The 53375-nt window shown below is 52.5% G+C and overlaps 1 protein-coding gene across 1 annotated transcript; it reads left to right on the top strand.

Moving 5' to 3' along the window:
* The first annotated feature begins 7398 nt into the window (after positions 1–7398).
* On the top strand, positions 7399–45097 carry Cmklr1 (chemerin chemokine-like receptor 1). Its single transcript, XM_055605688.1, has 3 exons — positions 7399–7593; positions 41194–41266; positions 42562–45097. Exons 2-3 carry the CDS (start codon positions 41257–41259, stop codon positions 43650–43652), a joined length of 1101 nt encoding a protein of 366 aa, XP_055461663.1. The 5' UTR covers positions 7399–7593; positions 41194–41256; the 3' UTR covers positions 43653–45097.
* The last annotated feature ends 8278 nt before the right edge of the window (positions 45098–53375 follow it).

Genomic DNA, 53375 nt, shown 5'->3' with positions numbered 1-53375 from the left:
TTCTTCTTCTTCTTCTTCTTCTTCTTCTTCTTCTTCTTCTTCTTCTTCTTCTTCTTTTTCTTTCTTTCCTTCCTTCCTTCCTTCCTTCCTTCCTTCCTTCCTTCCTTCCTTCCTTCCTTCCTTCCTTCTTTCTTTCTTTCTTTCTTTCTTTCTTTCTTTCTTTTCTTTTCGTAGGGTCACGGTGTTCCCCTCTGTGGTTTGGCCAGGTGCTGTTAACCAACTAGCTCAAAGTGCATTTCATTCCTTTACCTTTTGTCCAACAGTGTACTGCTAAGGTTTAGAAGCCCCTGATTGCAGTTCTACCCTTTAAAAATCCTGTTCCCTTGGAGCTGGCTGTCGCTCTCCCAACCTGCTGTGTCAGAAAGGATTGTGACCCAAGCTCCAGCTTGAATAAAGACCTTTGTGTGTTTTGTATCGGACTCGTGTTCCTGGGGGTCTCTTGGGGGTCTGGTGATCTAGGCATACCAATGTGTCAGTTTGGTGGGCTCCTCTGGAATAAAGTTCTGCTGCTGGAAGGAGGACTCATGGCCTCGAGCCTCCTCTGCGAACCCACCTCGGCTGTGGGTTCCCTTCGATGCTACTGTTTACAAAGGAAACAGCTTAATGATTCTTCCTTCAGAGCTTGGGTTTTCTGCTTTCTGGCTGGGCTAGGCTCAGCTATGCCTCTGTATGGTACAGAGGGGACAAAGCAGGCTAATCAGAGGCCCCTCTAGGCAGAGGAACCAGCCACGTTAGATCCCAGAATTCCTTTTGAGAGATACAGTTGTATTTCTCTTCTGTTCGGCTAACACTCCTCCTGGGAAAGAGAAAGCCCCAGCAGTCACCTTCTGCTTACCCCAAAGGTCATGGGTGCTGATGCTGCATGCTCTCTGATGCTGATGGTGGACACCTTCAGCTTCAGGCATCATCCTTATTCGCAATAGTTATTTCTTTCTTCTGTCCCAGCGGCAAGAAGTGTTTTGACAAAAGTTTACTCCTAAATGCTAGAATAGTGAGGGCTGACCATACAGGAAATGTCCCAGTCACCACACAGACTGATGTCTCATGCTGTCATTGATGCATCTACTTACTGATTTACTCATTTGTCTACCAGATAACAGAACAATTACCTATTGTTCATTCACTCCATCCACCCACCTATCTATCACCCTTCTACCCATCTACCCATCTGCCCACACATCATCCATCCAGTCATCCACCATGTACCCATTCATCCACCCATCCATTCGCCCACTCAGCTATCCATGTACATTCACTGTCTTAGTTAGGGTTTCTATTCCTGCAGTAAAGACCATGGCTAATATCAACTTAGGGAGGAAATGTATCATAGCTCATCAAAGGCAGGCCAGAAACTCATGCAGGGCAGGAACCTGGAGACAGGAGCTGAAGCAGAGGCCATGGAGGGTGCTGCTTACTGGCTTGCTCCTTATGGTGTGCTCAACGTGCTTTCTTATAGAACACGGGATCACCAGCCCAGGGATGGCCCCAGCCACAATGGCCTTGGCACTCCCACATTAATAGTTAATTAAGAAAACTCTCTGCAGGCCTACCTACAGCCCAATCTTAGGGAGGCATTTTCTCAATTGAGGTGCCCTCCCCTCAGATGACTCTAGCTTGTGTCAAGCTCACATACAACTAGGCAGCACATCTACTACCCGTCCATCTAACCATTCATCCGCCTATGCACCCAACCATCCATCCGCTCATTTTACCCACCCACCCATGAAGCCATTTATCCACTCATCCATCCACTCATCCTTCCATTCACCCATCCACCCAAACATCCAACCATCAAACCAGTCAACCAAAAAAAAAAAAAAACCAAAAAAAAAAAAAAAAAAAGAAAACAAAACAAAAACAAAACAGCCAATCAACCAACTGTGCCTATCTACAGCAAACATCCCACAGGCACATATCATGTGCCAGCTATACTACTAGTAGTTAGGTGCTCAGATATGAATCAGACTCACACTGTCATACTTAGAGCCATTTGGAGTCCTTAAGAAAATCTGCTGAAGCTCTTGGATCCTCTTACCAGAAAGCCTTGTGCACCCCCCCCCCTTTTATGTGTTTATTACTTCCCTTAAGACCAGCAATAGCCAGCCAGGTCCTTGAGGACCTGAGTTCAAATCCCACAGCTATGGCAGCAGACACATAATACCCCAGTGTTAAGAGGCAAAGACAGGGGCAGGGCAGTCTTAATTAGGAAACTGGATTCTTTCAGTGGGTCGGTTTGGAAACAAGTATGCCCGGGAAAACCGAGTGTAGGGTTGATTGTGTCAAGGCAGAGCCTCAGAGCTTCACTGGGCGGCCCAGGCTAACGGGTGGACTCCTGATCCTCCTGGATCAGCCTACACAGTGCTGGAGTTACAGGCATGTGCCACTATTTCCCACTGGGTGTGTTGATTTTGACAGGGGCTGGCTCCTCACCTATCCAAATTCTGGGGGTTCTGACTCTCTCAAGTTCTAAGGAAGCCAAAAAAGCTGCCTATGCCTTTCTGCAAGCAATTTGGGGAAGGCTAGACAGGCCAGTCATGGAGGTTCTTATGAGGCAGGTCTACATTTGTGTTGCTTACAAAAAGGATTTTTTGGGGGTGACAAAGTCAAAAGTCTGGAGTCCTGAAAACCAGAATTAATGCGGCTGTAAAGGAGGGCCCAGAGAGTTCCTTTAACACCATGTCCCATAAGCTAGGCCTCTTTGGGAAGATGACCTTAGAGGACACAGTGTCTGCCAGCGCTTGACCTGGGGCCTCTCAGTCTCCAGGGCTGTGGTAGGAAATGTGTGCGGTGTATCAGCGCCTCTGCTCATCATAGCAGTTAATACATCCCATAGCTTGCTTGCTCCTATTATCATCTCCATGAAGGAACTCAGGCCCAGAGAGGTGAGGTCATCAGTCACACAGCTAACACAGTGGTGGGGCAGGATTTGAACCCGTGCTGTATCAAGTACCTCCCCCAGCTACTGTCTTGAGGCTGTAGTAATGCTCCTGGGCCTTGACGGATTAGAATACAGCTTGGGGTTGGGGTTCTGGGCTTCCTGCTGCTGCCAGCTTTGCCCCTTCGGCTCCTAGGTTTCTACCAAAGGAAAGGTGTTGTGGAGAGCAGTCTTTCTCAATGGCTAGAGCATCTTTCAGTCAGTTTTCCCAGCAGCCCACAGGCATGGCTTTATGCAGAGGCCACCTGGGTAGGGTATGTGGGGATCAGCATGGGAGGTTTAGGGGTTACCAGCAATGCTAGGGGCTCTGGTTTGTGGAAGTGATGCTTCTTGGGGCATGCTCTCCTGGGCTGGGCTGGCATCCTGAAAGCAATCCCCAGCTCTGCGTTTGCCCGAGGCAAGAAAATTAACCTTACCGAGGGAAGAAATGAGCTTAGATGCTTAGAAAACATGAAGTATCCTCATAGCAACAAGCTGCCTTTTCCTATTTTTGAAAAATTTTTTAATAAACCACATAAAAGGTACACACAGACTCCTTGAAAAATACATGGAAAAACCTCCGTCTTATGCCCATTTTGAGTGGGGACCAAGGGCCATGGGCCAGGGCAGCTCATCTGTAGCCTTTAAAAGGCTCTGGACTGGCTGGCATTCGGGAACCACACTGCACGTCACAGGCGAACTTCCAAATGTCCCTTACGTCAGCAGCAAAGGTGTGTTCTTACACACGGGTGGGAAAGGGCTTAAAAACGTAGGCCGCCCTGAGTTCTAATGAATGCTAAATTATTCACTCTGTCCCTGAGATTTTGGATCATTCTGTTTCTGAAGACACGAGTCTCTGTTGACTCAACTAGCAGACACTGAATCAGAGACATCCATTAACTTGAAACTTGATTTTACCATTTCCTCTTGTGTTCTGGCCTCAGTAGTTTTAAAGTAGCTTTTAGGGTCTGGGTCCAGCCTGTGGACTCTGTTCTGGGCTCCTGGGGTCAGGGCTTGGGACAGCCTGGGCATCTGCAGGATTGTTCACATGGGGAAAATAGAGGCAGCTTTGCCACACTGAGGCTGTGCCATCGGGGAACTGACTTCACTGTGCTTTTTCTAATGCAGGGATAGAACTGGTTTCTGTGCCTGTATTAGAGAGAAGAATGGAGGGAGGGGCAAGGAGGGGCGATGAATGGAGTCTGATTCCAAAGGGCAACGCCGGGACCCCAGTCTCAGCTGCTGCAGCTCCTCTCCGCTTCCACCAGCGACAGCTGAGTGGGCCTCCTCTTCCTCAAGGAAGGCCTTGCCCTCCCTGGAACCGTGAGCCCCAAGTGAAATGCTTTCTTTTAGAACAGTTCCTGAGACAGGGGGTGATGGTAGGGAGTGAGGCTGCTGGGCTGGGCCTGACCTTGTGGGATTATGGAGGAATGTGGAAAAACTTGGGACTTTGGACTAAAAGGTGGTTGAAATCTGTTAGCGGAACTTACTGGGCCAGCCTTTTGGGACCGGGGAAGATAATAGTGCAAAGTGGAGGCCCAGTTCAAGATGCTTCAGAGGGGAAGAAATATTAGCAACCAGGTTAGAGGTCATTCTTGTGATAATTTTGGCAAAGAATATGTGGCTGTTTCTTGTTTGTTTGTTGTTTGTTTTTTTGTTTTGTTTTTCTTTCTTTCTCTTATCTTAAGAATCTGCCTGAGGCTAAATTGAAGAGTTTTGAAGTAATTTTATTGGCAGAAATTTCAAGACAGCCTAGTATTGACTGTTTCCTGCGGTTATTACTGATCACTCTATGCAGAGATACAATGAAAAAGAGCAAGCAGGGCAAAAAGAAATACTGCGTGCACAGTTTGATGAGAAGAAGGGCAGACAGCGTAATTTTGGAGCCACGTCCTGTGCACAGGAGTTAAGAAGTTTCAAGATAGGTAGGATGCTAAAGGGAGTGGTGCCCCAGGGCAAGACCCCAGGCAACTAAGCTTCCAACGTGTAAACTGGCAACTCCTGAGGAATCTTAGGCTCCTTAAGGAGGAGGGAATCTTATTCAACAAAGGAAAGCATCAACAAATCAAAGCATACAAAACGTAGTTCAAGGAGGGGCCCAGGCTCCACCTAAACGCGGCAGGGCCTGGCAGCTTTGTGCCTGTGGTTCTGACTTCAGAGTCATGAAGGGACAAGAATAAAGGCGTTGTGTAAAGGCCAGGTGTTGGGGTGTCCTTCACGGAGCCCAGACAGACCATTGCATGAAGGTGAAGGTGAATCCTGGATTATGAACCCCCAAGATGTTGGAGATGCCAGAGCTGTGGGGTACCTGTGTGGAACAGCCCGAGAGGGAGGAGTGCTGCAGTCGGCCAGGCTGGACGAGAGGAGCCATCTGAACTCTCTGACAGTGGAGGGGAATCTACAGGATTTGGAGTTTGGGTTTTGGTTTTGCTTTGGTTTAGTAGTTCCTCACTATGCTCCCTTTCTTTCCTTTTAGAATGGTAATTTTTATTTTGTGTCATTGTATGTGACCTGCGTTTTTGAATTTATAAGGGGCTATAGTTAAGAACCTGCCTTGGAACCTATAAAGGTGTTGAGCCTGGTTGACTACAGACACTTGTGAAGGCATACTGAATGCGTTTTGCATACTGATAGGGATACAAGCCTGTGGGACCAGGGTTGTGGAATGCGGTGTTTGGATGAGAATGGCCAGTCCCTTGCCTTCTCTGGGTGCAGTTGCTATCTGTAAAGGAGAACTCTGAACCAGAGGTCTAGCGGAGGGGAGGAGAGAGAGAAGGTAACCCACAGGAAATGACTTAACCACTCTGGTTCAAGCAGTTACCTGTGAGGTGGAGAGGTTAGAGCAGCCGCCTTCTGTGTGCTGCTGTCACTGGCTTGCCCACTGGGTCAGGCGGTGCTATAGTTTGTCCCCTTTGGGCAGGCACTGTGAGCTTCATCCCAGTGAGGAGGGGTAGGGCCTCTAAGGGATGATTCTGTCTTAAGTGTTCAGTGTTCCTGCAGACTAACGCTATTGCTGCTGAGAGGCTGAGCTCAGCCCCCTCCTCTCTGCTCCTATGTGGCCTCCTGTTTCCCACCATGGACAGCAGGAAGTCCACCAGACACCAGCTTCCGGGCCTCTTCCCACCTCCAGAACCCAGAGCCACATAACCTCCTCTTGCTTACGAACCACCTGGCCCTGGATGTCTAGCTATCGCTGCAAAGACAAAGACAGGCGGTGAGAGATACCGTCCAACTGCTCAAGACATTGAGGCTAGGCTGAGGTGGTACCGCCTCCTGTCTCTGCCTCTGTCCTCACCCCGCTCTCCTCCTCCTCCTGCCTCCGTTCTTCTCTCCTCTTTCCCACATTCCTTCCTCTCCTCTCTCCTCCCCTTCCTCTTTTTTCTCCCTCCATTACCTCACCCCTGTTTCTTTCCCTTCTTTCTCTCCTCATCTGTAAGTGGTTTCAGGCAGCATGACTTCGCAGCCTGACAGACTTCAGCTCCGTCTCAGCTGCCTGCGAACAACTTCCTGTCTATGTCGTCAGCGACCTGGAGCCATTCTTCTAGCCATGCTGCAGCCGTCATGACGATGCATGACGGTTGATGACATTCTCAACGGAAACACTTAAAGTGGGCCGCACACACCACCAAGGACTGCTCTGTCTTTCATCTGGAAGTCAAGCACTGGGATCCAGTGTGGCGGGGCTCTCTCTGCCATCTACTAGCTGGGTGACGTCGGGCAAGAGACGCAACCGTTCTGTGCCCCAATGTCCTTACCAATAAACAAGGGTAATAAAAATACCTGTCCACCATCACCGCTGTGGGGAGGAACAAGCGCCAAGTACCCAGTACCCTGCCTGATTCCTGGCTACTTCAGTAATTCTGTTGCTGTTGGTGATGACGTAGCTGATTGCCTAGGTACTATATTAGGCGCTGGGAACAGACTAGGGAAGAAAGCTGCCCAGGGAGTTTCTAGTCCAAACAAGAGATACCCAGCAGGCAGGCCAGCATGGTACCTGTCAGTCAGTGCCTGCTGTGTCAGAGACCAGAGCAGTCTGTTCCTGACCTGGGAGGCTCCCTTGAGTGAGGAATCAGCCACGAAGAAGGAGCTGGAAACCACCTGGCCACAATAGGGGAGGCACGGGGAGTGGGGGTGGGGGTGGGGATGGGGGGTGGGCTGAGGTTTGCAGCAGTCTGTAGAGGGGGCAGAGATAACCGGCCACGTGCGCAGGTCTTCAGGTTGGTCAGGACTCACTTCTGCAGCAGACAGTCTCAAGGCTCCAGCTGCGGATCCAGCTGCGCTCCCAGCCAAGGGGCGGGTCATCCGTAGTGGGCCGCTACCACCCAGGAGCCAAGCCCGGCTGGCAGGCACAGCCTCCTCTAGCGGCCCCACTCCGCACAGCTGGCGCCCCCGCCCTCCCCAGGCTGCTTCCTGCTCCTCCCTCCTCTCCCCGCTCCAGCTGTTTCTCTGGCTGAGTTCTGTCCCTGTCCCACACAGAACTCTGGACGGAGGGAGGCTCTTAGGAAGCTCTTGCTGGGGGCCGTGCTCCTCGGCGCTCAGCGGAAATCTTACGTGAATGGAAGAAATGCTTCCAAGAAAACAGCCACTATCAGAACAGCTGTGTGACCAGGAGGAAGAGGCCAGGGTTCGGGTCCCCAGACCCTGAAGCAGAGGGAGCCCAAGGGGAGACTGGAGACAAGGTACTGCGCTTGGTTCTGAGACCTGCAGAGGGCGGGAAGGGGCGCGCTGGCAGGGACCGGAGCACCTCTCCGGTGTGTGTCAAAGGAAAAGTTCCTAGCATTCAATCAGACCTGAAGAGCCAATAGACGCTGGTGGCTGTGAAAACCAGCGTGGCCACGGCAGGTCCATCTGTGAGGGCAGATCCTTCCCCGAATCCAGCTTGAAGCCGACTCGTGCCTCCCCACAGACCAGCTCCTTCAGGCTGTCTGTGTTCTCCAGTGGACAGTTCCGTGGCTGCCGGCAAAGGTTGTCTCCGGATGGATGTAACTGCAGCTGGGTCCACTTCTCTTTTTGCTTTTATCATTAGGAACGAGCAGCGCTGCAACGAACACTTTATGGAATAGTTGTGCTTTGTGTATCGGTCCTGTAGACATATTTCCATAGGTGCCTGTGTGTGTCTGTGTGTCTATGTCTGTGTGACGTCCAGATGTGCACGCAGAGGGAGAACGTGGGGTGCCTTCCTCTCTGGTTATCCATAAGCCTCAGGGCAATGTCTCTCATAGACCCAGAAGCTGGCCACCTCGGAGCTCCAGGCATTTGCCTGTCTCTGTCCCCCACCATTCCCAGCTTTTTACACAGGTGATGGGGATTCGAACTCAAGCTTGCACAGTGTTCACTCTTACCCAAGAGCCATCTCCCCACGCCTTTACTATCTACTTAAACAAAAAAAAAAAAAAAAAAAAAAAAAAAAAGAATGATAGGTTTACTCTGGGTGGTGGTGTCACACGCCTTTGCGGGAGGATCCCTGTGAGTTCGAGGCCAGCGTGGTTTACAGAGTGGGTTCCAGGAACAGCCAGGGCTACGCAGAGAAACCCTGTCTTGAAAACATTATTTTATCTTTAATTGCATATACGTGTGTCAGTCTCTATGTGGGTTTGTATGTGTGACTGCAGGTGCCTGAGACAAGGACTGTCTACTTCCCCTGGGGCTGGAATTACAGATGGCTGTGAACCATCGTGTCAATGCCGGTTTCGAACCTGGGTCTTCTGAAAAATCAGCTGATACTCTTAACCACCGGGCCATCCTCCAGCCCCTCACTACCCCTTTTTTTTAAAAAGACATGTGAACTGTCTGGCAGTTTCCGCCTGCTGACACTCCTCATGGCACACTACAGGGGGGCGGTAGATAGCCTCGAAGCTTCCCCCACGCCACAGCTGCCTGCGTCCTACCGGAGAGGCCTCCACTCGAGTCTCTTGGTTTGTTTTTGAGGCAAGTTCTCCCACTGGTCAGCCTAAGCCGTCTGGCCAGGGAACCCCGTAGATCTTCCTGCCTTTACCTCCCCAGGCTATCATGCTGGGATTGCAGTCTGTGCTACTACGCCGGCTTTTTTGTGGCTCCTGGGTATCTGAGCTCAAGTTCTCACACTGGCAGAGCAAGACGCCTCTTACCCACTGAGTCATCTCCCTGGCCCCTTTGTGGCATTATTGATGCTGGTTTTTCATGTGGCTCACTTGCTATCTCTGACTCTTTTGTGTAAATTTGTCCCCCCACCCTTGTTCATGCTTTCTTATTGATATCTAAAAGTTCTTTGTACATGGAAGACAGGAGCTTGTTGGCCGGAGCTCTCTGTTAAAGCATCACGGCCTCTCTGCTTCCACCCTAAGGCATTTAAGACTAGGGAGCCTGGTACAGATAATCCCCCGGGAGCGGCTACTTGAGAGTTTGATGGTCCTGTGTATGTGGTTCAGAGAGGGCAGGTCACAGATCTGAGGTCACACAGTGAGGAAGTGGTGGAGGAGGTCTTGTGTTTGCTCTGCAGCTTAAGAAAGCCTCAATTTCTCTGTCTTTCCCTCCTTCCCCTTTTAAAGCGGATCTGTGGTTTTGCAGCTCGATGCCTGGTTCACAGGCTGCGGTAGAGGCTGGCTCAACATTCTCTTCTGAAAGGCTTTGCTTGAGCCTGTGAGGTGTCGGGCACATGGGAGGTGGGGTGTTATCTCCGAGAGCCAGGGGCGGTGGCTCGGGACTCCCCCAGCTTCTGAGGAGTAGATGAACCCCACACAGGCTCCACCTAGTGGAGAAGTCTCTGCACCCCCACCACAACTGCTCCCCCGCTGTTTTGTAACTGTCAACCATCATATCTGTCTCCTGGTAACCTGGGGCTCTCTGAGGCTACAGCCCATTGTTCTGTCCTGGGTCTCCATCCCCTGCCTAAGAGCTTATGTGCAGGACAGTGTCCATTGGGCCCATGGAGAAGCTGGGCCCCAGTTTTACCATCTGCAGAATGGGCTGGGAGAGTGGAGACTGTAGTCCTGCTTCTTAGATTATGAACAATAGTTTGAGGTGGCTTTTTAAGACTCTTTATCGTACCAACATGATGAGGGTTCTAGAAACGACTCCAGCTTGCAGTTTAGAAATCTGAGGCCTTGGAAGGGTTCCAAGGATAGACCTCCATAGACTCCATAGGGCTCCGAAGCTCCAGAGCTGGGTTTGTGCCTCAGTCTCCACATCTGTAAGGTAGGGCTACCCCGGAGGATTTTCACAAAGGTGAAATGAGATAGAGCCTGGCAATGCTTAGCAGACGGTGATCTGCTAGGCTCTGAATGTTACTTCTTATGTCCATGGCGCTCAGCTCCTGCCTGTGTCCTCCGTCTGAACCACATAGAAGCCAATATGGCATGTGTATGTATGAGTGTGTGAGACGGGGGAGAGGGGTGGCCAGAGTGTGACACCAGCTGTCTTCCTCTGTTGCTGGCCACCTTACTGCTGTGGGGCAGGGTCTCTAGCTGAACTGCCAGCTCACTGTTTCTGCTACAGGTTGGCCACCAGGCTCCCATAATGTATGTGTCTTCACCCCCAAATGCTGGGGTTACAGGCACGCACGCTCATGCCCAGCTTTTAACATAGGAATTTGAACTCAGGTCCTCATGCTTGCCCAGCAAGCTCTCATGCCCAAGCCATGTCCCCAGCCCTCATGGGCGTTTCTTAGAACTTCGGTGCTTGTGAACCAGGCTCTTTGAGGGTGAGCCTAGGGCGTCTATGTGCTAGATGGGCTCTTCAGGGCCTTTCACACTTGAGAAAGGCTGACTGGAACACTCGAGTGTTTTTCTGTTTTGCCCTCTGTCCAGGTTCCAGGCTCTGCTGTGCACTTGAGTTTCTTTTTCCTTCCTAAGCAAATATCCAACCTCTGTGGAGCCGCATATTCTGTGTCAGCAGCTGAGGCTAGGAGCTGCGTGGAGAAGTGAAACTCTGTCTCATGGGACACAGCATGTCCCATCGCACTGGTTACTCCTGGATAGGGGCTTTGCCGTCACTTTAGGCTACGGAGTCCGTTTATCAAAATAAAACAGACAGAAAGATGGGACCTGAAAACCAGTGCAAACACAGCAGTTCCTCCCGGAAACAAGGGCAGCCCACCAGACTCCCTCCGAGAGGCTCTGCAGAGTGGGCTGCCAACTGCGGACCTACTCCAAAGTCTCGAGAGATGAATGTTCTAGATGTTTGCTGGACTTTTGCAATCGCAGGAGAGGCCTTCCTATTCTCCTTCTATCATTGTGTTCCCTCAGTAGGCACGTGCTGCTTGCGTGAGCACACTTACTGTCACAAACATGAAAAAGGCGAACAGTTCTTTTTATCTCTCTCTTCACTTATTTATTTTAATTTTTTTTCCTCACAAGTCTTTTATCATGTCTCTCAGGCTGTCTCTAAATTCCCAGGTTCAAGCAGTCCTCCTGCCTCAGCCCTGGTGATTCAGTGACCCAGCTTGGAGTCCCATTCTCCCTCTGGTGACATCTCTGTGGGCCCAGTGGTAGTTGGGAAAGTGTGAAGGTGAACACTGGGCCTTGGCTGGGAAGCACTGTGCATTTCTTTTGGCATATGAAAGCAAGCCCAGTGTGTTGCAAAGAATGCTGGGATTTGTAGTCTGGTATGTTGCAAAGGTTGCTGGGATTCAGCATTTTGGTGTGGGCAGCTCTTGCCCAGCCATAGCTGTGTCTGGGTCAGAAGATGAGACCTTCACAGACAGCTAACTGTCCTTGCCACAAATGTGGTGGCTCCCTCTGCTCTCTTCCCATCTTTATTTGTTCTCACAGTGATGTCCAACCACAGTGCTCACAGCAACTCCCGGTTCTGGACTTCTAAAAGGCAGATCCTTCCAGAATGTAGGCAATGGCCGTTCTTGTTCCCTTCTAGAAAAAAGAAACAGGGTAATCATGTGACTCTTCACTGTGTTTAAGAGTGGGACATTTTCACATCCACACTCTCGTCACCTCTTCCCATACCCCGTGTCCAAAGGCCCCAGCTTAGGACAACCACTTGCAGGTAAGGAAGAGTTAAGAGAGGGAAAGTGACTCGCTCACACAGCTCCCAAGAACTGCGATCTGAACTCAGGAAGCCTCACTGTATCCAATGGTCCCACTGCACATCGGGTCACTCAAGAATGTGTGTGCATATGTGCCTGTGTGTGCCTGTGTGTGTGCGAGTGTGGCTAGGGTGGGAATGTCTTTGGCTGAACTTCCTCAGGGCTCAGCTCAGGACCGTTGTCTGACTGCCCAGTACGACTGTCCCAGACACTGGTCACGCAGAGATGGGACAGTGCAGGGAGGCGTCGTGGCTGGGCTGGGCTCATGGTGGTGCTGGGGGTGAAGTGAGGAAGCCCTGGAAGGCTGAGAAGCCAGAGTGAGTCAGGCCCAGTTCCTGTCCTTCAGCCCCTCCGGGATGGGGAACAGACTTTTGTTCATTCACTCAACAAGCTTTTATCAGTACGCACTCTGTGACAGATGGAGCAAAGCAAGATTCTCCCCCCTAGGAGCCTCCAGGAGGCAGTTACACCATGCCCAGTGAGGTTCTCAGGGCTGAGTGACATTCCAGGGACTCTTGATGGGGTGTTTCCCACAGGCTGGATCTTTCTGTGCTATCTCTAAGGGGGAGCCCTAAGCCAGCCCAGGGATGCAGAGAAAGGGCTTTGTGCTGCTTCTGGACTCGGGGACCTTGTGCTGTTTCTGGTTTTAGGCAACAGTGGGAAACCAGACAATTTATTTCTCATGGAATTCCGGCATTTTTGCAGCAAGAGTCGCAGGTGAGATTTGAAGAGTGGAAATTTGGGTGCTGTTGAAAGGAGCCCAGAGGTGGTGGGTAAAGAAAGAAATGCTCCGGACGGAAGTCAGCAGTCGGCAGCGGCCATAGGCCCCAGAGCCAGCCATCCCAGGAGTCAGCTCCCAAGCCTTGCCCCGTGGCCTCCTCATCCCGGCGGCCTCCTAATCTGTACAGAGGGCAGAGCACAGCCATGTGCCTCTATGAGGAAGCATGGGCTTTGAAATGTGCTTGGGCAGAGCTGAGCAGCCTTGGGCTCCAGGCTTCGTCCTGCGCCTGGGCTCTGGTGGGGTGCCTGGGCGTCCTCCGTACATGTGCTGTGCAAATGCTGGAAGTACCCGTAGCTGAGTCAGCAGGGCTAAGAACCACTTCTGCTTTTGGGGGGGTTACAGGTCCTGAGATCTCAGCCCAGGCTGGTGATGAGGTGATTCTTGTGCAAGAAGGTGGGTAATCAGGGGGACTGATTCAGAGAACTGCAGGCACACTCAGTGTTTCCCCTGGAAATCAAGGGTGACAGGGCAGCGAGCATGCGGGGGTGGGGGAGCTGCTGAGCAATGGTGGGAGTGGACCCTGCAGCTTTGGGCCTGTGTTCGGGCTTGGCTTCCTGGCCTCTGTTTCTTCCTTTCTCAGAGTTGCGTAGGTGGCTGTGCTCTTTGGCCTTTGGCCCGTAGTCCGTGCTCAGTGAGTGCCAGGGTTGTGGTTAAGGACAGATGTTCAAAGCTCGTCCCTGTTTGAATGGTCTAGAGTCTCCGAGTCTCTTAGCCTGAGAGGGATGAGTTCAGGTGCTTTGCTAGTATTATTGCTGTTTCTGTGACAGACAACCCGACCACAAGCTATCGAGCAGAGAACAGGGTTTATTTCGCTCACGGTTTCAGTCACGGCCCACCACTGAGGGGAAGTCAAGGCAGAAATTTAAGCAGCCTGCCAAAGAGAGTAAAGTTGTCTTCTTGCTGCATATGGGTTCCCACAGGGGGCTGGGTCTTCCTGCATCGATTAGCAATCAGGACAATGGCCTGCAGACAGGCTCACAGGCCAGCCTGGTCAAGACGATCCCTCATGAAGATTTTCTTCTTGGGGCTACAGAGATGGCTCAGCACTTAAGAGTGCATCCCGCTGTCTGGCAGAGGACCTCAGTGTGATTCCCAGCACTCACACTGGCTCAGAGCCACTGATAACTGCAGCTCCTGGGCATCCAACACGCCTGTCCCCAGGAGGCACTGTACTCACGAGTGCGCGCACACACGCTACACATAATTAAAACAAATGAAAGCCCAAATCTATCTTTCTTCCCAGGAGCTTCTGGGTTAGCAGTTAACTAGTAACTGTAGTTGACTGCTTCTCTAGCCAGCTGGTAGCAAGCAGATCAGCTCCCCTGCCCCACCCCACCCATGCCCACAATTCCTGAGCTTTTCCAATTAATCACAAATGTCGAGTGACTCTTTGCTGTCCACGGACAGCTGTGTCAATTCTGGGGCCCAGGATTCGGGTATCTTTGAGTGACCATCTATCTTTGCTGGCCACAGTGAGGGCAAAGGCAAGGTTTTTTTTGGGAGGGGGGGGTCTGGGCCATTTCTCTGCCTCGTGATTGGCTCTGAGGAGCCCAGCATGAACCAATGAGCACGGATGCGGGTTTGGCCCACCAGCGGGGCTGTGCCAGGCATAAGGAAAAGGCAGCAGGTCTGGTGTTGGCCCTGGACATTGGCACCGCAGAGGCGGGCTCAGGTCCCTGCCTTAGCATGTAGGAACTACTGACAGGAAGTGACCATCCCCGTGGAAGGGGATGGCTGTTGTGAGGACCCCAGGAGGTAGCCTGTGTGTAATGGGGCCTGGGCCCCTGAAGAGGCTCAGCACGATCACACGAGGTCCCAGAGAGCCTCATTCTCTGGATCTCTTTGTGCCAGGCACAGTTAATTTTCACGCATGAGACGCCCCTGTTTCAGCTCCATGCCGGCAGCCAGATTTGCTGTTACGTTTGTCAATGAGGTCACATGTGCCAACTGGGACAGGAACCAATTGACTTGTTCTCAGCCAGTATGGCCGTCTCCTGGTTCCTGCTGCCCCACTTAGGAATGAACACCAGTGGACCTTGCGTGTGAGGCAGTCACTCTAACTCTGAGCCACACCTCAGCCTCAGCCCTTGTCTTTCTTTTTCCTTTCCTTCTATTTCAGGGAGGGGGGGCGGTTGGTCTATTAAATTGCACAGGCTGAACCTTGAACTCACTCTCTAGTCCAGGCAGGCCTTCAACTTGAGACCCCCTGGCTTAGCCTCTGGAGCAACAGGAATTATAGGCCACCAATGCCACAAGGCCCAGTCTGCTGGGACTCTTGACACTAGCATCGTATATACCCTGCTATACTCTGATGGCTAATGCCGGCGTCAAGCCAGCCGGAATTCAGAAGGAGGGGAAATAGGGTTGGCCTCTTGATGAGAGGGATGGCTTGTGCATGCTGTCAGGGGCTATTAGAGTGACTTTGAGACATTTAGCCAACAGACTTAGTCTTAAACCCATGGCGATGATGCCACCTGCGATGACGGCTCTATCACCTGAGTGCGCCCACATTCCCATTCCTCAGATGGGAGGCTGTGGGTGAGCTGAGAGACAGCCTCCATTCTTGGGCATCTATTGAGCACCTGCATTGCTATAGGCTCATGGCAGGGGATTCTGGAAGAGCCAGCCCTGTCTGAAGAGGACTTCGTTGGCAGGAAGACATCTGAGGAGGCAGATGTGGCGGCAGAGAGGGTCTCGAGTGGGCAGAAGGCAGGCTTTCCCCCTGGGAAGCTTGGCATACACCCCTCCTGGGCGTGGAAGCACCAACCACCCATTTGGCAAGGCAAGTGTGTGCTTCTTTGACCAAGAACAAACTGTTATCTGCATTCACATTGATGTCTGCCAGGGGCACTTGGTAGCCAAGGGCTGTAGGGGCGAAGAGGAGATGGCTTTCATGGGAATGACGGGAAATAAGTCCTCAGACTGGCGACTTGCCTTTGAGCTGGGTTCAAAGCATGAGCTGGCCTTGTGCTGCCCAAAGGAAAGTTGGCAGGGAGAGGGGACTTGAAGGCGAGAGGGGAGCACGGATGAGGAGTTGGAGGCAGATGACTCTGGGGTGTGTGATAGGGTGGGCCGGGAGAGTCTGCAGGCCTCTTCCAGGCCTTGAAGGTCCCACCCAGTTTCCTGGGTGGCCTGACTTTCTCCATTTTACCAACATGAACCGCCCTCTTCAAACTCAGCTAGCGCTGAAACTTGAAGTTGCGAAAATGGAAGATTCCAGACAACCACAACTAACTACATTTGAAGTCTGGAGTTTTGTGTCCTGGGTTGTTTGGCTATAAGCCCCGGTTGCCGGAAGGTGCTGGAAGTGCCTTATGGGCACTTAGAGAGGGGCTTCAGGATCTGAGCCCTGATCTGCTTCTCATGTTTGGTGATTCTGTCCTGGCAGAGGCAGGCTCTGCCACACATGCTGTGGCCACACAGGCCCGGCTGCCATCACAGAGTCCTCTCAAAGGGAAGAAGAGCAAACCACAAGAAAAGCTGCTCCTGAGGGAATGCGGGCACTTTCAGTCTCTCTCACGACAGGCCTGGACTCCCGGGATCTGGGTCATGGAGAAAAAGGAGTCTTTCCAGTATTGTCTGAAGTGACAGCTGCTGGATCCTGCCCAATCCACTTCCTTCCCCCAAGGAAGGACTGGCCACCTCAGACTTTTCTGACAGTCTTAACAACACACGAGTGGGAAGCATGGGAGGGAAACAGGGGCCCATATAGGGTGTGTGCTTTTTCCTCCCTCCGTCCTGTATCTCACGACATCTGATTAGCCAAGCTGCAAAGGGCATGCTTGTGTCTGCACGGGCAGCCATGGCTGGCCTCTCAGACAGAGCCTTTAGCAGTGTCCTGCCTTCCTCAGCAGGCATGACAGTGGGCGTAGGTGTCCCTGGGCTGGCATGGGAAGAAGTGAGCGTCACACCATCCTGAAGTCACACAAGATGGATGAGAGGGTTAGCATTCATTGGGGGAGTCTAGTGGGGTAACCTCCTAGTGAGACAGCCTCACTTTCCCCATCTGAGAAATGAGTGGCAACAATGATTTGGGAGGATTTTGAGGGGAGGTGGAAATTAGGGGTGCGGGCTGCTGCTCCTGAGTGCATAGTTTTGGCTGCTTTGTTGGTAGCCTACTTCAGAAATGGTTAGTCTCAGTGTTGGCTTAGCTTTGCTGTTTGTATCTTTGTTACGGGCTGTTCCTTAGCCACAGGCATGGGTTTGGTTAGACAGGAAGTGGTCAGAAAACTGAACTACCTTTCAAAGGAGACAGTTTCAGAGGCCGGGGCAGTGGCTCTGTGCTCTTAGATGATCGGAAGGGGCTGATAAGGCAGAAGTCCTCTAGATGCTCTGGAGCCGCCAGTATGGCCATCTGACCCACCCTGGGTAGCAGGCTGTTTTTCTCCCTGGGATGCTGTGTGAAAACACTGGACCCCTGAGGATCTTGGGCTCTTAGGGCTAGGGTTCTGGGTTGCTTCCCCAGAGAAGGGCACAGAAGTATAGAATGCTTGCATCCGCCTTGGTGAACCCCCTTCCCCATGACCACCTATCCTCTCTGGCTCTTGCTCGGCCTCCTTTCCTGCCCTTTCTCCTCCTTTCCTTCACGAGCTGGACAACTCAGGCACATGTCTGTTCTCAGAGGAAGGGGTTTGGGTAGTTCTTCCCCTCTGGAGATGGCTGTGGTGAGACCCTGCTACCAGGTTGTGCGAGGGGAGTGTCTCTGCTGCCTAGCGACAAGCCCAGCAGCCCCACCTTGCACCCACCACATCCTGGTGCTCAGCAGACACTGAGGGGCTCCCCAAGCAAGGGAGCAAGCTTAATCCTGGGGGACACTCAGAGAACAGGCTCTGGGGAGTCACTGAAGCCCCCCTCCCTCCCTCAGGGAAGAACAAACCTTAACCATAATTATTGTGAGGGCACATGGTGTTTGATTTTGAGGGCATATGTGCAGGCACTCATTGAAGGGCTTGAGAATTCTGCATTCTTCATCACGAGTCCGAGTGCTTTAAACATAAATGTGGCTCTTCAGTTGGGCATGGTGGTACACTCATGTCATCCCAGCACTCAGGACGCTGAGGCAGGAGGATGGGGAGTTAGTGCATTTGAGGTCACCTAAGCTTCATGGTGAGACTCTACCTCCAAAAACCAACAAAAAAGAATGGAAAATAACCAGAGGCTTCTATAAGCCTCTAGGATAGCTAGCTCTAGGGCAAGGTGAAGGTCGCCGGTGATCTCCTGTCATGTGGCTGATGAGAAACTCGAAGGAGAGTTGCCCTGTGGTCTGAGGGAGTCCCCAGCAGGTGACAGGTCTTCCTCTTGCCATTTCTTTCCCTGAGGAATTAGGGGCAGAGGGGTTAAGTGACTTGCCCAAAACACACAGTGATTGGCCCGAGTCAGAATTTGAAGCCACTCTGCAGCCTTAACCACAAAGGTGTCACTTTGGCATGTTCCATTTCATCTGTCACCTTACATATGTGACAGGGCAGCTGAGATCAGTTTCTCAGACAGTGACAAATCCTTCCTTTCGGAGCCCAGGGAACTCGGTAGGGGACAGAAATCTGTAGAAGAATATTCTTAGAAGTTCTACAGAGGACTGTGGCTTGGATACCTCAGAGGTAAAGACTGGGTTGGGGGCTCGGGTGGTCATGATGGACTGATGCGTCTCAGTCAGGGTCCTGGTCAGGATGCACTCATTTTTATTTAATAGTGGATACTTTTTCCATTGTGAATTTTTTTCTTTAACATTTAAAGCTGTCTGGGAAATCATTGTTTGGTTAGAGAGTTTTGGGGTCCCTTTCTCCCCTAAACTTGTATTCCAGGCCAGCATCTCACTCTCCAAGTTCTGTATGTGAGGGAGGAGAGTGTCTAGGGTATTTTCTGTTGCTGGTAATTCCATGCTGAGGTCTGGTGAATGACAGGAGAGGAGGCTTCTGGGACTCCCTGTCAGCCCAGGCATAGGACAGTGCGATTAATAACCCTGATCAACCATAAGGAAGATGGGCCTGGAAGATGGTTCAGTGGGTACAGATGCTTCCTCTGCAAACACGAGGATCTGAGTTCAAGTACCCAACACCCACGTAGGAAGCTGGCCATGGCTGCATGTGCCTGTAACTCCAGCACTGGGGACGAGGGATAGGTGGGTCCTGAGAGTGCACTGGCTGGGCAGCCTGCCCACACCAGAGCCTCTATTGAGTGTGGGAACCTGAAAGTGAAAGGTGGTAGAAGGAGGAACTTGGTGTCCTGCTCTGGCCTGCTCATGTCATGCTCACAGGCAGGTGCGCATACCACAGAGTGCAGCGGGATTTGTCTTCCTCCACTCACATCCTGATGCACACCCTGTGAAGTTTGTGCTGACTGTCGCTACTTCACTTGGGGACACTGGCACAGATTCCAAGCATCACGTTCTCCTGGGGCTATGAGGTAGAACGGGGCCTTTAGCCTGGAGGCCGGCTCTGTGACCATCTGTGACCTCCACGCTGTGAACTCTGCTTTGGGGCTCTACTCCTGGCTTCTCCATCTCCTCTCTGCGTGTGGTTGGACCCTCCTGAGCTTCAGTTTTTCTCTCCTGAGGGGACCATCAGGGCTGTTGGGAAGCTGAGGACAGGTGAGATGTGGAGAGGAGCCTGAGGAAAAGTAAGGGGTGGGGAAGAGCCTCTGGATCAGGTAGTGAGGGTCCAGGGTTTCAAGGGTTTTCATTCCTGGCTGTAGGACCAAGAGGCCTTGGAAACCTGAACCAGAAGAGAAGTCACAGCCAGGACTCTTGGCAGGAGGGCAAGGAAGCAGAGAGAGAGGGGGACAAAGGTTCCTCTGTCCACTCCAGGCCTGAAGGGAGGCCGTGATGGAGAACCATGAGTGTTCCAAAGAACAGGCCTCCTGCCCAGGGGCATGCTGGCTCTGTGCCCTGCCAGGGACTGCCTGGGCCAGGCTGGAAGATTCCTCTGGACTCTTCTTGGAGGGCTTGGGAGGTGGCTTCTTCCTTCCCCAACCCCACACCCAGGGTATCACTATTTTATTTTGGAGCCAAATAAAAATGGAATGCAACTTCAAGTTGGCGGCTGCCAAGAGCCCTCAGTACACCGGGTCAGCTCCTGATCACATTCTTTCTTGTGCACTCAGGCTCAGGGTTGACACTGGTGGCACAGCTCTTTGCAGAAGCTGCCTCTCTATGCCCCGGGCTACTCTCTGAATCCCCACAGTCCAGCTATACCCAAAAGGTTCCCTCGAGCCCTGGGATCCATCCGACCAGGGCACTGCAGCCCTCCTGTTTCCTGCTCCTGCCTGAGATGCAGGCTGAGGGCTAGAAGTGAGACTAGCTCTCACAACCAGAGGGAGAGCGGGTATTTCTGCGGCTGGTCCTGCAGGTATGGCCAGGCTGTGTGAGGACCACTTGGCCCTGGAGGATGCTCTTCACGGGTTAAAGCAGCATGGCTCTGTGAAAAAGGGCAGAGCGTGCTTCCTCATTACAGAAGCTCTTCACCGGCAGAGCATTTACGTAGCAGGCACGTAGCCCTGAGTTCCATCTCGGTCACCACATTCCAACGGAACAAATAGACCTGAACAAAGGATAACACAAAGGGACGCTTGAAAGAGCAGACAAACTCTGGTAAGATGGAGTGGAAGTCTAAGGATTCGATTGTAACTAGAGTGACACGTACGACAAGATTGTTTACAGCACTGGAACACTAAGAGACCAAGTACCCACCTCTGAGTAACTCCCAACAGTAAGGAACTGGAAGGAAGCCAGGAGCACATCTCCAGGGGACTGGCTATTGAAAAGCTGGTGAGCCCAACAGTGAAATACTATGCAGCCATCTGGAAGGATCAGCTACGTTTTACCAATCTACTATTGGGGAAGGAAGGTGCAGGTATGTTCTCTTTTCTACAAAGTGGAAAAGAAAGTAGGAAAATCCTTTGTAATTACTTAGAGGCTTCAGAAAGACAGCTAGTAGCCTGGTACAAGGATCTGGGTGCACCGGGAACAGGTGGACGGTAGTGAGGAAGGGTTAGGGCTTTTTGTTCCAACTCTTCACAGTTCTACATAGTTTAAACATTGCTAATTAGATAGAGTTGTGTTGCCTAATTGGCAATTTAATAGTTAAAAAGGATCAGACTTGGGTTGTGAATGGAGAGCAGCTCAGGAAACATCAATAACAAATGTTCCGAGTGTGTGGAGTAAACTCCTGGGCGTGGGGTCTCCATCATCTTCTTGGACAAGATGGGATGTTGAATCTTCTCTCCTTGGTTCTAGCTCTTTGTGGTGTCATAGGGGAAGGGTCCTTGTGGGGCTCATGAAGGAATCACTCCTCTGTCTAGTTCCCCAGCCTCCTGGCAGCGGGGATGGGCAGCTGGTGGCCTTCTGTGGGCCAAGCTGACATTTTAGCACAGACATGCTGTCTGCCTCCCACAGCAATCCAGAGCCCCAGAGCCCCCATGAAGTGCCTTCAGGAGAACTGTCTGTCCTCCTGGCTCTCCTCAGTACTCATTTCCAACAGTGGTGAAGGCTTCTAGAGAAGTCAGTGACCTCCGAGCTCAGTCCAGAAAGGGGCCTGATATGTCTTAATCCTTCTGGCTTCTGCCAGGACTTTCCCCAGCACCGTCCCCCACCCTGTCACCAAACAGCTTGCATTGAGTAACATCTCTGCTGAACAAGGCTGCAGGTCAGGGCAGAGCTCTGGCCTGGTGTGCAAGAGGCCCTGGGGTCCATCCCCAGAATTGTGTAAGTTAGTGAATCAAAACCAAAACAAAACAAAATACAAACCTCAGCTTTGCTGGGAGATCACCCAAAGTCCTAGATGAGCTCCTGTGCGCTTCTCCTCTGCTCAGATATGGCTGCCCAGTTGCTGGTGGCTTGAACCTCCTAGACCAAAGCCCAGGCTGCTCCTGCCTGGACTCCGATCTTAGCAGTCTTCTCTATTCTTGCAGCCTACCCCCTAGTCCCTCTTCTCTGCCTTTGTCTTTCTTGTCTTCTTCCCCCTGATGTTTTCCCCCATTACTTCCTCTCTTCCATCTTTCTGTCCCTACCACAGTGTCAGCAGTCCACCCCTTTGCCCCACGCCTCTCTTTGCTCCCTGATGCCTCCTCCTGGCAATGGTCTCAAGTCCCATCAGGCTTTTTCCTTGCAGGAGTCTGAAACATGAAGGACTAGTCCTTATTTCCTGGAGCCAAGGGCAGGCCTGCCTCGAGGACAGTGGCCAGTACAGACACCAGGCCCAGATAGGGGTACACTTGAGGTTCTGCCAGAGTGTGTCCTGAGTACCATGACACTTTAGGGAGGATCGGCCTGCAATTTCATGCTGCAATGGGCTTGTCCATGACTCAGCTGGCCGTGTGGAGGTTGTGACCTTCCTAGAGGAAGCTGACCTCGAGACAGGTGAGGGGCCAGATGTAACTGCCTCTTGCTCACCTAATGGCAAGAGGCTAACTGGACTCCTTTCCAGTGCACGAATGAAATAAGCTTAGGTTCAGGGAGGCCAGGGCACTTGCCCAAGGGCCCATAGTTTGTGGGCCAGGTGGGATAAAGCTGTTTCTGCTGCTTTCCCTGGAGCCACGGCCTGGTCATTATGGCTGGGATAGAGAGGCAAGCAGGAGCTCTGTGTGTGCAGTGTCATTGGCCACGAGGGTGCCTCAGGTGTCTCCTGACCAGGTGGCCAGCATGTGGGTGCCTTGGTGAGTAGCCTTAGTTTCCTTCCCTCTCAGGTATGGATCATAGCGATGCTTGCTTCCTGCGTTATTACTAGAACATAATGACCAGGACCAGAGCTTGGCTGGAAAGTGAGGCTAGAGAGACAAAGCCTGGGCACTGTGGGAGGGAAGGAGGATCACAGTGTGGATGCAGAGATAATTTGGAGCCATCTGCGGTAAGCAGAAGCCTTGTTAAGTTTGTATGGTAAACCATGTTAAGAAACCAGGAGTATAGGGACCACAGCATTGTCCCAGGCCTGTTCTCTACCAGTACAGGGAGTTAAAAGTGTCTCTTGGGAATAGTCTAGAAATTTCTTTCAGTTTTAAGCCAGCTACATACATCCCTGCCGGACTGAACACTTACTCTTTCCTGGCACACCCAGGGGAAATGGGTTGAACTGGTGTTTTGAGCCTTGTCACCAACTCCATATGGCCAGTCTCCTCTGAGATACTCTGGGCTGGTGTGATTCTGTCCCTAGGAGCCTGCCCCATAGCCTGGGCAAGAGTCCTGTGGTCTTAATGACAGGAATTCACTTCTCTGTGGTGTGGAGCATTCAGAGCCAGGACCAAGTGACCTAAAAGTTGGCATCTCTTCCCAGCCAGGACCTGGGAGCAGTTCCGGCATTACCGTCTGGTCTGCTTCCTTCTCAGTCCAGGCTCATAGTCTGTTCCACCAGGTCCCTTCTCCTTTCACTCTTCCTTTTAATTTATGTTCCTTGTACACAAACTTCTCCTTTGAGCCCCCACCCTCCTCTGGACCAAGGCAGTACCCGAGCAAACAGACAAGTAGATAAGCCTGTCATGCCAGCCGTGCCCTGCATCTCGGCCTCAGCCTCACCTCACCTCAGGGTGGGCCAGCTGGCCGGGGATAAGGATGCTGAGGAAGTGCTAGCTAAGGTCAAAGGGAGGAAGTGGTTGCTGCCAGGATGGGGAGGTGTCGGCTGCATTCTGGGCGGTTCCTGTGGCTCCTGAACGAGGCCATCCAAGATCAGTTCGTAAACAGGGAAGAGCTCTCCATGACTCGGGAGTCTTGCTAGAAGTTCTGGTGGCTGTAGACTCAAACTGTCCACTGAGCCCTGAAGCACCTCTGTGAACTGGCCAAAGCGTGTGTGTGTGTGTCCCCAACTGACCTGTTACAAAGCTGGGGTGACCTTCGGGGACATTCCTCGTTTGAGCACTGAATCCGGTGTCCTAAGATGCCCTTCAGTCCTTACAAGGGGCAGATGATGTAATGCTCTCTGTGAGACTCACGGGGCCTAAGCAGATACGGGCCTGGGGTTCTATGGCACAGAATCTCAGCACCTGAAGGCCAGGCTACAGCTAGATACGTTTGTTTTTGCTTTTGGCTTGTGTGTTTGCTTGCTTTGTTTTTATTCCTCTTTTTTGAGACAGGGTTCCCAGAAGGCAGGGATTTCAGGCTTGGACAACCATGTATGGTTTATGAGGTGCTAGGGATAGGATCTGGGGATTTGTGCATGGTTGGCAAGCCCTCTGCTGGCTGAACTCAACCCCCAGCCCTGGTCAGCCCTGGGTCAGATCTGCTGCCATCAATAAGTCTCGTGACCCCCTTCTACTCCAACATGAAGTGGTAGAACTTTCACCCCAAGGCTCTTTGTCAATGACTCTTAGGAGTCTTGAATTTCCTTTGGTCCCCAGCCAGTGTCCCCTGATGGTGTCAGGGCAGGGTGAGGGGGCCATTTCCCCGGCCAGACCCCTCCCAGGTCAAAGTGTGGGCTTTGCCTTGGAAGAGGTGACAGAGTGATGGGGTGGGTAGGGCTGTGTGTGAAAACTGCCCCTGGCCCTCCTCCCTGGAGCCTGGGAACAGGGTGGGACCTCACACTCTACCATCCTGGCAGCAGTGACGGCACATTTGTCACCGCCTGGGCCACGGCCAGGGAATTCTCATGTGCTGGACTGTGTTTGGGTGCCTGGGGCAGGTCAGGGCCCTGGGTCGTCTCCTGTTCCCCTGGGCTGTATAGGTTCCTGCAGCCCCCTACTTGCCTTGGAGCTGGTTTGGAGACAGGCCTGTGAAGAGCTGGGTAGGCTGGGATGTTGGAGGCATGCTGCAATGGCAGATAGGCCGAGGCCAGCCTGGGAACAGCGCAGCAGCCAACAGACGAGCAACAGGACATGGCTAGAGGATGAGGGGTCCCTGCAGGGGTCACACAGGGAGGGGAACCTGTGAAGAGATAAGGATGAAAACCCGGCACAGATTGACTTCGCCAACCTGGATCAGACTCAGAGGCGTCCAGTAACAGGTGGTTTGGTCCTGTCGGTTCTTGCAAGTTCTAGAGATAGGCCTTCTGTACTAGCTTAAGGGCCTAAGGGTCCAGCATGGTCTCGGTCATACAGATAGCGGAGAGGTCACTTGGGCTATTAGTCACCTCTGGTCCTGGTTGTGGGAGCTTGTTATGGCCAGGTCCAACAGATAACACAGATTACCAAGCTGTCAATCACTTCCAATTCTCAGCTCCCTGGATGGAAGAACAGGTTTTTTTGTTTTGTTTTGTTTTTGTTTTTTTTAATCTTTCTCACTGGAAAGACAATCCTGCGTGCTTAACATTCCTGGTCTCCCTGGAGACCCGTGGGCTCAAGGATCATCATGCTATTCTGTCAATGGTGGACAGTTGTCACTGATGATCTAAGAGTCAGTTTGCCTGAGTTCAAGTCCCACTGCTGGTCCTTCCTGGCTCTGTGTGGTCTTGGGCCAGAGTCATTGCTGCTTCCTGCCTCAGTTTCCCCTCCAGCTTCCTTTCTTCCAGTTCAGATCCCATGTCACCCACCCAGGTCTGTCTTTTTGGAAAGACAGACACCCTCTGTTCACAAGTATCCATGGCACCTTATTGCATGATACAGTCACAGGTCTACTGGGGTGTCCTGATATGAGTCTCTCCTGCCATCTCTCCTCATGCTAACCACATGTCATGTGACCTGCACACAGCACCCTCTCCTGGGATATCTTCGTCATCCATCTGGCAAATGATTAATGCCCTCCCTCTAGAGATCAGTTCAGACATCACCTCCCCTAGAAGCTTCACCTTGCCTCCAGGCCTCCTGCTCCTTGCGTTGTGTAGAGGCGGGACTCACTGGACTCACAAACAGTGGCCAGTGCGGCAGGACAGGAGTCACGACGAAGCAGCATGCAGACATCCTTCAGAGCCCAGAGGAAGCCAGTGATGACTTTGTTCATCTCTCTTACCCGCTATTGCTTCTCCTTCCAAAGTGGCAGAGCGGCAGAACACGTGGCTTGGTAAACGGCAGCTGACTAGGTGCCCCTGAACTGAGGAGCAGATAGGGAGGAGTGGGGTCTGTGGCCAGTTCTACCGAGACCATGACCATGCCGTTTGTCTCCGAGGGTAGGGCCATCTTGTCCCACAGCACCCGGCAGGGAGGGGTGGCAGCCGGGAGGTGCACAATTGTAGCTTTTCCAGGAAATCGGCAGATGCTCAAATGGGTGCTGGATCCATTCCTGCCTCTGGGCCTTTGCGCTTTCTTTTCCCACTTCCCAGAATGCCCTGTTACTACATGGCTTCCCAGCCCTGGGCTCATGTCTCCTCTCAGATGTCAGCTCCTCAGGGCGGCTTCCCTGACCCTGCGTGCGTGCGTGCGTGCGTCAGACCCTGTGCACCTCAGTGCGGTCACAGCACTGAGTCTTAACCCCTGCTGTTCTTAAATATGCGACATTTCCGTGAGGATTGGGGGCAGGGCGTGACCTGACACTTGCTTCTGAAAGACTGTCAGCACAGCCTTATCCTTGTGGACACCTGAGAGCCAGGCCCTTTCAGCCCTTTTATAGTCTTCAGAGGCAGGGCACAGCGAGATGTGGGGCTTGCCCGGGTGACACAGCACAGCTGGGACTCAACCCCAGGCCTCTGAGGGGTTTCCTGTCACCAATACCCCTTTTTACTGGTAGCCATGTTCTATTCTGTTCTCTGCTGTATTATCTCAGCACCCAGGTCTGGCCTGGCCCACAACAGGTGCCTGGTTAGTGTTTCCTGGAAGGACAGAGGGAGCAGGAAACCTGAACCCTAACTCTGTCTGGAGGCAGAACGGTTGGTCCTCAGAGCATAGGCCAAGGTCACTTGTTATAAGTGGCTCCATTTTTTGGAGGCTTGAACCTATTGGGGTGAGGCTCACTCTGGCCTCCAGGAGAATCTCTGTCTCCTGACCCCTCCCTGGCAGAGGTGCCAAGTGCAGCTTTGTCCTTCCTTTACCTCCACCATCTGGGGGTGCAGCCAAGCCCACTTCCTGCTCCACGGAGGAGTCAGGGTTCTCTGGAACATAGTGGACGGTTCTCACTATTGTGCAGCCAACAGTGCTTTGACCAGCTGCTCAGGCAGCAGGAGAGGATGGGTGGGGAGCGGACCCTGGACCCCAAAGCACTGAGCTCCCAAGATGCTGGTTGGAGACAGGGGGCAGCTGCCCTGTGGGTGATCGCCCTTGGCTATCAGTGCTGCATGGTGCTGGGCTCTGGAAGTTCCTTCTTGCTAGTCACAGCTTGTGGAGGTGTGGGGCAACCTGTCCACTGTCACACAGCCCACCCCAAAGGGCCAGCGCTGGAATACTTCAGATTCCTGGGAGACTCAGGAGCAGAGCCAACGGGTGTGGGAGCACCCATTCCACCCGCTCACCCACTGCTGGGTGACCCAAGAAAGGTCAGCTTGTGTGAATCTTAGATTTTCAACTGTTAAAGGTGGGGATGAAGGGCTAGTGGTGTAGGTGTACTTAAAAAACAACTGCTTTATTATTTATGTTGCTTATCTCTGTTTCTCCCTACTCCACCCCAATCCCTTCCAATACCCTAACACCAGGTAGGAGAAACCACCAGGTAGTGGGAGAGGGGGCGCAGTTCTCTTAGCTGTTTCCTGCTGGTCAGGGCTGTTGAGTTCCTTGGAGCCAGTCCAATCCTCCGTTCAGAAGATCTCCATCTTCTTGTCTCACATCAGCAACCTTGAGCAGCAAGGGGGAAGCAGGAGCAGCCTTGTTCTTTATTTTAGCCCCACACTCCCTGGGCTCTGGCATTTATTCTCTCTCCAGAGTCCTCAGATTCAAACTATCTGCAGCTGGCAAAGAGCTCCTCTCAGAGCCCGCAGGAGGCAAATAGTCTGCTGCTGTGGACCATCTGAATCAGTGCCACATCCCACACCTGGGACCAAAACAAAACACGTTTATATCCACAACACAGTGGTATTGTTGGGGATCCACAGAGGCTCCACTGAGCCACCACCTGGCTGTTTTCCTTAATCAAGCAGTATGTCTAAAAGGGGAACCCGAGTCACAAGTTCAGGATGGGTATCCTGGTTACCCTCCCCTTGTCACCACAGAGGGCAGACTGGCAGCTGGTTCCCAGCACAATGGCCCATCCTGCATTCTTTGTGCTCATAGGCCCCTCAGAGGGATGGAGCCACAAACCCCACTTACAGAGTCAGCTCAGAGAACAGAGGTGGCCAGTCCACATTGAGAGCTACAGAGAACCTTTGACCTGCCTGGTTTGGCTGGCTCCCAGTGACAGACTGTCCACTCCTGCAGCTAGGCACGAACACCTGTTCTCGCCAGCCAGAACCCAGGCTGGCCCTTGACAAATCAGTCTTGCGCATCACTGGCCTAAAGATGTTGTAGCTTTCGAGGGCTCCCCAAGGATCTCTTTATCTGCACACCCTCATTTCTTGGAAATGGTTTGATTATTTATTTCACAAGTGGCGGACTCACAGTTCAGAGAGGCAAGGTGACTAGCCTAGGACCACACATCAGGGAGCCGAAGGCTGCTGTCTTTTCTTAGGAGCCATAGCACTAAGCTGGAGATAGACTCTTGGCCCAAATATGGTGTCAAACTGGACAAGAGCCTATGAAATCATTGAGACTCCAAGGAGGCAGGCATATTTGTGGGTTTTTAAAAATATATTCATATTTTTTGAGCCAGGGTCTTGCTAGGCAGCCCACACTCAACCACACCCAGCTAAGATATTTCTAAGAACGTTTACTAAGTGAGGCCAAAGATGGAAAAGAGAAAGCTCCAGATGCAACCGCAAAGTGACCAGGAACATGGCCACTGTCCCACAGTCTGGGCTAGACGCTTGCAGTGCCTCTCAGCATTCAGCACATAGTAGGCATACAATAAATGGAGGCAGCAGGGCCATTGTTATTCATATTGAATCTTGGCATCCTGGGCTCCAGTGTCTCTCCAGAGGGTGGTCCAGGGGTCTTACACAGACCTGAGTAGGACTAAGGGGCCAGATAAGGTGCCCTCATTCATAGGGTAGATGGGAGAGGAAAGCATGGGGTCAAACCTTGGGCCCTGGGAAGAGCCCAGCCTGGAGGCTGTCTCTTGTCTCCTGTGGGTGGCTTGTGGAAGCAGCCTTCAGGAGCTGCCAGCTGCCGGCGATAGTGGGAGCCCATTCCGGGCATGGCTTGTCTTTCTTGCTGAAGGCCTGGATTTAAGGAATCTGGGGGGACAGGACCACCTCTCCAGGGACCCCCAGGCCCCCTCAGCGTCTAACCTCTAAACCCACGCTCTGAACAGCATGTCCGGTGTAGGCTGTAGGCTGGATCCTAACGTGGGAGAGGCGGATGCCATCCTGGGCAGCCTCCATGAGTGCCCATGCTTTCCAGTAACAGTGTGTACCCGACTTGGGGAGGCCTTTATTTAGATGGGGTCTCACTAGGTTAGTATAAAGCTCCCTATATCGCCCAGGTTGGCCCTGAACATGTGGCAGTCCTCCTGCCTCTGCCTCCGGAGCTGGGATTACAGCTGTGCACCCCCATGCCTAGCAGGGAAACCTCTGGAAGATTACTTCTGGGACACCCTGGGGGTAAGCACAGGAGGACAGTGGGTCAAAGACCTAACACTCTAAGAAAGCCTTTTGGGCTCCTACAGTAGCCATGGGCTCCTTCTGCAGAGCTCTTCTCCTCCTATGCTCCTCGCAGAGTCCTGGGCTCAGGCATGGTACCCCTCAAGCAGAGAGCACAGGGGCCAGTCTCCCGCTGACTCAGAGAGAGCTGGGTGCGGGGGTGTGCCACCAGGGAGGAAACTCTATCCCTGACTGAGAGCTAATTCTGTCCGGGGCTGAGAGCCAGGTCTGTGGCTGGAACATCTGTATGCTTTCCAGACACCGGGGACCCCATGGACTGTAGCCCCTAAGTGATTCTAGAGCCATCCACAAGAGCTGGGGATCCCTTCTCTGCTCTGAGTGAATGACCCCAAAGCCATCCCAGTCTGGGATGTTTTTCTCTGGGAGTCTGGGAAGGAAAAGCCGTGTGAGCCTGTGCTGGTCACGTGACCTTTCTGTGCATGCACATCTGTGATACAGGGACAAATTATCCCACTGAAGCATAAAATGTGTGAGTTTCCGGGCCGTAGGCCTTGGGGTACAACCGTGCACATTATAGCCCAACTCTCCCTGCTCTGTGGCTTGAGAAGGCCACTCATCCAGGGAGGGTGCCTCCATAGTGAGGCGGGGACCGTTAAATGGGCTGAGGATATAAGTGTTCCCACCAGCCTGTGGTTAGGACTATCCCAGGCTCTACACCAGGAGCCCCGGACACCCTCCGAGGGACTTGCAGCTGTTTGGAAGCTGAGAGAACTAGAGAAGTGGCTGAGCTGGACAGTGGGAGATGGGGAGGAGGGCCAGACCAAACAAACAAGCCATTTGGAGATGGGGAAGGGTTTTCAGTTTCCTCCTGGGCTCCCACGCCCACGTCCACTGCTCTGATAAGGCTCTTGCCTTTGTCCTGGGGCTGCTGGGCATGTCAGCATCTACTCAGAAGAAGGGAGGTAGAGAGAGAGGGAAAAAAAAAAAACAGAGAGAGAAAAACAAAGAGAGGGAGAAAAACAGCTGCCCAGAGGCCCAGGTGTAAGCAAAGGTGAGCGATGTAGGTGAAGGGCCACAGTTGGGACTAGGGCCAGGGAGGGGCCAGGGGGGCTGGGACAGGGAGGGGATTGCAGAGAAAGAGACAAAAAGAGGCGGAGAGAGAGTGAGGCACAGAAGCCAGCAGGAGGGACAAGCAGAGAGTAGGACTCCCTGTGGCTCGGAGGTACAAGAAGGGACAAAGCAGAGTTGAAGACAGACAACTGCTGCCCAGATGTCTCTTGGCCCTACCATCCTCAGCCTATGGGAGTGGGGGCACAGGCTAGCAAGGGGCATCAGAGGTGGAGCCCTGGCGTCATAGGCAGTACTGGCTTGTACTGTCACTTACCAGGTAAGACGTGGGTGGCCTTGGGCAAGCTGCTGGCCTGGGCCCAGCCTCAGGTGCCTCTAGTGAGGTGGGACCATGAAATGGGTTGAGGACGTAAGAGGTGTGTCCCCGTCTCTCTGTGGCCAGGACTATCCCAGGCTCTACCCCAGTTCCAGGGAGCTGACCTCCTGCATGCATCCTTGAAAGATGGGGGACGAATGAGCCCCCTCCAAAGGGCATGTCTGTAATGGGTGATCAGAGGCATCCCTCAGACAGCCACTCATTAGAGGCAGAGCGGCTGGAGGACTCCACAGGAGAGTGGACACTGTGGACCCAGTGGCATCCATCCTGTGGGGCTTCTAGGAGGAGCCTCTAAGGCAAAGGACAAAGGGACCTGATGTGTCTTGGGGAGGAGCAATGGCTATTTTGTAGGCTTCTGCCCACCACTTCGGCGTTTCCTCCTAAGGCCAACTGACGAGTTTGAAGCGCCTTTCTTGTCTGAGCTTGCTGTGTGAGCTTGGACACATGGCTTAGGTTCTCTGTGCCTTAGTCACCTCTTTGTAGTCGTGTGTGGGATGGTGGCCAGAATGTATCAAGAATGTGCACATGTTAGTTTAATGGGGAAGAAGGTGATGACATTGCCCTAGGGCTTTGTTCTCTGTGGCTGGTAAAACCAGATGTGGGATGTGGGCAGGAGCAGCCATCTGCCTGGGGCTCTCTTGGTCTTGCAAGTGTTGGCTTGCTGAGGATGTTCTGATGTGGGAACACTGGTCAGCGACCTCCCACTGAACTGCCACTGTTCCTTCCCTTGGGTCACCCCGCCTGGCAGAGAGGGCTGTTAGGTGGCCCCGAGGGGGCCTGGCTTGGCTTTCTGTGTGCTAGCATAGCTTGGTTGAGGAGTCAGTAAGCCCGGCGTTATGTCACCCAGTCGTGAACCCCAGGTAAGGGTTTGTCCTTATGAGGTTTTTTTGGCCCTCAAGGAAGAGATGAGGAAGGTGATATCCTGCCTTCATGTCTATTGCTTGCAGCCTCTGTTCTGGTCGTAGTGGCCTTCTTCAGGGTTCTGGGCCTAGCTCCCCTGGAGTGCTCCTCCCTGAGTGCTCCTCCTATGCAGCTGGACCAGTGTGGATCTGTGGGTCACAGGGTTCCTGCTGTGTGCTGCTTCTTTGCATGAGTTTTCCATGTACTTGCCCTGCTCTGTGGGGTTCTGGGCATCACAGCTCCTTACAGTGGCTCGGCATCCCAGGGTGGGGACCTGGCCCCTCTTTTCCTCCCGCCTTTTCCATGATGGGCACTCAGCAACTCCAGTTTAAACAGAAATGGGGAAGTTATGGAAGAATTTTAATTCAGAACATGGCTGCTCTGGCAAGAGATCCATCCAAAGATCTTCTAGGTCTGTGTGATCCCTGTAAAATAGAAACACGCCTTTAATCTAGGAGACAGAAGCAAGTGGATCTGAGTTTGAGGCCAGCCTGGCATAGATGAAGTTTCAGGTAAAGAAAAGCTTAGACCCAGGTGTGGTGGCACACACCTTTAATCCCAAACAATGAAAGTAAAGTTAGTCTGTAGAAGGAAGCACCCATGTTTGAAAGCAGTGTTTAAATGAGTGGTAGAAATAGTGATGAATCAGAGAAGATTTGACAGGATAGGATATGCCCAACTCACACAAGAAGAGAGAGGCTACTTAAGGGGCAATGCAGAGAGAGCAGAGTCAGAGAATGAGGAGCCAAAAAATTAGAGCAGGTTGCTTACGTTAGTCTGAGCCAAGCAGAGAAATTCAGGGGCCAAGAGAAAAGCCAGACTGAATAAGTCAACTGGAAGAGGAGTTTGAGTCAAAACAGCTGAGTTGAACCAGCCAGCCCAGAGTTCAGTAAGAACAAGAAAGGGTGAGTTTATTCAGCAGGAAGGCTCAGAGGCTGAAAACGTTCTAGGCCTAAGTTAGACTGTACAGAGGCTAGAAGCTTCCAGGACTAGGCCGAGGTTAGCAGACGGAGGCAGTAAGCCTCCAGACAACAACTTAAGCAGGTGAATAAAAGTTGCTTTACAATCCAGCCTTTGGCAAAGGCACCTGTGTCCCACCCATGTCCTCAGAGCCTTGACTATTTTCAAACACCTGTCTCCTCATGGACTCTCACTCCCAGCACCTAGGACGTGGGGCTCTACAGGAGGATCGACAGGTAGGGAGCACCTGGGGTTTTGGCAGCAGGAAGGGCAGCGGGTAGACATATGCAGCCCTTCCAGAGCACGGAACAGGGCCTGCCCAAAGGTGTGAGTGAGCCCAGGTCATCCTCTGGGTGTCACCATCCCTGGCCTCCTCTGGATCCCAGCCCTTCCGTGCCACTCCACAACCCAGTTTTCCCCGACTGCTTGGCAGACTTCCTTGCGTGTAGGAATCCTCACCGAAGCGTTTGCTTGTGGAGGAAGACACACCTCCGGCAGTGCGCGTGGGCTGTGTGTGCCGGGCTGTGGAGGGCTGCTAGGGGGCTCACCGGCCCCTTCAGCTCCTGGACACCGGAGGCATCTCCAGCTCCGCAGGGCTCACCGAGGCATGTGTCAGCCGTTCCCATTCCTTGGCTGTTTTCCTGTCAGGTTTGCTGTCTTCCTATGGACTGTCGCAGGCTTCCTTGGCTTTTCTAGCTGCCTGCTTCCCTCTGGCTCTTCTGATCATGAGTGTGTGTGTGTGAGTGTGAGTGTGTGTGTGTGTGTGTGGACCCTGCTGTAGTTATTCCTTATCACTGGGAATTTCCCATCCCTAGAACCTTCAGCTCACGGTTTGAGGGGATAAAGCCCTTCTTGGCAGGGGAGGCATGGTATCCGGGGCTTCACTGGAAACGGTGGAGGCTTGAGGCAGAACCTGGGCCCATGGAGCATCCTGGCTCTGGACGTGTGACCTGGGAAAGGATCCAAATTAAAAACTGGAAGTCGGGCTGCTACTGCAGGGTGATGCTTCTGCAGTCTTGTACACGGAGTTGCAAAAGCACTGCGTTCAACACGGGAGGGCGGCCACGTGAACATCTCAAAAGCCTCAGGCCCTCACCTTTGAAGTGGGTGTGGGTATCATGTTCGCGGCAGAGCTCTCTGGGGGATGGTGGGGCAGGGCTGACTAGACACACACACAGAAAATGTGCAACAGATTCTGATATCGTAAGAGGGAGGGGCACATTTCCTGAGAAACTACTGTGCGCTCAGCCAGAGCAGGGCTGGTTGGGGAAGGAGTCTGCATTAGGCAGTGGACCTGTGTGGTATGGTGGCCTTGGGGTGAGCAATAATGGGAGATGGTCACAACAGGAGGGGCCTAGGGTTTGGAGACAGTGACATGAAAGAGGTAAGGGAGGAGGAATCCTGGGGATTCTCCTGTGGTAGGAGCTAACTCTGGCAACAGTAGCAAAGGAATTTCCCTGGACAGAGGAAGTCCCACAGAACCCTCCTGAGCCCCTATCCAAAACTGGGAATGCTGGGAGCCTTCAGGCTGCTGTGTCTTCAGCCTTCAGAATGCTGCCTGCAGTGTCGTTCTGAGCTTTCCTTACGCTGGGTGGGCCCTGGACCAGCAGCCGCCATTATTTAGTGGCTGTTTCATTTACAAGGGCTTATTTAACAGCCCATAGTCCATCATTGACAGAGGCTGGGGCAGGGACTCAAGTAGGACCTTGAAGGAAGAAACCACAGAGAACACTGCTTGAGAGCTCACTCACAGGCTCATTCTTAGCTCACTGGCTTTCTTACACAGCCCAGGACCATGGGCCAAGAGAATGGTGCTGCCCACCGAGGGCTGGACTCTCCTGCATCGATTAATCAATTAACCATTAAACAGCCCCCACCCCCTTACATGCAGACATGTCCCTAGCCAATCTGATCTCGACAGCCTCTTAACTGGGATTTTCTTCTCAGGTGATTAGGTTGTGTCAAGTTCACAGTTAAAGTTTAAGTGGGACACCAGCCTTCACTTTAGACCCCGGAGAGTTCTGTGGCTGGGGGCTGTGAGGCCAGCATGATGCTGAGGTATGGCATCAGTGGGTTATTGCAACATTTCCATCATCTAGATGAACTTAAAGAGTCTCAGTGGTACCTGCTCACTTACCCGATTGCTCACTCGGACATCCGTTTCACTTCTAGGTCAGAGCTGTGTGCAATGCACCGTGGGGGGAAAGGGGAGAGAGCTGCATGGGTGCCCTTTGAGTGTGAGCCTGTAACTGTTTCAAACAGACACAGAAAAAAGGGGAAAGAAGGGATGCCACCATGTGTAAAGTCCCCGAACACTCGGCTGTGACGTCGAATCCGCCACTCCGAGGTCACCGCTCCTATCCATCCGTGCTTGGCTCGATGGAGTTAGGATGGCAGAATAGACCAGAAGGAACAACAGTTGGTGGCCCTGTTTGCTCTGACTGACCTGAGGGGCAAAGAAGAACCAGGCTCCATTGTCCTCAGGGGAGTGCCCATCCGCACATTTCTGTGAGGCAGCAATAGCCTTCTGCTTCTACAGGACAGTGGGCCTGCCCATGTGAGGAGGCTACCCTTGAGGCTGGCGTGGGGTCCTGGTGTGTATCTCCTAAGGCTGAAAACAGTAGGGAATTGTTTCCTCACAGCTCTGGGGCAGAAGCCAGGGTCCAAAAGGTCAGATGGAATCATGGGTGTGGGGGAGTCGCCTCCTGTTCCTTCATCTCTGGTGGCTCCAGGCAGTCATCTTGGTTGCCTTTTTCTTGTGGCCTCATCTTCTATTGTTAGATTTCTCTGTCATTTCCTCTCTCTTTGTCTCTCTCTGTTTGCCTTTGTCTCTGTCCTTGTCTATCCTTCTTCTCTCTCTCTCTCTCTCTCTCTCTCTCTCCCTCCTTCTCTCCCTACTCCCCCCCCCAACACAAGATCTCACTATGTAGCGCTGTCTGGCCTGGAATTCACAGGAGGCTCCTGCCTCTTCCCAGACTGTGAGGATCACAGGCCTATGCCACCGTACCTTCTATTTTTCTGTCACCTCATTTAGGATTTATTAGAATCAGGGCAGCCTTACCTTAATTACATTGTACAATGACCCTTCCTCTAAGTAACTCCAGATTCACAGACTCCAGTGGACGCACTTCTCTGAGAGAGTGGGCATCGTCCCAAAAATGGTTGGAGAAGAGACACCAAGAGAGGACTCCCTGTAAAGGTGCTTGAACCTGGTTTTCAAGGATGACTTGGACCGTGGAGAGGAAAATGTCGTTTTGCATCGTGGTGGCTGCCTCTTGCACTAGCTCTGGTCCAAAAAGATGTGATCCACATCCAACTTCTCACCAGCTTCTCTGTCACAATTGGAAGAGTCTGGCCTCTTTGGGCCTTCACTTGGCTTTTCTGAGTTTCCTCCATTAAGCTTATCGGGACTCAGATGAGCAAGAGGGACCTTGGTTAGGTGCATGCAGGGCATCTGGGAGCCCCAGAGAGGTTGAAAGACTGCTGCTCTACCCCCACTGCAGTGTCTTTGACCTTAGCGGGCCCAGGTCCTGGGGTGTGTCACCTTTCTGTCTCCCTGAGTGTATCACTGAGGCCCAGGAAGGGGAATTGACCTCAGAGGCCTCCTACATGGAGACCCTCTGTTGCCACCTCCTCATGTCTGCATCTTTTTCTAGAGATCCACGGGACTGTCCCAGGGAAAGGACAGAACCAGCCTAAAGGTTTGTGGAGCAGGCCACTCTAGGCTCCTGTATCAGATGGGTAGGAGCTCAGAGCTTCTGGCAGCCTTGGGCAGGGAGGATAATTCCCCTGTTCCTGGACTCTGGGGGGAACTGAGGACAGGAGAGGCAGGCTGACATGCTGGCTTCAGCTGTGACCCTGTGTGTTCCTGACCTCAGCCAGATGGTTCTGGAGATCGGGGAGGGTGAGCTCCTTGGCCAGGAGGGGCAGGGCTGAGAAAAGTGGGACAAGAGGAAGTGTGTTAGTCACTGTTCTTTTGCTGTGAAGAGACACCATGACCACGGCAAGTCTTATAAAAGAAAACATTTAATTGGATGCTTGCTTACAGTTTCAGGGGCTTAGTCTGTTATTATCACAGCGGGGAACACAGTGGCACACAGGTAGGCACTGGAACAGTAGCTGAGAACTTCATCCTGATCCATAGGCAGAGATGCTCTGGGCTTGGCATGGGCTTTTGAAACCCCAAAGCCCACCCCCAGTGACACACTCCCTCCAACAAGGCCACACCTCCTAATCCTTTTAATCCTTTCAAGCAGTGCCATTCCCTGGTGACTAACCATTCATATAAGCCTATGGGGAGCATTTTTATTGAAAGCTCCACAGGGAGGGTGTCTTGTTAGAGGGTAGGGCACCCTGTGGCATCAGGAAGGCTGTGGGCAAACTCTGTGTGCTCTGTGTTCTATAAGCAAGGGCGGAGGCTGGAGTGGTCTGGGCATGAAGCAGCCTCTGGCTGAGCATGATGTGAGCTGCAGCCCCTCACGTCATGGTGGGGTGACGGCAGTGGTGCCCCTGGTGGTTGGTGGAGGCACGGCAGCTAATGAAGTTTAGGTGCTAGGTGCCTAGCGCAATGTCTGGCCACTTTTCTCAGCTGTTACTTATCTCAGGGAACTGAAAGCAGTAGAGGGTAGGGTTAGGTGCACGAGGACGGAGGACCAGCTGAGGCAAGTGAGGAAAGCTGCAGAACCCTAGTTAAGGAAGTTACTGCAAATCTGCACACACAGCCTGGAGCTTCCTTGTGGCCATATGAAAAAGGGAAAAAGGGAGATGCGGTCCTCACAGATCACAGGGGAAATGGCAGTCCTTGGAGGAAAGCCATGCTGTGCTTTACTACAGTTTCCTCAAGGGTGTTTCTCAGTGGGTGCGTTGTGGTGTTACTGGGTAAACGGCCATGCACAGATGATTTTCATAGATTGATGCTTGCAGCCACCTTAAGGGGACAATGAAGGGACCCTTGGGAGCGGGCGTATTTATGGGATCAGGACAGGCGGAGGGCTGATCTCTCAGGACTCTAGGTTAAAGCCTGGAGGCTTGTAGAAATGGGATTAGGGGTTTTTCTCATTCACAAAGTGGAGTTTTCTCTGTGCAGCCATCTCAACATGGCAGAGGTGTGCCTGGCATGCAGCCAGCGCTCTGTCCTGAGGTAGCTACCTATATAGATGGGGGCTGCATACATGGGTTCTACTTCTTTATTCCATGAGCTTCCTGGAGGTGGGTGTGTAAGAAATGTGAGTGACAGCAATGGCTCCTTGAAGTTGGCAGAGGCCAGCTATCCACTGTCATCACACGCAGTGTTCCAGGCAGCAGGAGGGAGGTGCTTGCTGTGGCTGTGACAGAACTGAGGAGTCAGGAGTGGCCAGCCCTGTGCCCATGTCCTGGCCCTCAACCAGAGCAGGAAGGCAGATAGACTAGAACATGGCATTCCTAGGGTCTCCCTGTCGGCCTTTTCCCATCTACCTTGACAAAGGCCAACAGAGAGGTTATGAAGGCCAATAGCACAGCGTGCCAGGCCAGCCCTGAGTGCAGCCAGCCCCTTATTGATGGATTTGACCAGCCACAGATGAAAGCCATATGTGATGGCACACACCCTTAGCCCCCAGCACTCAGAGGCAGGAGGATCACCATTTTGAAGACAGCATGGCCTACACAACAAGATTCTCTCTCTCTCTCACAAACATGCAAAATAATACAAACAAACAGTCAAACAAAAACCAAGAAGGGAAGAAGAGCAAAATAGAAAAAGAAAAAGAATGAAAGAAAGAAAGAAAGAAAGAAAGGAAGGAAGAAAGAAAGAAAGAAAGAAAGAAAGAAAGAAAGAAAGAAAGAAAGAAAGAAAGAAAGAAACTAGGTTGAAATTGCAGCCTTTTCCTTCACAAAATGCTGCTGCACAAAGACTCTGTGCACAGCAAGTCCATGACATTAGACATTAAACTGAATCCACAGGAAACCTAAAGTGTCTGGCAGGAGGCATGTGGTTTTATATGCAAATATTATGCTATTGCGGAAATGGACATGAGGATTTGGGAATTCAAGAGGCATGAGGGAGCCAGCCTCTACTTCACGTTGGACGATAGTCCTTGAACCCCTTACCCTGCAGGACCCTTCACATCCATTTTACAGGCAAGGTGACCGAGGTGCTGACATCACTGACTCCCTCTAAGTTTCCAGGAAATCCATGCAGCTTGGACTGTGGGGGGGACAGAGAGAAGCTTCCCTGGAGGGCTGGGGGGCAGGGAGGTGAAGCCTACACCAGCAGAAGGCCTGCTGGACCTGACTCAGCCTCTGACCCCAGCTACTCCCAGCCCAGCCTATGAACCAGACATGACATCATCATCTCCCCATGGCCAGCAGCATCCCCGTGCCATGATGGCGGCTGCTGGGTGGGACTCCCCTCCCTCCCTCCTCTCTCAGCCTTCACATCCTTGTTCCTGCTTGGACTTTACTCAGACTTGGAGGCCCCTTGTCCCAGAAAGCTGCACTGCAGCCCCTCTGACTTCTTGGGCTATCTGGGGCACACCCTGGCTCAGCACTATCTTTCTGTCTCTTCCTGTGCGTCCACTGTGGGAAGAGACTCTAAGGGACTCATTTCCCATCCCCGTGCTTGTGAGGCCCAGCGTGGGAGCGTGGACACACAGATGGTAGCGGTACGTTGGGAAGGCACATAGGGAAGGTGGGTCCTGGGCTCTGCAGGCTTCAGGCGCTTTCTCATCCATCTGTGTGCTTGGTCAGGGCCTTCTGTTCCCCAGGCCACATGGTAGTAGCCCTTCCAGAACTAGAGAAGCTGGGGGAGATGGTTCAGTCAGGGACATGCTTGCTCTGCGGTCAAAAGGACTAAAATTCAATCCCTAGAACAAAGACAACAAAACAGATGGAGAGTGATTGTGGACAATGCGTGTGTCCCTGTAAGCATCCTTACACACATGCACACCCAGCCAAGCACACATATGAACATACACACAGTGGGACAGTTCAGGAGCGCCCACTCCTGGAGTGTTGAAAGTGGCACCTCATGTTGTCAAGTAAGTGTTCTCCAACAATAGGGCCTCTCTCTCTCCCTCCCTCTCTCTCCCCTTCCCTCCCTCTTACTTCCTCCCTCCTCTTCTCTCCCTCTTCCTCCTGATCTCCAGCCCTAGAGATGTGAACCTGCAGATGCTGGCTACATGAACACTGCTCCACTGTGCTGCATCCCTGCCCTCTGTGTCCACGCTAACCGTCCCATTCCTTGGATACCCTTGGAGTATGCTTCCAGTCTTCAGAGTGTGGTGGCACCCAAGATCACCCCTGGGTCCCTTGAGCTCAGAGCCCCGGTGGAATTTTTCAGGTGGCTTTTATTTAGCATAAGTACTTTTCTATAAGGAGAGGCCAGCTCAAGCCCCAGGGGATCAGCCTTGAACAAAAGTCCTAGTGCTACTGGGTAACAAGGGAGGCTTTGATTGGAAGACTCACGGTGTGTGTGTGTGTGTGTGTGTGTGTGTGTGTGTGTGTGTGTGTGTGGAGGGAGGTGCTCAGGGCCTTCACTTCAACTCTGACGGACTGCTGGGTGGTGATGTTTCACTCCTAAGTACTAATGGCTTTCTGTGTACCCATGCCGGGCTAAGTGCTCCAAATCCTGATGTCCATTGCTCTCTAACACACTAACACTTTCTGGGATCCCAGTGCCCTTGTTTTACTGGTGGGGAGCCTGAAGTTCTGAGAGAAGTCATGTGCCAGAAGTGCACAGCTTGGAGGTGACAGATTTGAATCCTGAACCCAACCACTGCCTCAGGCACCTCTAAGTTCACAAACTTTAAGGATTCTCAGGGTTGCTATGGGACTCATGTGGGTCCAGTTTGGCAGCCTGCCCTGCAAATGCTCAGAGGCTGTGTGGACAATTGTCCCTCTCCACAAGGTCACCAGGACAGGAAGGTCTGTTCCTAACTCATGGTGACCAATGGGCCCCAGAGAAGGTCTTCATACTTTTTTTGGAGGAAGTCTTAATATGTAGCCCAGGCTTGCCTCAAACTCATCATTCTCCAGCTTTCCAGAGTACCAGGATTGTAAACCAAGCCATTTCATTTTTCATGTTTCTAATTCTTAAATTTATTCATTTATTTATTTGTTTGTTTGTTTGTTTGTTTATGTGTTTGTTTGTTTGACACACGTGCCTGGGCATGACTGTGTCCATGTTCACGTATGGAGGTTAGAGGGCAATTCTGAGGACTCACCTCTCTTCCTCCATGTGGGTCCCCAGGGCTGAACTCAGGTTGTCAGACTCGGCCACGAGTGTCTTTACCTGCTGAGCCATCTTGCTGACCTAGTTTCCATGCTATGTAGAGCAAGAACAGCAATGGCTGCTGGGAAGAGGCCCTGGGAACACTAGCTGGCATGGAGGGGCGTGTCCTCAGGGCCTGGCAGGTGCTGGAGTGGTCGGTCCATCTCCTCTGCCCCCACTGACTGATGCTGGTGTTTTCTCGGCCCTTCCGTGCTGTCGAGTGTCCAAGGGGGATGCCCACAGTCTAGGTAGTGTCTGCATTGCAGCCACCTGTCTTTAGCCCCTATGCTGGTGCTGATGAGGTTTGTCAATTGATCTGAGTGGATCCAGTTTGTTCTAGGTTCAAGGGCTCTGCCCTTCTCAGCAGGGAAACCTTGGCTGAGTGACTCTCGCCACGTTGCTGTTTCTTCCTTGTTGGGCTCTGGCTCTACCTGCTGCCTCTTCTTCCCTCCCTGCAGGTATTTCCAGCTGTGCAGTGACTGACTAGCTGAGAACTCACACTGGAGTTCCGTTCTGCAACAATGACCAACGGTAGGGACCCGTGTCTTCGGAGGGGACTAGGAGAATCAGGGAGGGATGCCAGGATGGCTGTGGACATGCGGGTGGAGTCAGGGTCTGAGCAACAGGCTCCTCCTCCACTGCATGCGGAGCTGGTGTGATAGCCCGCACCCTGCCAGACTCTGAATGACTAATTGCCTCACACACAGACCATAGGCGAAGGAAGGGTCCTTAAGAGGCAGGTGGGACCCTGTCTCTTCCTGAGGTGGGGGCAAGAGGCTTCGTCATTGTCCTCATTTAGCTTTGTGTTAGTTACTTTTCTATTGCTGGGATAAAACACCACAATCAAGGCACCTTATAAAAGAAAGCATTTCATGAGGCCCACAGTTCAGAAGGTTAGAGTCTATAATGGTAGAGAGCAAAGGCACAACAGCAGCTAAGTAGTCACATCTCACAAGCAGGAGGCAGAGACAGCACCTGACTTCCGTGACACACCTCCTCCCACAGGCCATACCTCCTAATCCTTCTCCAACAGTTTCCTTCAAATGGGGACCAAGTATTCAAACATATAAGCCAATGGAGGGGCCATTCTCACCCAAACCACCGAAATTTTCCTCACCCGTTCCTCCTCTAGAGCCTCAAGTTGTTTGGGGCCGAGTCTCCATCTGGCCTCATATTCCAACCTGAACCTGTAGGGTCCAGCTGTTACTGTCTGTACCTGCTAACCCTTGTAACAAGTGCCTGGCTTGCGAGATGGCTCCAGATATTTGTAAAAGAAACAAAGTAGGCCCAGCATTGGTGGTGCGTACCTTTTATTCCAGAACCCACGACGCAGAGGAAGGTGGATCTCTGAGTCTGAGGTCATTCTGGTCTACATAGTGAGTTCCAAGTCAACCAGGGCTGCATAGTGAGACCTGGTTTCAGAAAAAGAAGCAGGCGGAGAGGCAGAGGAAGAGGAGGAGAGAAGAAGGAGAAGGAGAAAGGAGTGCGGCTGGGGAGGTGGTTGTCAGTACTACTGAACTACCGAACTGCACTTTCAGTGAGACACCCTGTCTTCTCTGACATTGCCCTCTGCACTCTGCATGCATCCACATATATGAGCACATGTACATGCACATACACACATACATGCACATAGGTACACAAACACATGCACACACGTATACACACAAACAAACAGACAGACAAACGAAAGGCAAAATAAAGAACTGAAAGGGCAAAGCAGGGGATGGTTGACTTACCACCTTGGCCTTGCTCAGAGGAGCCAGGCAACGCCTCAGTACCTGTCCACAGAGGTCTTCAGCCCATGACCCTGTCTTCCCTTGCAGAAATGGAGTACGACTACAGCAACTACAGTGAAGAGTACCTTGACGGCTTTAACTCCATTGTGGACTTGGAGGAGGGAGATCCGCTGGAGGCCAACGTGACTCGGATCTTCCTGGTGGTGATCTACAGCCTGGTGTGCTTCCTCGGGATCCTGGGCAATGGTCTGGTGATTGTCATCGCCACCTTCAAGATGAAGAAGACGGTGAATACTGTGTGGTTCACCAACCTGGCAGTGGCTGACTTCCTGTTCAATATCTTCCTGCCGATCCACATCACCTACGCCGCAATGGACTACCACTGGGTGTTCGGGAAGGCCATGTGCAAGATCAGTAACTTTCTGCTCATCCACAACATGTACACCAGCGTCTTCCTGCTGACCGTCATCAGCTTTGACCGCTGCATCTCGGTGCTGCTTCCTGTCTGGTCCCAGAACCACCGCAGCATCCGCCTGGCCTACGTGACCTGTGTGGTCGTCTGGCTCTTGGCTTTCTTCTTGAGTTCCCCGTCTCTTGTGTTCCGAGACACAACCAACGTGCATGGGAAAATATTCTGCTTCAACAACTTCAGCTTGTCTGCACCCCAGCACCCTGCTCACTCCCGACTGGATCCTGTGGGGTACAGCAGGCATGTGGTGGTCACTGTCACCCGCTTCCTCTGTGGCTTCCTGATCCCTGTCTTCATCATCACAGCGTGCTATCTCACCATCGTCTTCAAGCTGCAGCGCAACCGCCTGGCCAAGACCAAGAAACCCTTCAAGATCATTGTCACCATCATCATCACCTTCTTCCTGTGCTGGTGCCCCTACCACACACTCTACCTGCTGGAGCTCCACCACACAGATGTGCCGGACTCTGTCTTCAGCCTGGGATTGCCTCTGGCCACGGCCATTGCCATCGCCAACAGCTGTATGAATCCCATTCTGTATGTCTTCATGGGCCATGACTTCAAGAAATTCAAGGTGGCTCTCTTCTCCCGCCTGGTCAATGCCCTGAGCGAGGACACAGGACCCTCCTCCTATCACAGAAGCTTCACCAAGATGTCATCACTGAATGAGAAGCCCTCCATGAATGAGAAGGAGACCAGTGCTCTCTGAACCTTACCTGGGCATGCCCCCACGGGTGCTGCAGCCCAGGGATACCCAGGGACTTGTCTCCCCATGTGGGAGACATGGTGGGAGCCTTTTTGGCATGCTTCAATGCCCAGCACATTTTGCACAGGGTAACTCATGTTTTGGATGGGGTTCCAGAGTGTGGACACTCTTCCAGCAAAATGTATGGATGGCAGAATAGCCTGAGCCTCTGGAGTGGGAGGTGGGGGGCAGCTTCGCTTGACTGAGAGAAGGGAACCGTTCTCTGGAGCCAAGCCCCGAGCTGTGATCAACACACAGGCACAAGGTTTTACTGTGTGTGCCCCAAACCCATGGCACAGTCTCTGCTGTGGGTGAAGACGCCAGCACAAACCCATTGCAGGCCTGCTATGGCAACGGGACAGTCAAGCCGGCAAGGCGGGCCCTGCCCCCATAATCCTCTGAGATCTTGGCCTTGGATTTCAGATGAACTGGGGAGACCAGGACCCGAGGGGCTTTATGGAACCCTGCTGGGGCAAGGCAGGGGTGTGGGTGGTGGTGGTGAAGAAATGAGGGAGGGCAGAGAACCCCAAAGGATGTGGGTGCAGAGCACCTCACAGCATCATACCACAGGAAGATGGTGCTATGGGCGGTGGATGCTTGGGGTTTTAGGTGGCAGCCCTTTGCTTCAGCGCCTATAAATACTCACCTAACCCTGTATCCTGAGTCTGGGGTGAGGGTATCATCACAGAAGCTCCCAGCCCATCCCAGGCTCTCTTCTCTCCCTCCCTAATCCCCTGAGCTCTGGCTAGGAGGGCTTACAGTGTAGCCCAGGGTAGAGGGATGGTCTCTTCATTAACCCCCTTCAACCTTTGCTGGAGACTGGTGAAGCTGGAGACAAAGGAGCTTTGGACTCCTGCCTCAGAATGGCGCCCAAAGGCCTTCCGACGCTTGCCTGTGACCAGCTCATCTGACTCCTCCCCGAATCGCACTTTCCAGGTGTGGCATCACAGCCCTGTGGGCAGCCCATCACCAGGCTTTCCTCCCAAAATCAGACACTATCGCCTGGCAGGGAAGTGACTCACCCAACACCACACACAGCAACGAAGCCCAGAGCCCAGCTCCGCCTAGGTGACTTCTTTCCCTCAGTGGCCTGCAGTTACTCAACGTTTCGATGCACGTTAAGCCTTTCACGTGTGTCTTCTCATTTATTCTTCACAGAAACCCTGAGTCAGGTCCTATCCATATGAGGAATCAGAGGCTCCCAAAGGTTAAGTAGTTGACCCAAGGGGACCCAGTTAGATGCCGGTAGGATCTGGATTCAAACCTCAGTTTGCCTGGCTCAAAGGAGGATGTATCATCAGAAAGAAACTAGTGGGTTTGGGGTTTTAGCCATAAATGCTGTTTTTTTTTCAGTGGATCCGTGTGAATATCTTAATAGTCTTCATAAAGCCTTGCTTGTTGTTTTCAGACTGATCTCTAACCCCCACCTACCCCCTGGCTCCCGTCACACATACTCTAAAGTTTGCTGGGCAAGCAGGGGGAGGAGCATGGCAGGGGAAGCCTCTCTGGTCCAAGGCCTTCTGGCTCACAGCATCCACCTTCTGCCCTTCTGTTCTCTTCCAAGCCACTTCCCCATCAGGGTGTAACACACAGATGTGTCCTCTGGCCTGGCCAGTTCCCGGACTTTAGGCTGCTGGGACTCACAGTTTATCAGGGGACAGACTGTTTCTCCTTTGTCGGGTCTTAAGATGAGGTAGGGCTGAACTGATCCAAGCTGGAACCTCTGATTGCTTCAGAAGGACTGAGAGCAATAAGGGAGGGAGGTTTAAAAATAGCCTTGTGTTCCCATTATCCACCCCCTCCACCCACAGCTACAACTGTGCAACTGAGACATGCCATGTTATGGATTCATCATGCCACAGAGGCGCTGGTCCATGACTGGGCCCTCATGTCCCCCCTGAACAGTGTGCTTTCTGGACATCGGAGGTGGCCAGGCCAGGCCAGGCAGGGGACCAGGAAATCTTGTTGCCATTGGAAAAGCTGACAGACAGGAGTGTTACACCAGGCACCAGTGTCCCCTGAGAGCTCACCCCTTCCTCCAGCTGTCCGGGCATCCCTATTCTGACTGCAGCTCATGCCAAACACTAAGGGGAACTTCAGTGTCCTCTTGTCCTCGCTGCACCCCGTCTCCCGAATCTCCTAGGACCTGTGTATAATCCCTGCAGTTGGCAAACTGCGGTGGCCTCCTGTGTCCCTCTGAAGACTGACAGGGCCAGTGCCCTCTCTGGGGCTGGGACCCAGCAGGGTCCTCACTGTTGCCTCCAGGGTGGGTGATGAGCTGAGGAAACATGGGGACAGGAAGGGAGGACCGATGGAGTAGGGGCGGGGCGCACTTCTGGGCATCCAGATGCCAGTGAACATTCGGATCTGGGCCTGGGCCCGGGGGAGGAGGACACTGTGTGCCTGGGGGTCACGCAGGAGTCAAGTCGGGGCTACACAGCTAGAAAGTGATGTGGGGTGTAGGGGCTTGGAACCAACGCTGCTGCCTGAGACCCCGCTGTTATCAGCCCATGTTAGCAGGATGGGAGGGAGAAAGGACAGAAGGGAGAGAAAAAAGAAAGGGAATGGAGGGGAGAGACGGAGGAGAAAGGAAAATGGAGTAACGCTACCCGCTACCCGACCTCAGAGCCTCCACCTCCACCGAGCCATCTCTTTCCCACCTTCCAGGCTCTCTTGAGACAACATCCCCCGGGGGGCTTCCTGTTAAGGGAGGGTCCTTGGGGTCTGTGGTTATGAGGTTTAAGCGAGGTGTCTACCCTCATGGAGAGAGCCACTGCCACAGACAGAGAAGTCAGAGCCTGCTAACGCCAGCCGCCAGCGAGACACCCCTGGGAGAGTGGGCAGGTGTTGAGCTGGTGGGAGGTGCCCCCGAGCTCCAGGTAGAGCTGTGGGGGCAGCAGGACTGCTGAGGAGGGCGAGAGCCAGGCTGGGGCTGCAGTGAGCAAGGAGGTGGACGGAGGTCAGAGCTGTGGGCGCAGGTACTGGCTGACCTGCTCAGACCCGGATGTGGACTCCCTCCCCTTCTCTGCTGTGGAGAGCGAGGCTGTAGCAGCTTCAGCCAAAGCCCCAGAGGCCTCCAAACTGGGAAGGCTGGGGAGAGCAGAGGGCTTGAGAGGCCTTTAAAAGCTCCAAAGCCTTCTCAGGGGAGTGGTTAGCAGGGAAGCCAACCTTGGGCCCGTATGTACAGCACAGAGGCCCTGCTGCATTAGTTTGTTGATGGAAATTAATTGTAAATATTATTCAAATGTACCTCCCAGTGCACAATTATACTTCTCAGGGGAGTTCCCTGAGTACATCAGGAACTCTGTAAATAATACATACATTAGCCCCGGGTGCTCCCAGCCATGCTAAAGCTGCTGCTGTGGTGGCGCCTGTGGGGATTACTCTGAGGGCTTGTGCTGGGGGTTAGCCTTGGACACCCAGACGTGTGTCTCTCCCAGAGGCTGAGGACAACCCTGGGCATGCCACCCACCTTCTGTCACCGGGCAGGTGACCTGGGCTGAGGGTAACAGTGCGGTTTAGCCGGCATCAAGCACTACTGTCTCACGATCCCATTGAATCTTTACGAAAACCTTTGTGGTAAGACCGTGTCTGTAGACAGATGAAGAGGTCGAGAGACTCGGAGAGGTGAGGTGGCACAGCTAGTGAGAGCTGAGAGCCAAGCCCTGTCTCTCTGTCCATCTGAAAAGTTCTTGCTTCCCCAGGATGTTACTAGATCAGGGTCAGTCTCTGCACCCCTCCCCCCACCCCACCTCTATCCCTGTCAACTTTTGAGTCAGGTGGTAATGAGTCTGAGAGACTGTCTCGTCCTCGGCAGGAATGGCTTGTCAGTCAGTTCCCCTCAGCCTTTGGGGTTGGGGGACACTACATGCTTAACCCTTCTCAGCCATGACCCCCGCCCCATTTCACAGATCATGAAACTGAGCAGGGTACAAATGGTGTGGGGACTCACCGAATATCGCACTCCTGAGAGTCGCTTTTAAAATGTCAGTTTAGACACCTGGAATTCACCTCCAGGTGCCCTCTTCACGGCTGAGCTTTGAGTACCAGCTCTGGTGACCGCGTGCCCAGGGTGGAGCAGAACCTTGGCTGAAGTAGAAGCGGGTTTTGGCCAAACCCACTTTGGAGCAGAGACAAGATTTTCCTAAGACGTCTTCACTATTGCTCTGGAGGTGAGTGAGGGTGTCCCTGGGAGGTAATGACAGGGGCACCTCCATTTAATAAAGCCCCACTCCGTACATCTGAGATTAACGACTCCTGAAAAAAAAAAATGAAGATCCTTTAGGAGTAAAGCAGCCCACGAAATGACTTCCCTTATCCCCGCAGACGGCAGCAGGAGAGGTGTGTGGGGTGCCTTGTAGACAGGGAGGAAGGGACCCTGCACCCAGGGAAGGAGCCCTCACAGACAGCCAGGCTGAAAGGCCTCCTGTGCTGATGGCTTTGCCACAGACAGGCGCCTTGGGTAAGTTTTGAGACATCTCTGCATGTGGTGCTGGCTTTACATAATCACAAATATCCTTCAACCCCTCAAATGTCCCCTCCTTCTGGGCATGGTGGCTCATCCAGGATCATAAAGGCAGGAGTGATGGGACCTGGGGGCAGTCTGGGCTACAGACTACAGACTACCGCAAGAACTAAAGCCCAAACCAAACATGTCAGCACTCAGCCAAGACGCCCTCTCCTCTAAGGCTCTCTGATCCCTGCTCGGGTCACAGAGGAGATCTCATTTTTTTCTGTAGCCTGGCCATCAGAATCACTTTACTTATTCAAGTATTTAGTTGTCTTCCATCTGCCCCCTGTTGGGAGAGGAGCTCTGTCAGGGCAGGGACCTCATGTGTCCCACTTCCAGCAGAGCACAGCTGGAAGAAGCTGCTTGCATTTTACACCACTGAACAGGAGAAAAGAGTAATCCTAGGATAGCATCCTTTCCACTCGGTTACCTGTTGTTGTAAACCTCACAATACCCTAGTTCCAAAGACTTCCCTTTTGTGTGACATGTGGAGAGAGTGGGGTACCCCTGCTTCTACAGGTGTGGAAACCGAGGCCCATATCATTGGGTGAAATGGAGGCGCTATGGTTTTTCCTGAAGCCATTAGGAACCTTCAGGGGGTAGGGAAGGTTTTCATTAACAGCTCCTGCCTCCCTGGGCCTTCTTTCCTGGTTGTCTGATTTATTGCTGCTTGGGAATAAAAGAACCAGATGCCTCCACCCCAGGCCCGCACCCTCCCTATTGTTTTCCATCTCCCCTAGACCAGGATTCTGTTAAAGGCTTGGCAGGCATGGCTGTGACCACAGACTTCCTGTGTTTATCCTTCCACTTGGAAATTGTGAAAGAAATCAGCTGGGCATTGGGTCTGTGTTGGCCTTGGATGGTCCGAACCCAGAAGCACAGACGCAGGTAGGAGGGGCCCTGATGCCCCGAGGCTCTGCAGCCCAGATGAACTGGGAGAGCCAGACCTAGGCTTCTCTGTGTCCTGGTTTCCACGGCACAGGCATTTGGCTTCTTAAAGCAAGCATCTGGATCATGGAGTGAGTTTCCGGTTTGATTCCAGATGTTGGGCTGTGGAGCAGGGAGGCAGGAAAGCTGATAGTATCCCGAGGCTCTCTGTCACTAGCAAGTGTTTGCAACCCCAGGCTCGATGCCTCACTGGAATGGGCTTCCGGGCATGGTAAGAAGTGGCCAGAGACAACGGCCACTGTTTAATAAGCCAGATCCCAAGGAATCAAGGCAGAGCAGGGAGAAAGACTTTTTGTTGTTGAACTGGAGAGAGAAAACTCAGTTCTTAGATGGGAGTGGAGTAAAAACTGACTGATTCCGGAATCCAATACACACCTGCCAGCAACTCCCCTCTAGCCCCAAATTCTCAAAGTAGGAAGGTGTCTCACTCAACAGCTCTTCCCTCCTCAACCCTGTGAGTGACTGCTAGCGGCAGGAATTGAGGTAGTGAAGGAAAGAAAGGAGTGTGAGCTTCCTGGTCGCTTTCCACTCTCACCGAAGGGCCTACCGGCTTCCCAGCCTGCTGGGATCAAATGCCACTGGTTTCGGTGAGCTGGAGAGGTGGCTCAGGGGTGAAGGGCACTTTTTCTTGCAGAGGACCCAGGTTCGATTCCAGGCATCCACCTGGTGGGCCACAACTGTCCTTAACCCCAGTTCCTGGGAATCCTGTTGTGGGTTGGGCAAATCCGAGGCTTTCCTGGAGGCCCTGATAAGTAGAGAAGGAAACAGGAATGTACTTGATAGAGCTAGTAATGGCCTGGGGCCAGAGCCTTGGGGGAGCCTTGGCTTCTGAGCCTGAGACCTCAGCTCTCCCCATATCGTGGGTCTATAATGTTCTTGAGATACCTTGTATGATATTGTTGGATTAGCGTCCTGCTGACTTCAACCCAATGCATGATATTTTTGCCAACTCTGTGCCATTTCTCCCCTGGAAAGAGTCGATGAGGTGCTATACTTCTTAGTAAACTTGCTTGCATGAGCCAACGGCTTGTGTGAGCCTTCCTGATCCCAAACTTTCCTAACTTTATCTTATCATCTCCTGGCCACCTCCCACTCAGGACCCACACTGTCACTAAAGGGTGACCTGCTGCCCTCTTTTGACCTTCACGAGCAGCAGGCACAAACCTGGTGCATTGACAAACATGTAAGCAAAACATTCATACGCATTAGAAGAAATCACTGGTTCTTTTCAACCAGAGGACCTGTGAGAAATCTCATGTCATTGCCCTAGACTTTTCCTGGCTGTGAACAGATCTCTTTGACCAGTTCGCTCTACGGCAAATGTCAGCTGTGCCGAGGCTTTTACCGTCAGCCTGCTCAAGCCCTGCCTACATCATCTATATTCAAATGGTCCCACAACCTATCAGCACTGCGATGAGCCATGCCGGCTCATTCTTTCAATGGCTCAGCCTTTTTCTTGTATCTTGGCTGCTACCGATGTGTCTACGTTAGCTGTGAGCAGATTCCTGACAAGGACTTTCAGGAAGGAAGGGTTATTTTGGCCCACATCTCCCAGAGCGCAATCTGCCACAGCACGGTGAAGCTCTGTGCTTTCTTGTCAGGATACTGACGCTGGCCCAGCTCTGATTCTGCAGGACATCTGGGAGAGATGTTACTTCTTCCGTTAACGTCATCTGGACAGTCCCTCTCGGACCTGTCGTTTTGTCTCCAGACTGATTGTAGATCCTGCCAAGTTGACAACCGAAGAGAAATCATCACACACTCATGTAGATGCCCCTCCTCCCTACGCACACACTCACTTTTTTTTTTTTTTCCTATATAGCCCTGGCTGTCCTGGAACTCACTCTGTAGACCAGGCTGGCCTCGAACTCAAGATATCCACCTGTGTCTGCCTCCCGAGTGCTGGGACGAAGGGAGTGCACCACTGCCGCCTGGCTGATCAAAATGAAGAAACACGGCATGAGTAAAGGTCCTGATAACCTCTTTCTAGTTAGCCTCTATCTTTGGAGTCAGAGTGCGAAGTGAACGGAGGACTAGGATTGCGCCCTCTTAGACACATCATGGTGGCATCCTCTCCCAGGCTCAGAGCGCCTGCAGGTTTCGGGAATTCGGCAGGTGAGCTTCGGGGAGGTGGGGGGGGGGGCTTCCTTCCTTCCACTGTCGCCTTCCGGGGACAAGGCTTTGTCCTCAAGATGTGGCTGTCCTGGGTCACTAGCTCACTTCCACCTCACGGAAGAGGAAAGGGGTCCCTTCTGGAAGCTCTCAGGAGACCCCTCCCAGCGCATCACTGGTTAGAACCAGGCCACGTGGCTGCTGCTCAACCAACCACTGTCAGGAAAGGAAAGCTTTGACCAATCAGGGCCCACGGGGTCACACGTGAACGAGAAGGCTTCCTTTAAAGTGAAGAGGGGAAGTAGGTCGGCCCTGATGCCCTCTGGAGAAGGGCGCGGGGCTCTGAGAACCATGACCGGCCCTCAGGCGGTTTCCCGGAGGGAGACCTGGCTCGTAAAAAGCGTCTGCTTCACAGTCAGCATGCTTTGCTTCCTGACGGTAATGGCTCCCCTCTTTATATTAAATAATGTATGACCTTTGTCAAAATATTAAGAATTTGTGGGGCCAGGGAGATGGCTCAGCAGTTTAAGAGCATTTTCTGCTTTTCCAGAGACACACCATGTCTCTGGAATTCTGTACTGGCCTCCACGGCACATCCATGATACACACACGTACACATACATGCAAAACACATACATGTATAAAATTAAAAAAAAATAAATGAATCATTAAAAATTAGAATATATGAAGAAGCTGAAGTCAAAACAAAGCAAGACTCTGAATCATCCTATAAATCCAACAGCCGAGAGGCCTGTTGCCATCTTTTCGGAAGCCTTACAGTCCAGTCTGCATGGCTGTGACTCCCATCTCTCTCTGGTTAAAATAAATGCACATAGATTGGGCTGTACAACACTGGCAGTCATTTTTTCAATCTGGCCCCTAAATGTTCGTCTGCCCACCCCTGATTATCCAAGTGGTCTCCTGACAGACCTAATGGAAGTATCACAGTGTATTCAGCCAGCGTCCTGTTGGTGGATATTTGGGTCTTTTGTCTTCTAGACAACTCGACTGGCGATTTTAGCTTGTCAGCGCATTCCTACCGCAGTAGCCCTGAGCTGCTGAAGTCGGCACCGGCACCCACTGCAGCCAATTGTCTCCCGGTTATGGCAATACCTGACAAAGCGCTCCAGGGAGGAAGGGTTTGTTTTGGTTCATGGTTTGAGGGTGAGGATACAGTCCATCATGGCAGGAAGGCTCGGCGGCAGTCGCCTGAGGCAGCCCATCACATGGAACTACAATCGGGAAGAAGGGAGAGATGGAAGCGGATGATCAGTTCACTTTCCCTTTTCTGTTTCTCGTTCTTTCTGGGAACCCATCCCATGAGAGGCTGCTCAGGGTGGCTTTTCCCTCAGTTAGGACACTCTGGAAACCCCCTCCAGACACACCCAGAGTCTTCCAGGAGATTCCAGATCCAGTCAAGCTCACCAGGTTTTCAGCAGTCAGGCTTGCCTCTGGATCCCCACCACGCTCTCTGGGCAGATGGAAGAGCTCTTTGGAAGTCCTCAGAGGTACAGCCTAGCAATGGGGGCTGCCAAGGAAGAACTGATCACACAGCATCTGGAGTCCCGCCAGTCTGACCGACAAGCCAACCAACGTCTCTCTAAGCCTCAGGTCCCCACCTCTAAGACTGCAAATCCGAAAAGCCTTGTAGGATGGCACGCCCAGTCAGCAAAAATGAGCCATGGGAACCGTCTGCCACACTCACAGTCACGGGCTAGCTCACATGTACATTAAGCTTACAAAGTCATGCTTCTTCACTGCAGCCAGAGGGGAAAATATCATGCCTTTGCCTGTGGCCGTGAGTGACAGAAAACAAACAAAGGGAGATACAATACCTTTTAAAAAATAATTTTAAAAGACTTATTTACTTATTTTATGTATGTGTGCTCTACCTGCATGTACACCTGCATGACAGAAGAGGGCGTCAGATTCCAGTATAGATGGTTGTGAGCCACCAAATGGCTGCTGGGAATTAAACTCAGGACCTCTGGAAGGACAGACAGTGCTCTTAACTGCTGAACCATTTCTCCACCCCAACAGAATATCTGGAGTTCCTGGGTTCAATGCCGTCTGACCCCAAACTCACATGCTGCCATCCCTGGCACCTCCACACACAT

The sequence above is a fragment of the Psammomys obesus genome, unplaced genomic scaffold, assembly GCF_907164565.1.
Source record: "Psammomys obesus unplaced genomic scaffold, mPsaObe1.curated_primary_1811, whole genome shotgun sequence".
Lineage (NCBI taxonomy): Eukaryota > Metazoa > Chordata > Mammalia > Rodentia > Muridae > Psammomys > Psammomys obesus.
Note: the sequence above shows the minus strand (reverse complement) of the source record. Positions and strands in the feature narration are given on the sequence as shown.